General features: G+C 45.9%; 2 protein-coding genes and 1 pseudogene across 18 annotated transcripts; all 3 read right to left on the bottom strand.

Annotated features, from left to right (window-relative positions):
- Positions 1-7,836: 7,836 nt before the first annotated feature.
- On the bottom strand, positions 7,837-15,398 carry LOC120651538 (probable xyloglucan endotransglucosylase/hydrolase protein 27). Of its 5 annotated transcripts, none has more exons than XM_039929053.1 (5): positions 12,568-15,398; positions 12,221-12,472; positions 11,999-12,090; positions 10,461-10,469; positions 7,837-8,784 (listed from the first exon to the last, which is right to left on the bottom strand). In XM_039929053.1, exons 2-5 carry the CDS (start codon positions 12,408-12,410, stop codon positions 8,047-8,049), a joined length of 1,029 nt encoding a protein of 342 aa, XP_039784987.1. In that variant the 5' UTR covers positions 12,411-12,472; positions 12,568-15,398; the 3' UTR covers positions 7,837-8,046. The 5 variants fall into 5 exon arrangements, with proteins under 5 accessions (XP_039784987.1, XP_039784988.1, XP_039784985.1 ...); XM_039929054.1 differs by having other exon boundaries at positions 12,590-15,398; XM_039929051.1 differs by having other exon boundaries at positions 12,221-14,556; positions 14,651-15,398.
- An 865-nt stretch (positions 15,399-16,263) lies between these two features.
- Positions 16,264-27,134, bottom strand: LOC120651536 (probable replication factor A 73 kDa subunit). Of its 13 annotated transcripts, none has more exons than XM_039929036.1 (14): positions 27,047-27,134; positions 25,301-25,351; positions 24,907-24,960; positions 19,976-20,152; positions 19,608-19,881; positions 19,417-19,516; positions 19,108-19,326; positions 18,519-18,639; positions 18,270-18,430; positions 17,794-18,175; positions 17,651-17,715; positions 17,434-17,567; positions 16,820-17,136; positions 16,264-16,521 (listed from the first exon to the last, which is right to left on the bottom strand). In XM_039929036.1, the coding sequence occupies exons 4-12, from the start codon at positions 20,135-20,137 to the stop codon at positions 17,447-17,449; spliced, it is 1,605 nt and encodes a 534-aa protein (XP_039784970.1). In that variant the 5' UTR covers positions 20,138-20,152; positions 24,907-24,960; positions 25,301-25,351; positions 27,047-27,134; the 3' UTR covers positions 16,264-16,521; positions 16,820-17,136; positions 17,434-17,446. The 13 variants fall into 13 exon arrangements, with proteins under 13 accessions (XP_039784970.1, XP_039784980.1, XP_039784973.1 ...); XM_039929046.1 differs by having other exon boundaries at positions 19,417-19,477; XM_039929039.1 differs by having other exon boundaries at positions 24,907-24,957.
- A 1,178-nt stretch (positions 27,135-28,312) lies between these two features.
- Positions 28,313-30,003, bottom strand: LOC120651535 (annotated as a pseudogene).
- Between the last annotated feature and the right edge of the window lie 28,541 nt (positions 30,004-58,544).

The raw sequence follows: 58,544 nt of genomic DNA, 5'->3' as shown, positions 1-58,544 counted from the left end.
GTCTAAGGCGGTGGGCAACGACCTCAAACCATGGACGCGGATCAAGAGTCTGCGGCCGCCCAACTAGTAACCGAAACCACATCCACACCTGAAGAAGAAACACCCCCCAATGGATGGGTTCCGTGAAGTGCGGCGACATGCCTCGCAAAGGTTGCGGTACAAGAAACCCAAGACTGCGGGCCCCCAGTTGTACCCCCCCCCCCCGCAGTGTCCCAGTCCATCAGGCAAGGGAGGAACATCCAAGAAGCGGTGTTACCTGTGCCACAAAAAACACAAATCAATTATTGCAAAAAGAACGACAATATTATCAAATCCAGTTAACGTACGTTTCAGAGGAACACGAGGTCTCACCAGTGCTATTCGGAAAGAGAACAGAGCCAAACAAGTGGAGGATCCAAGCTCTGCAGTAGAAGCTCACAGTCTCGGCGTTAGCATCCTCCGGACATTCGCCAAAGTTCTCATGGAGCCAGGAAAGAGGTACTCCCGAGGTACGGGAATTTGGCGCCGCTGCGGGAAGAGCTCTCCCAAGGAAGGCCTCCACTCGGCCCCTCCAACCCTGAGACACACACGTGTCGGTGACTGCACGCCCTCTAATGCTGAGACCAAGGATCTTCTGAGCGTCCTCAAGTGTCACGGTCATCTCACCACAAGATAGGTGGAAACTATGAGTTTCCGGCCTCCACCTACACAAAGTAGCACATGTTTAGTACAAAGAGTTTATGCTCGATTTTGTAATTCAGAAAACAATGTAGTAGCCGTTTAGTCTTGTACCTATCAACCAAAGCTGTGATCGCCGCGGGGTTGATTTCAGGCAACCCGCGGCGAACCTGGTACGATACAACGTCCAGTCCAGCCCTCTGCAACAGAGGGGTGTACCTATCATCGTACCGCATCTCCAAGAACCTGTCATGGGTTCGAGGACAAAGCAGGGGCAGTACCTGCACAAATGTAAATTGCTCGTTAGTATAGTACAACATAGTTGAAAAAAGAGAGAGACCGGCAAAACCAATTACCTCCCCCGCTGCAATGCGTCGTCCTCGATGGTTCTCCTCGTAGTAGTGCTCCAGCAGGTGGGGTAGTGACATCCTACAAAAAATAATTAACATGTTAGACGCATATTTTTGCAATGAAATTATCATGACAAAGTATAAAAAAAATAAGAATAATATTGAAATTAATGGTAACAACTAGTATAATAACAACTGTAGAACTTTATACAAGATTTATTGGCACCTGACTAAGAGTCCAAAAGCATGTTCGTGAATTGTGCCCTAGCCTGCCGCAGCGGCCGCACTGGTTTTGCTCGGGCTCTTCCACGAAGGGCCTCGCTCTTCCCCTCTTTGTCCTGCCCGAAATCTGGTCCGTAGCCATACCATGTCTAGACCTCTTTCTGCTTCCACGTTTGTCCCAACAGCATGCTCTATCGGCAATGTATATTGGCCCCGTGTACTGTGGCCACTGACTCTCATCGAGGAAAGGCTCGAATCGCGGAGACCAAGTTTGCACAAGTTTGTCTACAGTGAACTCTGGGGGTATGCTCCTCATGTAGGAAAAATTACGATGCCGTGCTGCTGCAATGTAATGAGAGCATGGAAAGTGATACTGCCTCGGTCTCCCACATGTGCATGAAAAATTCGACAGAAGGACAACATATTTTCTTGGAGCCCGCACCTCTCCGTCGGATGTTGTACCTCCCCGTTCCGTGACCTCATATTTACCCATGCTAAGATCGAACAATCTGACCTCATGTGTGTGGGCAAATCCCTTCGCATCATTTAGATGCTCATTGGGTTTTGATGGCAACAAATCACCTTTGTTCTGAAGTTCGACAGCAGCTTCGTGTTTGGTATTGAACATCGCTACCAATTTTGTGAATGTGAACTCTACAATAGCATTTACCGGCATGCCACGTATACCCTTGAACACACTGTTAAAAGACTTAGCCATGTTGCTAGTCTGAAATGAGTACCTCCACCCAGCTTCGTCGTAAGCTCTTGTCCATTTCTCACGGTGCCTCAGCAGTCCTCTTAGCCACTCCTGCCTTGTTCGTTTGTGGCCGTCTTTAATTGCTCAAACTTCTCCTCAAATAATTGCACCTCCAACTGTCGAGCTACTAACTCAAATAGTGCAAAGTCATCCTTGTAACCATCTTTATTAAACAAATTCTTAGCAAGATGACGAGTGCACCAACGGTGGTGCAACGGTGGGTAGCCCGGAATCTGCTCCTCTACAGCACTAAGTATACCCTGGTGCCTATCTGAAATGACACAAACCTCTCTGCTAGGGCCTACAATATGTCTCCGAACAAGCCACAAGAACCATCCCCAACTGTCTTTGTTCTCCCTCTCCACCAAAGCAAATGCCAGAGGAACCAACGTATTGTTAGCGTCACATGCAATGGCTATCAATAGTGTGCCCATATACTTGCCGAGGAGAAATGTACCATCAATGGAAAACACCGGCCGACAATGTCTGAAGGCCTCCACGGACTGCGGAAAACACCAGAAAGCACGGAAGAAAATTTGTCTCCCATTCCTCCATTCATCCGGTTTTGGGATGTACTCATAATGCATGCTTGGATTAGCTGCTTTCATTGCATTAAACAATGCTGGCAACTTCTCATAAGCCTCCTCCCAATCCCCATATATCATCTTCCAGGCCCGTTGCTATGCCCGCCATGCTTTTCCATACTTGATTTTGTAATGGAATAGTTTCTCTGTTAATGCAATAATTGAGTTAACCTTCATATTGGGCTGTTCCTTCAATATGGAGCACAATCTTGCTGCAATTAGGGTAGATGTCAGCTATCGGTGCCTCTGTTCTAGCTCTTCTTCGGCACAAGTATGAGGTCCTACGACCTTTCTGATCTTGAACTTTCCCGTGACTTTCTGTTTCCGAGCACAGACCCGCCAATTGCAATTTGCCTTGTCGCACACAACTGTGTAACATTTCTGCACATAAGAATGCTTCACCCTGAAAGGCCTTTTCCGTTTCACTAAGTACTCCTGCAACCACCTCTGCAGTGTAGGCAGGTCCCTGAAAACAATGCCCTTATTAACTTCTAGTACTTCATCATCACCATGCTCACGACACTCTAAGAGATCAGCTTCTCTTCCTTCTGCATATGCCTTGTCAAGATTCCGGACATCACTGAATTCTGGCACGTCTGGATCAATATCAGGACAAACTTGTCTAATGAGCTCTCTATCTTCTGCGCTCAATGGGGGTATAGGACGGTCATCATCTGAATCGACAGCTCTTTCATTCTCATAAGGCTCCTCTTGATCATGATTTGACCATTCCATATTATTAGAGCCCCGCACTGTATGGACTGGTGCTATCTCTGGAGTAATACCTACATTATTATGGACTGGTGCATTCCGTTCATAAATAGGAAAAAATATGTTGGTACCAACAAATGGAATAAAGGGTCAAATCGAACTGAATGAAAATATTTACCAAAGCGACTTACTTGGATGATTCTGGTTAGTAGGTATCTCCTGAGGAGATATACCAACATCAAGAACAATCCCAGTTTGATTCGGACCGGATTGAACATCAGGGACCCGAACCCCATCATCATCATCGATCTGAATGTTTGGTAAAGACAGATCTGCGGGTGCCGAATTACCCCCTTCGGGCGATAGCACATGAGGCGTTGGCTGATCATTACAAGGTGGACACACTAGTGGGGTGGGATCTTTTGAAACCTTCCGCATAACCAAATCAAGACATTGTATCTCATTCTTCATGACAATATTGACATATCTATCCCATCCAACCTCAGATGCAATTCGGACTTGCCGGCTAAAAACTCGGCCAGATTTACCATAATGCAATACCCCCACAACTGCGATGTCATCATCTGTTGAATTCCAATCTAGCTCCTCACGAGCCCTAGCAATCAGCTCACTAAACAGCGGCCGAGTATCAAACATCAAAGAAGCACTCTCCATTCCAACAAATGTGACATTCGAAAACTGATCTGTCTCCACAATTCCTCCATGATAAACGGTCACTACATTGTCCATCTAGTTGGTGTGCTCGACACGAAACTTGTAATTAGATTGACGCATTTCTTAACTAAACTTGCTCATATCACAATACATAAATTTTCTATCTAAACTTGATAGCTAATTGTATTAATTTCCTAACTAAACTAAATATCATTCTTTTCTACTTTAACATTTCTAAAAATATTAGTGAACTACATAAGTAAATATATCCACTAACCTAATTGTAATCAATAACTATATCAACTAACCTAATTATAGTCAATAACTATAACTACTAAACTAATTATACTAAATAACTATGTGAACTAAACTAATTATAATCGAAAAAGACTTCTAAAGATGAAGTAAATAAATTTTCTATATAACTTGATACCTAACTATAGTAATTTTCTAAGAAAACTAATTATCGTTTATTACTACCTTCATTTTCTAAATAAAATTGATAACTAAACTACATAAATTGATAGCTAAGTATGTCAACTAAATATCGATCAAACTAGTTGTAGTAAACAACTATCTCAAATCAACTAATTACATTAATATTCAGTGTTACTATTTTACAAAAAAAGAAAAACTTATGTACCTTGGAGGGGGGGCTCAACCGCCGGCGGGCCTCGCCTCCCCCACCCCGGCGTCGACTCCGGCCGGGGCACGGCAGCAGGCCGCGGAACGCAGCGGCCGACCGCTGCCCGCCCGCCCTCCGAGCCGGCCGCGGCACCTGGTTTCGGGGGAGGGCCGAGGCAGGGGACGGCAGGCGAGGGCTGAGGTGGGGAGGACGACTGCGGACGACGGCGGCGGCAGTGGCGGGAGTGTGACACCCCGGCCTAGGGCTTAATAGGATTAATAGGATATCTATACCAACAAGTTGCAACTTCTTTTCCGGAAGTCAGTCTCCAAAGAACTCCGAGGTTAAGCGTGCTTGGCCCGGAGAAATTTGGGGATGGGTGACCGACCGGGAAGTTCTTCCCGGGTGCGCACGAGTGAGGACAAAGTGTGCACAAAAGACTGGTGTTGGTCTGCGAGGACAGTCTATGTCCTAGAAAGTAGCCAGATGTAAGCGGGCCCGGCCTCGGGGAGGCGGGACGTTACAGAATGGTATCAGAGCCGACTCTCGCGGTTTCACGGGCATGTACGGGCGTAAGTGCGGAGGCATGAGCACGGGCGCGTGGGGACGCAGATGCCACCGGCATGTGCACGGGCGCGTGGTGGGTCAATGCGCGGGCATCTGGGATGCGCCGTTGGCACTGGACGCACGGACGTGGCACATGGGCTGCTGGCACTGGACGTACGGGACGTGGCCAAGAGAGGACGTTCCTGACTTGGGATTGACCGACGAGGACGTCGGTCTTTTAAGGGGGTGAGTATGTGACACCCCGGCCTAGGGCTTAATAGGATTAATAGGATATCTATACCAACAAGTTGCATCTTCTTTTCCGGAAGCCAGTCTCCAAAGAACTCCGAGGTTAAGCGTGCTTGGCCCGGAGAAATTTGGGGATGGGTGACCGACCGGGAAGTTCTTCCCGGGTGCGCACGAGTGAGGACAAAGTGTGCAGAAAAGACTGGTGTTGGTCTGCGAGGACAGTCTATGTCCTAGAAAGTAGCCAGATGTAAGCGGGCCCGGCCTCGGAGAGGCGGGACGTTACAGGGAGGACGGCGGCGGCGGCGTGTGCGGGGCCGAGGGCGGGGCCGAGGAGAAGGCGCCCCGCCCCGGTGCCTGGTTCCTGGGGAGGGGCGACGTCGACGACGGTGCCCGGCCCCGGCGCCTTGCTTCGGGGACGACGGCGCGCGACCTCGGCGGGGAGGGACGATGGCGGCGGGGGCGAGGGCTGGGGCGGGGTAAACGGCGGGTGGGCGGCGCGGTCAAATGGATTGACTGCCCCCTTTTGCCCGATGGTAAAAAGGGCTCGGCGCCGAGAACGGTGGCACCGATCTCGGCGCCAAGATCCACGGCGCCGAGCTTAGCGCCAAGATCCACGGCGCCGAGCCTAGGGCCACGTCGGATGCCAGGTTGGCCAGGTGATTGTGCGAGCGTGGCACCTCAGCGCCGTGATCTGTGGCGCCGAGACGTGTTAGCTCGGTGCCGCAGTTTACGGCGCCGACCCCCAGGGTCCATTTGTACAAAAAGTTACAAAAAGAGACTATATGTGAAATTCTTTCGCGAAAAGGGCTAAATTGCAAAAATTGTGCGGTTCGTGCAGGGGCATTCTGGTGACGACTAAAGTTGGCAGAGACCGGTCTGATCGGTGTGTTCAAACGGTCTGACCGATCGAGCTTGACCGCGAGCGCTGCTGATATATCAGTTTTACAATCTGCAGACGTTATATACTTTATCCACAAGTTGTGTCTCCAATTTTGCCCGAGCCAGCTATCCTATTATACACTTACGAGGTGAGTGGTAGGAATTCACTACCAAGCATTTCCAAAGACTCCCTAATAAGTCGGTGCATAAATCTTAGGTTATTATGGAGTACGATATCAATATAAGGACGAGTTTGACTCAAAAATAAAAATTAAGGAACTATATTGGCCCATCTGAAAGTTCAAGATGAACTTAACTCTCAGATCAAAGTTGAGGGACCAAAATGACTATTTTGTCATATTCAAATGATCTGCAATTTGAAGATCACGCCCATATTTTCTCCAAGCGCCAAAGGAGTAAAAGATTCTGGTCCTCCCTTAACTTAGAACCAGACCATTTAGCTCAATTAGTCGGCATTGAGGGCCTGTTAGCCAGGGCTCCGACTCCTCCAAAAATAGCTCTGGCTTCGGCTTTTCTGGCGGAGCGGCTTCTTTGATGGAGGTGAAACTGTTTTGAAAAACGTTTGGTAAAACAACTCCTCTAGGTTGTTTAAAATACATATAAAAGGTAAAATATCCTTAATACCGTTCCTTTTCCATTTATTTTTTAATTCTTTTTTCTTTCTTTCGTTCCTTCTCTTTTCTCCTTATTATCGCTTCTCCTTCTCGTCACTTCTCCTCCCCAGCGTCGCCGGCCGCATCCTCCCCAATCCTCTCCACACAGCCGGCTGCCTCTGGCTCGTGCCCTAGCACGCCTTGGCCACCTCCTCCCCGCGGCTCCTGCCCGCAACCACCAGCCGGCCGCCTTTGGCTCTTGCCACTACAACCGCTGCCGGCCGACCACCTCCTCCCCTTAGGCCCCACCCCGGGGCTGGGCTGGCAAAGGTCATGGAGGAGCCGCAGGAGCCAGACGGAGCCATGATTTCCTGGCTCCGCCTCACCTAATCCGCTTCTGTGAGCGCGGTTTCAGAGGCTCCAAGGTGCTTCAAGGTTGGAGCCGTTGCTAAAAACACCGCTTGGGAGGGCTCCAGCAGGAGCCGGAGCTGGAGCGCTCCCAATGAGGGCCTGAAGCATTTTGGGCAGCTAATCCCCTTCTCGAGCAGGATAATCGGGTCAAGAGCACCGTGCTCACCTGCATCTTCTGGAATATTTGGAAATGCAGAAATGTGAGTATTTCGGCATGAAGATGAGTCCAACCTTCAAATCTGTAGGCGTTGTCACGATGACCTCCTCCTGTGGACCAACATATGCAACGGACCAGCTGATAAGGCCAAGATTGTTGAATGGAGTAACTTCTTCCCACTAGGATAGGATAAGTGAAAAGTTTCAAGTCTGTACAAGTTTTAGTTATTTTTCTTCTGTCTCCCTCTTCGACCCTTGAAGAACCTTTTATGGATCTTCTCCTTTGTAACTTCTCACACCAATATAATGTAAATTTGCTGTTTCCTTGGTAATAAAGTTCAGGCAACCCCCGGGCTGCCATAGTTTTCCTAAAAAAAAAACTTATAGAGATACGTTCGACTGAAAAATGAGCACCGTGCATATGGAAATGGAACCATATATATGCTATCTAGTGCAAGACTGCATGACAGTATGTACCGACTGTATGTTTCTGCACCTTGAAAATGCAGAGTAAGAAACACCTGCACACATACAGTGCTATATAACTAATTCATCAGCAATCTCCTAATGGCACGCACCACACACATCGACCGTCACTTAAAATTACTAGCTAGTCTGCACGTAGGGTTCCGATCGTCGGCCACGTGCTGGGCCGGCCGCCGGCGGCGGCCTTGTCCGCGCGCGGCTGCTGCTGCCGCCTGTACCCGCGGCGGCCCGGCGACACGCGCTTGGACTCGCCCCACTTGTGAAAGTCGTCGCGCTCGGCGTCGTCGCACTCGGGGAAGACGGTGCCGTTGTACCGGTACCGGTCGTGGCACACGGTGTAGAGGAGGTGCCGCCGCCGGAACCGGCGCATGGCGGCGCGTTTGGCGGGGGTCATCACCGCGAACTCCGCCGTCATCACCGCCACCGCGCACCTCGCGCCGCCGCCGGCGGGGGGACAGCCGGCGAGGACGAGCCGCGAGAAGTCGGCGGCGAAGGGCGCGTGGGCGTAGTCGACCTTGTAGCGTCCACCCTCGGTGGCCCAGGCGGAGCCGTCCCAGATGGTGGCGTAGACGGACATGGGCTTGGAGGGGAAGTCACCGCCCATGGCCGGCGCGCGGACCACCTCGCGGATGGGCGCCCCGTCGACGTAGAAGACGACGGCGGTGGGGGTCCAGGCGACGGCGTAGGCGTGCGGGCGGAGGGTGGGGTCGAAGGGGAGGAGGTAGCGCTCCTCGCGGCCGCGGGAGGTGCTGCCGTTGCCGTAGACGTTGGTCTGGACGCGCCACTCGTGGCCCCGCCGGTTGCCCAGCAGCTCGAAGTCCACCTCGTCGTGGTTGCGGGGGTACACGTCGGCGTTCGACAGCTGCATATGCAATTTCAGGCACACAAAATTAATTCAAGATTTATTAATTGTATGTGGTGTAACAAATTAAGCACTCAAGCTGCTTAATTGTTTTTTAATATAAATTAAGTTTGACCGCTCGTTTTATTTAAAATATTTGTGCAAACATAGTCAAATTTATATTATTTTTGAAGAATTTATATTGATAAAGCAAACTATAACAAAAGAAGTGATATTTTGTATAATTTTTTGAATAAAATGAGTAATAAAATTTAAAATAAAAAAATCACGACATATAATTTAGAACGAAAGGAGCATGATCAATGAATGAACAGATTGAGAAGTATGTGAACAGCAAGACACTTGCCTTGCGTAGCAGAGTACGTGCATAAGCAGTGACACGACACGTGTTGGGTTGGCCACAGCTTAAAGATACATGCAGTGCGTGTCAAGAAGCTAAAGGCAGAAGGCGACGCGGGGGGGGGGGGGGGGGGGGGGGGGGGGGGGACTTTAGGACGAGGATTTGCTTCTGAATTTTGTAGGCACCGCCGGGAGCCGGCGCCGCCCATGATTCTGAAGCTAACGGTATGTGAGTGCGTACGTGATAGGTACATGTCTCCTAACATCTCCACTAAGTCGATCACTAGCATGGACCTAGGGATGGCCACTGCGTAATGGACATCCCCTTCAATATAATCGAGATGTCTTGGCTTAGAGCAACTACTCTTAACTAACCATCAACCACTCATGTCGACCACTAAGCCAATGATGTCTGCTCCCAAATTGGCCTGGTTTCAAGTCTCTTTCTTGGGCGGGAACTACTTTTCCGGCGACGACGGCGAGCAGAGGCAGACGAACCAGATCCATGTATGTGTACTGACTGCTAAGTTGAAACTAAAGTAGCTTGTGAAACATCTCTGTATCCTAGCCTTGCAGATGTTTCGTGCACAGCTATATTTTTTAGATAAATTTTTTTTGGACCAAAAGTTGAAAACGTTGTCTTGTCCAGCACTTTAGCCGAAAACAAAAAAGTGTACATAGTCCAATACTTGGCCAAAGGAAAAAGAAGAAAGATGTCTGGACCGATACAGTACTACTCCACACGCGCCGCTTTGAATTCAGATCATCCGGACGATGGGTCGACACGTCTAAAGCGAGTACAGCCCATAGGCCCTTTCGGTCGAGCCGTGTTCTTTTCTTGTGCAAGCGTGCACGCCGTAGCTAAGCTACCCGGGTACCTTACTTTCTGGTAACCAACTTTGTGTAGGCACCCAGGTCATGCAACGCCGATTTCCATGGCCGGTGATCAAATCCAGGGAAGACCGAGAGGAAAAGGAACGAGCAAGAAGTGGTGTGTGTGTGCGCGCCCGTGCGTGTGATTGTGTGAAGAGCAAGACTTCGTGTAAAGAAGTACAAGACTTTTTCAGAAACCTCATCTGATACACGCTGACTGGTAGGGCCTCGAATTTTCTTGGTTAATTTTCAGGGAATTAAAAGTTTTGTTGATAGATGGAATAATAATAGATATTGCCCCTCCAAAATTCACTAGACTAGACTAATAAGCATGAAAAATTAAAGAAAATTAGCATAAGTGTGCTGTAGAGATTTTAATGGAACAGGCCGGGGCGTTGGAAGTAGATATTGATCGGCTAGCACGCAAGAAGAGGTTGAGAGAGAGAGATGAGGCAGCGGCTTACGTAGAAGGCTGAAAGTGATCGGGTGCTCTAGCCTAAGAGGGGGAGGGGGTGAATTAGGCACTAATAAAAACTTAGACCTATGGCTCCAACTAGTTTGCACAAAGCTTAAACTAAAACAAGCTATCTAGATGTGCAACTAGGTTGTTCTAGTGTAAAACCCCTATCCCAAAAGAGTTTAGCAACCTATAGCCTTTCCTATCAAGAAACTATTCTATGAAAGTAAAGGCATACAAATTACTAGAAAGAAATGCGGAAGCTTAAAGAGCGGGATAGGAGATAGCAAACTCTTGACGCGGGTGTTTATCCCGTGGTTCGGTTAGCCACAAAGGCACACCTACATCCACGTTGTTGTAGCACTCACTAAGAGTATTGCTACTCGGCCACCAAGTCTCTTCCGTGAACACAATCACGGTCACCTTGGCCCCGGGTTCCACTAAGGAGCTTCTCCACAAAGGATGGGGGTCTCCACGTCCCCCGCACAAAGGTGTCGTCGCCGCTCCACACCAAGTCGGAGGGTCGATGACGTTGCCGGCGAGCTCCACGCTCCAAGGTGCCGGCGCACCAAGCTCTTGTTTTGGTTCACTAATGAACCACAGCACAAAGGCTCTAAGCCTTGCAAACTCACTCACTAAGAGCTAATCCTTTACACAACACTCTCAAAGTGTGCTAAGGGCTAAGGATATGATCTTGATGCTTTTGTATGGCTTGGAGATGTTCTTGGGTGTGTGTAGGATGTCCAGCAACTCCAGCAATCTTCAAATGGCCGGGGTGAGGCGTATATATAGGCCACCAAGTCTTGTAGCCGTTGCTCCAACGGTTAGCTGAAAATCTGTGTACCACCGGAAGAACCGATGCCTCTTGGCAGGGTAGCGTCGGTTCATCCGGTCACTCATAATACGAAGTAGCCGTTGGACTCCTGATGGCTGACGCAGAGACCACCGGTTGAACCGATGCTTTGCACCGATGCCTCACCGGTTCAACCGGTGCTGAAGGAATCTTCTCCTGGACGCTGACGTCATTACACCGGTGGTATGCACCGATGCACCGTCGGTTGAACCGGTGCTGAAGAAACTTCTTCTGGGCACTTGACATCGTCTCTGGTACAAAGGACGGCCATTGCACCGATGCCCTATTTTAGACCGTCGGTTCAACCGGTGCCTATAGGCTGACTTGGCTTCGATTCCCTTCTGCACCAAAGTATCAAGGCGTCGGTTCTTCCGACTACCATCGGATGCTCCGATGCCCTGGCGTCGGTTCTTCCGGTGCTCCTGAATCGAAGAGCTTTCAGGGCGCTGCCCTGAGACCCGCGAGGGGCGGCTCCCCCTCGACCCCCGTCCGCTAACCGGGTAGCGGAACCCCCGTAGGGGCTGCCCTTCGGGCCTTGCTACGCCTATTTTCTCTTTCTCTTTGTCATCACTTGATCCTAAAAGTCTGAGAATGATCATCTTAACAATCATATTAGTCCAAGTGTTGTGTTGTCATTCGATCACCAAAATCACTCGAAATGGCATAAATGGTGCCATGTTCGTTACAAAGGCGACGACGACGCCGGCGGTGTGGTCGTCGGGCAGCTTGATGGAGGCGCTGAAGTATCCATGGTGGTACGCCGACTTGGATACGAACCCGGAGCCTGACGATCATCATCATCGTCGTATCAGACCAGCTAGGATTAAGAAGGAGAGAGGAAAGGAAGAGGGAACAAAAGCTCTAGAGCGCTGCAAGAAGAAGAATAGCATCATCCTGCTTAATTAGCTTATTACCGGTGCGGCGATCGAGTTTCAGGCGGACGGAGCGGCCGCCGGGCGACCGGACAAGGTTGTCGCCGCCGAACAGCGGCATGTACCCGGCTTGGAACGGCACCGGCGACGTGTCCAGCGACGCCGCCGCCGCCGGCCAGCCGACCACCACCATCAGCGCAGCAAGCAGCAGACCCGCAGCACCAGCTTCCATGGCTTCTACCTGCCCCTACCTGCAGTACCTACCGGTGCATGCGTCGCCGTATGCCGAAGCTCCTGACAGGTTTCCATGTATATATGTACTTATATATAATTTAAAAAAAAAGTAGCCAGCAGGGATCGGAAGAAGCCAGAGCGAGGTGCACCGGTACCACCGGCCTGCTGACGCCGTACATCTGTGCCGTCCGCCGCCACGTTTGAGTACGCCCAAGAGAAGGCGAAGCGCGATCGACTTCGTTTTTTCTTATATATACGATGTGTGTACTATATATCTTTGGGATAGGTAGAGTGAAAATGGCTTGTGTGGAGGGGGAAAAGGGCCGGGAATTAGAATAATCGTCATGACGCGGGTTGGAACGCCTCCTCTCCAATCACCTCGGCACACACACAGGGACACAACTCCGGTCGAGAAAAATGGACAGAAATAATTCAGCACCCAATTTGCGCGGCGTCACGATGATATGGACAACGTTGTTACAAATTAACCCGCAGCAAGAAGATTGCTGAACGACTCCGTCGTACGTGTCGTCTGTCACTATGCAAGGGTACACGTACGTACGTAGACAACAACACACACGGCGGTGGAATAGTTCTTCAGACTGGGAGGCATCATCGAACCCCGGCCGCGATAGCATGTATATATTTATTTATATAAGCTCAAATAGGGCGTCGTCCATGGTCAGCATCGTGATCTTTTCTGTTTTCTAACATGTCTATACACAATACAATTAACTTTGCTCGCTCTCTGTACCAACTAATTGCGTCCGCTTCGGGTCAGGGTGTGTGGTGACAGGTAACTTTCTTAACGATCGACCCCGACGTTTCACCCTCCCTGCTAGCTACAGCTACAGGCGTCGAGAACCGTTATCAGCTAGCTTCCAGAAGCCCGGCACGTGAGAACGCACGCACGCACGCGCCGACGATGCGAATCGATCGATCTAGGTGAAGCAACCGGAGTAATTCATTCCCAGGTCACGAAAAAACAACCACCAAGCAACAACAAATTAAAGGGGAATGGATGGCAGGAGGAACTAGCTGATCGCGGTAGTCCACGCACGCATAGCTTCATCTGCCAATTGGTTAGGGCGTGCCGACGATGGTGCCCTCCTCGGCTCCTCCGATGACGACGAGCCAGCTCGCGGCCCCCCAAAATCCAGTTTCAGCGCCGCTATCCAGCACAGGCAGGCAGGCAGAGGGGCTCGGGCGCTCGGCATGCCATGGGCCAATGCCCTTTCAGCCCTTGCCTTGCCTGCCTTTGGTTTTGGAAGCGAGATTTGCAGAACAGAACAGATCAACAGAAGGAACCATGGAGAGAGACTGTTCGTTTATTTTCCACAATCATTAGGCTGGACAACCAACCAAAGCAAAGCAATAAAGGCAATGCTCCGTGCGTGTGTGCATCTGAGCCAACTTGAGCAAGCCACAGGCATCACATGAAACCAGTAATTGTGCTACAAGTTTTGGATAAGACACCGGCCAGCTATAGCCGGAGATAGCTGCAGCTAAGCCGTTTAGCTGATTTTGCAAAAAAGAAAAAATTAGAAGCAGAATTAGAACAAGTTTGCACTACTAAAATACTATCGTCACAATCTTCTGAGTCAAATGATGGAGCTTTAGGCTGCACTGGGCCATATTGCTAGTTGAGGAACACCAGCGCTGATGGACCGTCGGACTCGCACCGCTGCCACCGCCGCCGCCCGCTCAAAGCAGCTGCCGGCGCCGATCACCTCCACGAGCCGCCACCGAAGGGCTCAGTCGCCGCCACGGCCGATTTGCTCGATGCCGTTGCCGCCGCCGGTCGCCTCCACGAGCCACCGCCGAAGGGATCAGCCGCCGGCCATGGTCGATCCGCTCGATGCAGTAGCCGCCACCGCCGCCGGTCGCCTCTCCTCTTCTTGCCAGTTGCAGCTGGGAGCGAAGCGTTTGGAGTGCTTACGAGCTAGGGTTTGCAGCACTTGTCTTTGCTCCAGTTGGGCCGGCTCCTTGTTGGGCTTGGCAGGCCGCGAGTAACGATTTAGCTGCACTAAATGCTGGGCAATTTAGCGGCTATTGCCAGTTAAATAGAGCCATTAGCGGCTAGCTTTTCTTAGCGCAAAAATCTGCATAGCTTAGCTGCTTCCCTCGCCAGCAGCTATCTCCAACTATAACGGCAGCTATAGTCAGAGATTTAAAACTTTGTCTGTACATATGTATGCATTCTACTTTTTGAAAATTATGTATGTATTGTGTGTGTACCTCAGCTAGCTACTGTGCCTAGAGTCATTTTCTTGGTCCATTCCATTTGTTCCTCACGGGTGTGGGTGTGCCTGTCGTGTAGTATAACTGTACAGCACAATAGTACCTTTCTCTTTTTTTTTCTTTTTAGAAAGACAACAGCACATATAACTATCTGTATCTGCATACAGTGGCGTACCATGACGTTGACGGCTGTGGTCACGGCCGGTCCGGATTATAGATGTCCGTTTGGGCCACCCGGCCCGGCCCGAGCCCGGGCCCGCCCTGGTCCGGCATTCACCGTGCCCTGCCGGGTCAGCCCACGGGCTGGATCGACGGCCAAGCACGAGCCCACGGGCCGATTTCGTGCTCGTGCCGTCCGCCGCCCGCCCACTCGATGGAGGTCAAGCCCCCGGCCGCCGTCTGCGCCTGTCGACGCCGCAGCGCGCACCGACCCCGCGCCGGCACCGCAGCTCCCGCCGGCCTCCGCTCGCGTGCCGCCGTCGCCGCGCCCGCTAGCCTCCGCCCGCGCGCCGCCGAAGCCGTGCCCGCGAGCCTCTGCCCGCTCGCCGCCGATGCCGCTTGCCACTTGCCTCGTCGTCGCAAGCCAGCAGTCAGCGCATAGGAGGAGAGCGCGAAGGCAACAGCAGCAGGAAGGGACAAGGCCACGGGGCCACCGGAAAAGAGGGAGGCGGAGGATGAAGCCACGAAGGGAAGCTAGCAGAGAGAGGCAGAGAGAGCTTTCGTATCTGGTGGTTCTGGAGAAATCGATTGGATAAGGTTTGTGGGGAGAAGAAAGCTGAGCAGGCTGTGTCTCGTATATGGGATTATGGGCCAAATGTAGGAGGAGTTGACGGGCCGTTTCGGGCCGACTACTAAAATTCGTGCCGTGCCGGGCCGTGCCGCCCACCGTGCCAATTTGACGGCCCAAGAATGGCCCGGTTGTTCGGGCCGTGCCGGCCCGGACACGATCAACATCGGGTCGTGCCGTGCTTGGGCCGGACTAAAAATTCGTGCCTCATGTTGGACTATCGAGCCTCGGGCTTTTTATACATCTATAGTCCGGACGGGAACGGGATGAGCCCCCCCCGATCCACGGGGAAGGCAAAAAAAAAAAGGTTCATTGGGTGGATGGAAAATGTATGAACTGCGACCCCCTCCTACATGTTGCCTTGTTCGTCTTGTGATGAAATGGCTGCTGGAGCGCAAATTGCTTGCGTGGTGGTACGTTGTGGGCCACGCTAAAGCCCATTTCTACGTCACCACGCATGACGAGAGCCTTTTTAGCCCAAGTGGCCCACCATACGATTCAACCACGCGGCCCAACAGCGGGCGCTGCTGACTTGCTGGGCCACCCACACACCTCCGTGACTCGATCAGACTAGAAAGGACGCGCGGCGTTGCCGCGATGATGGACCATTGCTGGTCCATTTGTTTATAGACGGAGAGCTTGTTTCTGTATTTAGCCTGGGTATTTAGATAATGATTGCAAGAGTGTCCCTATCCTGGGTATTTAGATAATGATTGTAAGAGTGTCCCGTAAGTGGACGAATTGGCCTTGGATGGGATGCATCCAGATATAATGCGCATTATAATTTTGAGGTTGCACTGTCTAAACCGTGCATATATATCCATGACAAGAAAGTAGAACCCAAACTTATATATACCAGTGTTCATAATAGTTCATGGTTTTATATATTACATATAGATATATTTCATAAGAGGTACATTTAGTGTTGCAAGTATCACAGAACCCCACTTTGAAGGGACACTAAGCAGAGTGGCATTATATATACCACAATGAGAGGCACTACAGAATTGACGTGGATATGAGTTGTGTTTGGCTGTCACACCAGAAGCCACAAAAGGCAGCGCTGTCACATAGCGAATATCTGGGGAAAAAAAAAGAGAGAGGAGGCATTGTTAGAACAATATATGTAAAAAATAGACTACAGGATTGTGGCAACTAAATTTAGAAAATCTAAGCTGAAATGTGATATTTTAATGTGGAATGCGGAAAATTCAGCAATTTAATATGGCAGCAAAGTTTTATATGTATTCCTCTTGTATCTTTCAAGTAGCAATAGACAAAAGTAGAAGACCCTGTTTCATATAATATGCTTATCAACTTTTTTCTAGTTATCTAATGTTAAACAGTAGGTATGTATAAAGTATTAATTATTGAAGTACCTGTTGTAACTTGTTACTTGGAAGAGTGGCATTATATACACCAAAATGAGAGCCAGTGCAAAAGTATTGTGGGTATAAGTTTGTTTGGCTGTCACACAGGAAGCCACAAAAGGGTCTGAAGAGAGCACCAAAATAGTTGTCACATGGCCAAAGGCGTTGTTGAAACAAGTTACTTGGAAGAGTGGCATTATTATATCCACCAAAATGAGAGCCACTGCAAAAGTATTGTGGGCATAAGTTTTGTTTGGCTGTCACACAGGAAGCCACAAAAGGCAGCTCTGAAGAAAGCACCAAAATAGTTGTCACACGGCCAATATCTGGAAAAAAAGAGAGAAGGCGCTGTTGAAGCAATAGATGTATTCCTCTTCTATGTAAGCTGAAATGTTATATTTTAATGTGGAAAGAAGATTGAACAATTTAATATAGCAGCAAAGTTTTATATGTATTCCTCTTGTATCTTCCAAGTAGCAAAAGTAAAAGATTCTTGTTTCGAATAATAAGCTTATCGACTTTGTGTTTAGTTCTTTAATATTAATTATCTGTGCAATAATATGCTAGTTCTAATGATTTTATTTAGCTAACAGGAATGTAGAAAGTATTAATTATTGTGTTACCTGTTGTAACTTGTTACTTGGTTGATGACTGCATATGAGATTTCTTGCCTTTCTTAAACACCTGTTTGTTGTCATCATCCTCAATATCATCATAAGGCCTTCTTTTAGCTGCAGATGGTGTATCATCCCAATCTCTGTATTGGAGATGAAAAATATTTAATTAGATTATGCATTATTAAGTAGAGGTATAGATAAGAATATTCAAGTGAATGTTTACCTTGGCGACTTATCAATGTCCATATCATCAAATTCTCCAAAGTATTGAGTTAGCATTGCAAGTTCCTACAGTGTAAATAATATATTAGCAATGTATGAATATGCTATTTGACTATGGTATAATTAGCGCTTGTACAATCTTACCTGATCTGTTGGTGTTTTCGAAGATATAGTCATTAGTTCAGGTAGATCCTTGGTTGGAAGTAAAGCTGATGATGTTCCTGTTTCTTGTGCTGATGATTGAGTGTTTAACAATGGGAGTACTGCTTGCTTTCCATGGCGATCTTTTATCAACAGAACCTCAAATGATGGATGTTCAGTCCTCATACTCTTTTTATATAAAATCCTTACAACAAATGTGAACTTGTGCCCAATCCATTGTGAAATTTCGTTTGGAATTATATCTGGGTCATTGTATTTCCTTAATGTTTCAGCACTTTTACCAATAAGTTCGGTAGCTCTTCTTTCGAACATCATGAACTCAAGAGTATATGTGCCATCTGCAACTATAAATGGTATTTTGTACCTGTACATGAAAGATTGCACATATTTGTATGATTATTTTAATTTAATAGAGTGGCGAAATAAGTGCAGTTTTATGTAGGCTTAGTATTTCTTACTTCCATTCAAATTGTTTTGAAGGGCAGCCTCCATCCTTTGTACACTGGAACCCATCAGGTGCTGATATCATTTTTGATGAGCATACACGACAAGCACGATAGCACCAATGTTGTTTCTCTGGTATTCCTATGATTGTTACAGTGCACTGATATCGTTCATCCTATAAAATAAAGTATTTTAAGATTATAGGCTTGGATATGATATATAAGATGGAAATTGTACATGGCAATGAATTTGTCAATACGTACCTTTTGAGTAAAAGGATCTATGTCGTTCAGTTGTAACAGATTTCTTTCTTCAAAAGCTACATGAGTCTGATCTTCATTTGGTAAATCAATTTTTTCAACAGGTGTTGCGTCTACTGGTAAGCTGGAAAATAAATAAATTAAGTATAAGTATTTAGAAATACCTTGTATAAATAGAGGCGTAAATACAAGTGCTTTTAGTACTTGAAGGGTAAAAGTATTTCTGATTTAAACTGAACACAGGAAAGGCTTAAAAGTATATACAATTTTGGATGTATCACCCTTGAAGTAAGTTATTAGAAAGGAAGTCTTTGTTGTCGACACTTAGACATACATGCGAAATGTCTGTATGCTCAATATGATATACTACTTATGATTGTTTGCTGCAATAGTTTTTATATGAAAGATACATCACATTTTTATTGACCTGAGGTATAATTGAACTTATTGATCTTTTTTTCCATAGAGATTGTACATGGCCTAATAGCAAAGTCAATAGTTTATCTGAATTGTGGTTAGTTTGAAGAAAGTAATTAAATATACGTGCAAAATTCTAGGGATATAAAAAATTAGTTGTAGAGAAAGTGTGTACCTTCTTTGAAATGCTTTTATAGCAGGTATATCATTCTCGTTGATGTACCAGCGACAAGCTGATGTTCCGCTTAGAAATTGTGTTCCATCTTTATACTGTTTCATTAAGGTGCCAACAAAGATAGCAATTATGTGATTCTTTTGTCCAATTTTAAGGACAGCGTCACCATCGAGCTCTAAAGCCCGCATGCCAGATAGAGATAAATCCATTGTATTTCCGCTGCATAAAATTTGTTTGATACTTGTATGAATGATCATACGTGGGATGGAAATATTAGATATCAAATATTGATATAGACTGAAGATATACCTTAGGTTCTGGAGTTTTATTATTCTTCTCATCATGAGGTCCCCTGCAGTGTTGCGCACTACTGCAGGATTTGATACAGCGGTGATTTTTCCAAGCACGTCTGAAATAATATTTGTATGTCAGTGAATTGCAGTTGCATAAATTTACAGAATAATTGTAAAAGGGTTATTGATGGTGAAAAGAGAATATACCTAGGAAACGTTCTTTGTTTTTAACAAATTGTGGCAATATTTCGATTGGAGTTAATGAGAATGTGTACTTTGGAAAATCCAGATCATTAGCATTTGATGTGGCAATAGTAGTCCTTCTGTTAAGCCTCAGCATATATGGGTTGTGAACCACCTTATATCCAGGTTTAGCTTTTTCAACTATAAATTTGCCAACGAATATGATTAGTTTTTCTCTTAGTTGAGGCTTCAAAATTGGTATGACATCTGGTGGTATTTCAGCATAGATTGCATCACCCTGCATGTGCAAATTTTTGTGACATTGATTAGGAATATTGAAATATATACATATTTTGGGTTTCCAATAATAGTTGTATTGATAAAGAAAATACCTTGAGGTCAATGAGAACCAAGTCAAGATGTTTTATATTTCCTTTCTCATTTCCTCCTTCTCTGAATTCCCACATCCTTGAAACTCTTACATGTAAAACAGCATTGGTTGTTGATAGACGCAGATCAGATATTGTAGTTAGCTCTCCCTGTATTGGTATCATTGTCAACGAGCTACTCTGCAAAATAAAGTTAGAGATGAGTATAGATTATGCATGAAAACATTCATGTATTTTTGTTGTAGAAAAGAATTGTTAGACCATTTCTAAAATTTCTCTATATACAATATTTGTTGTTGTGTTTCCACAGGAACCATCACTATTCTCTATTAATATTTTTAGGCCTTTTTTATTGTTTACTCTTGAGATTGCAACATATAGTTGGCCATGTGAGAAAACAGGCCTTTTTAGGTATAGTCCAACATTTGTAAGTGTTTGTCCCTGGCTTTTATTTATAGTCATAGAATAACTTATTTTTATTGGGTATTGACGTCGGCACAATACAAATGGCCAGTGAGAATTTTTTGTAGTAAGATTTATTCTTGGAATATGCACCTTGTCACCTATGTGAGTGCCTGTTATGATTACTGCTTCAATAATATGGTCTGCTAAGTTTGTTACTATAAGTCTAGTTCCATTACATAGTCCTAGGCTTTGATTTAGATTTCGTAGTAGCATTATAGGAACGCCAATTTTAAGTTTTAGTCTATGTGCTGGAAAATTATTAGCATTTAGAGTATTTAGATATTCAGTTGGATAAAGTATTTGAGCATCATTAATAGAATCCAGACACTTAGATATTGAATTTGCGCTAAGATATTCTTTTTCGGAATTCGGTATTAAGTCGACCATGTAATTATTAATGTCTTCTACTATATCATTTGTTGTAGCTAAAATTGCTCTATTTTTTATATATTCTGGGTTGTTGTAGTTACTAAGAAAATCTGGATATGTACATTCGATTAAGGCCTGTATTTTATTTCCGGTTGTAGATAGCAACAAATCTTGAGGTATTTGAACTATATTACTATCATTATCCTCTTTAGTTTCTGGTATCATATTTTTCTTCTCAGATCCATTTCCAATTCGAAGTATCCAATCATTGAATTCACTCAATTCTTTGTATTCTAGACTATTATTTTTAATTTTCTTTAAACGCATATTTTCGTGCAAGATAATCTTTGTAACATACTTCCATAGGTATGATCGAAATATTGATGCATTTATAATTTGTGCTTTTGAAGCATTTTCTATTACCGGTAATATTTGCTTTGGATCTCCTCCTAGAACAACTACTTTTCCTCCAAATGGTATGTTATCTATCTGGTCACCTTTTTCAGATAAGATATCCTTGAATGATCTATCAAGAGCCTCAAAGCATTGTCTATTTGTCATTACAGCTTCATCCCATATAATAAGGTCTGTTGCGATGAAAAGATCAGCTAATTTTGTTCCTCTTTTTACTTCACATATTGATAATTCGTCAATATCGATTGGAATATGAAATCGTGAATGTGCTGTGCGTCCATTTGGAAGTAACAGTGAAGCAACTCCAGATGAGGCTACGGTTAACACTATCTTTTTCCTTGCTCTTAGATAGGACACTATTGCGTTATATAAAAATGTTTTTCCTGTCCCTCCATGTCCTGCTATGAAAAATATTTTTGGTTCATGCCTTAGTACACTGTCAATTACTTTATGAAATGCTTCTTTTTGTTCTGTATTAAGCTGGTTATAAGATATATTGGCCTCATATTCAAGTTTCACTGTGTCATAGTTCAGCTCTTCTTCAATGAAATGGTTACTTGGTATAGTTTTGGGCGATGTTGTTCTCTGTGGTAGGTTATGTTTTGTAATATTTATTCCATTTTTAGCCAGAAGCCGTTCTATTTCTGCTAGAACTGAATCGTAAAGTTCAGATTCTGTAGGATTGTATACGAAAGGATGGTATTGTAGTTTTAGATTATGTTCAATGTCTTCTGACATTTTCCTCCAATTTTTATCAAAAAAATTTTGTTCATCTTGTAGATTGCAATATGTTAAGAGAGTGACAAATAAATTTCGTAATTGTGGAGCAGTGGCCCAATTTATGGCTTCATTAAATGCCGCGTACCATTCATTGTCATCTTGTAGTAAGCCTCGTGCTGCACAAGCTTCTTTGAATGTTCCATATGTTATGCCATTATATGTTTTTAAATCATTATATTCTCTAGCTCCTTTTACTATCATAAGTAGTAGTCTTAGATAAAATCTTTCTCCTTCTATTGGATTTACATAATATAAGCGGCCGATTTTGTAGTTTTGCTTACGTTTTGTCCATTTTCTGTTGTGGTCATCCCATGTCCATTTCTGTGGGAATTCACAATAAGTTAATTCTCTCGCTTCTGGATATTGTTTGTTTGCTTCGAACCATTCAGTTAATTTGGTTTTTTGGAATTTGGGATCTTTTGCTATTATATTTAATTTGGCTTTTTTACATATCTTTACTACATTTTGCAATGGTAAATGAACTGGTAATCTCTCAACAGCTGGCCAATGATGGTGTATATCATAGCCAAGTAATCTCCAAATTGCATCTTGTTCACATATATACCTACATTCCAAATATTCTTTAATTTCATCTATATCTTTAGGTTGCTGGTTTATAGTGTGTTGTTCATTTGTTTCTGTACGCTCAAATAGAACTATTGCTTTATCAGGTCCTTTATGGATATATTTACAAAGATATTTGAGTAGTCCACTTTTATTTACATATTCTACATTTATGTGAGCTTGATATTTTTTAAGTAATTTAATATTATGAGGAACTACCCATCTATTATCTAAATTATGATTATCTCTACATATGTAGACACCAGTGTCTCGACGACGATATTGAGTAAATCCATTTTCAGTAAAATTAGTTTCATTTTGGAATTCCTTTGGATAGTATTTAGAACATTTTCCCTTTCTCATACAAGGGCAGTTTTGATTTTTTTTCTCCACATGGCCCATGCATCATATGCTCTGCTACAAGAACATATCCTAGTGGGTCTTCATGTGGATTAGGTATTTCAGCTGATATCCATAGGTCAATCATGTTTGGGGTTATTTCACTACCTTTTTTATCTATCCATTCTAAGATATGGACATGAGGCAAACCTCTTTTTTGGAACTCTATTGAATATAAAATAGCTATTGCTGGACCAAATATAGAGCCGGACCACAGATCGTTAAGCAATTCTTGAAGTTTTATATGGAATACTCGTACAATCACATCAGGTCGATCATTTGGTTTCTCTCCATGAAGTATATTTGAAGTTATTTCACACCATTTAGGATTGCATGTAAATGTTATGAACAGATCTGGAGGCCCATATACACGGCATATTGCTACACCATCATGGTAATTCTGTATCATATAACGCCTTGAGCCTATATGACTTGATGGTAGTAAAACTTTTTTGCCAATTTGGCTACCATCAGTTATTCCTTTTTCTACAGCATCAAATATACCTTGTAAGTATTCAGCTCTTAGTTTGTCTTGATTTCTTGAAATGTACATTAGTCTATCTTCATCTTCCATTGCTCGTGCATCTACTATAATTTGCTTTGATAATCTACCATAGCACAGGAATGGATTTGGTTGTCCTGGTCTATAGTGCATATGGTATTTGAAAAACTCATGCATAGTGATTGTTTTTCGTTTTGTTTTAGTTTTGCAGTTTTTTCCTTGTTCGTAGTAAGGTATGCCAAGTTGAAATCCTCTTTCTCCGTATGGAAATAATAGAGGATATTGTAATGCCAAGTAAGCAGGATGGAGAATTGATATACGTTGCAATCCTTTTTGTTTTGTGCTTACAATTATATCTCGTTGGCATTTTTCTAAAGTGAAATCTCCAACTATTAGTAAAGCAAGGTCTTCTGTATGTGGCATTTCATATTGTATTGGGTCACCCTTATCAGCTCCTATAATTCGAATGCTAATATCTATATCTTTATATTTTTCTAATATATCACGTGCATGACGAAAGATTTTTACTAGTGGATTATTTTCATCTAGCATCTCTTTTAGTTGTGTTACTATTTCAGGATCTATATCTATTTCAGAAGGTTCTTGTTTGCTTAATGCTTTAATTCTGTTTCTTATTTCATTTTGTGTGTCAAAAATATATAGTTCAGCATATTGTGGTTCATTCTTGTTTGAAGGTATTAATGATCCTATTCGATGGTGTATTTGGCCATTTATCTTGAATACATATGGTCCATCTCCTTTATTTATTTCATTTATAATAGTTGCACCCATGGACGTAAAAGAAAATAAACTATTATATTGTCTGATTTTTTGAAAGAAATGTTTTGATACAGGCTGATCTCTGTTCTGTAAAAGGTTTAGTAGGAATTTAGGGGGATCCCTGTATTTTGGTATTTTGATAGTTCCATTTTTACAGCAGTTTGAGTATATTGGTTCTTTATCTTTATATGTGTCTTTTTTGTTTCTTTCGCTGTACCAAAACATAGCATTACAATGTTTGCATATATATTCTGGTTTTCCTATATATGATCTTTCTTCATATGATTCTTTTAGATATTCAATATATGTAGGGCTAAATGAGACCATGCCTTGTTTATTATATAGGTATGAGTGAGATATATTTGGAAATATGGTGTATATGTTATTTTGTTTTATTCTTTTAGCATTGTCATCCTCGTTGTGTTGTCTTTTTCTTTTTTATCTGCTATTAAATTTGATCTGTTTTGTCTAGCTTGTTTTGTATCGGTGTAAATTCTGCAAATTTCCTTTTAGTGCGTGCCATGCTAACAGTATAATGGTGTGGAGGGAGGAATATTATATTAGTAAATGTTAAAAAAAGGTAACATAATAATACAAAATGCGATGGATACAGGGTGGAAATTAACGAAGACAAAAGCTGTGTAGTAGTGCTGATATTTACCTTGGTCTAGTGTCCCCTTTTTCCGCCTTTTTGTTTTGATGTAAATGTTGTCTGCTACAAGGAAAACAGACAAGTTAAACTGGTTTAGTATGGAAAGTTAGCAGAAGGTGGTGCAAAGGAATTTTGTACAGTATACTTAAATATGTTTATATGAGCACAAATGAGCATAGTAGGTACATATTATTTACACAATTGCTTGGAATTTATCTAACAGTTAGTACTAAGCAAGAATAGCATTCTCATATGGAACTGGTCTGACAGACATTTGGTCGAGCACTTGGTGTGCAGCAGCTGATGCAGGGCGATCAGATTGGAGCGGAGGACAGCACAGGAAGGTTGCCGATACAGGGCGGAAATTAACGAAGACAAGCTGTGTAGTAGTGCTGATATTTACCTTGGTCTAGTGTCCCCTTTTTTCGCCTTTTTTGTTTGATGTAAATGTTGTCTGCTACAAGCAAAACAGACAAGTTAAACTGGTTTAGTATGGAAAGTTAGCAGAAGGTGGTGCAAAGGAATTTTGTACAGTATACTTAAATATGTTTATATGAGCACAAATGAGCATAGTAGGTACATATTATTTACACAATTGCTTGGAATTTATCTAACAGTTAGTACTAAGCAAGAATAGCATTCTCATATGGAACTAATATTTTTGTAATGTGAATTTAATTATTCATATGCATTTTGAGTGCCCAGTTTGGAAGCCCTTTGATTTGTAGAATTGAGATTGGCCAATTACTTAGGCAATGTCTCCCAGAGCAGCATACGATAGTGGTTTTGAACAGGGGCGGAGCCACCACTAGGGCGAGCTACGGCAGCCGCCCTAGGTCCCCTCGGCCGAGCTGCAGAGGATGTCCCCAGTCTGGGACCCCGGCATGGGTGCACGGCAGCGTGGTGGCGCCCGAGGAGCCTGGACGCAAGGACGACGGTGAGATTCAAGAGGGCGAGAGGCAACCATGTTGGGTCGTCTGCGTTTCGTCAGTTCGTGGCCTCATGATCCGTGGGCTGCGGCCTCTTCAAACTTCAGCCCAGCGCGGCCGATAGGGTTGCGCGGGGCCTGTTCATCTGCACGACCGCGCCCCCGTCCGCAGCCCCGCCCCATTCGTCCGCGTCTCCGATTGCAGCCACCCGCCGCCGGCCCCCACCGGCCGCCTTGGCACCTCCCGCCGCGCGCGCCTGCAGCCCGCCTCGACGCCTCCCGCCGGCCGCACGCTCCGCCTGCAGTCCCTCGGCGCCTCCCGCAGGCCACGCGCAACTGCAGGGCACCTCCCGCTGGCCAGGTGGCCATAGAGGATTGGAGATTGGCCCATTGAGGATTTGGTAGACAAAATCTTATAGTATAATTCCGCCCTAGGTGAATTCTTGTGCTGGCTCCGCCACTGGTTTTGAAGAAGAGTGGAAGGAAGCCAGCAGGTCAAGAGGAAGCAAGCAAGCAGATCAACATGCACGATGGGTCTCACAGACATTTGGTCGAGCACTTGGTGTGCGCAGCTGATGCAGGGCGATCAGATTGGAGCGGAGGACAGCACAAGAAGGTTGCCTCCACACGTCTCTCTTGTAGATGTGATCTCCAACCTTTTTCCTACCGGCAATGTGTGAGATGGATCCTGCATTTTCAGCTGTTGGCTGAAGAAGATGGATAAGGAGGACGCTACGGTGCAGCACCTCCCACCGGCCAGGCGCACCGAATTGGCTGCAGCTACAGGTCTGCAAGGAACGCAGGCCGAATGCCCGCATATGGGCGCTCTGCTGCTGGAGTGGCAAGAACGCATCAGCACAGCAGCATCCACCCGATTGGGCGTCAAAAAAAAAAAAACATCCACCCGCTTGGGCCCGCGCGCGTGCGTCCACGCCGGGCAGGCCACGAGCGCGTCGTCTGCCGCGTTTCCCGCTTAATTTGGTCGTCGGCCGCTTCTTGGCCTGGTCCCGCGGCCGCGTCACCTGGGTGTGTGCTAAATCGACACCAAGTAGACAGGAGAGGAGGAGAAGGCCGACGCGGAGTCTGCGAGGGATGAGGGTCATAGCCGGGCTAGCTATTTGATGTGCCGCTGTTGGAGGCTGCCATGTCGACACCGTGATACGGGAGTAGAGATGGTAAAGTACGCCATGATATGCGAGTAGAGAAGATAAGGGACTGTACCTAGCAGATCGTGGAGCACCGGCGTTGGCAGAGAATGGATGAGTTCGTGTTGGTAGTGCGCAAGTGGAAGCAGTGAGGAAGAGGGAGCAGTGAAGAAGAGGAAGGAGTGACAAGGATTTTTATATTTATGGTTCCTTCAATGCGGCTGTTCTCGATGGCTGTGGAAAGGAGGATTCCGGATTTCTCGCGATGGGCGACCGGTTGTTTATTTGCGGCCGCTGAACGGGACGTCCGATGCGCATCCAACGGCAGCTGGAAAATTTGCTGTCGTGGCCCAATCCCAGCCCGGGGAATAACCCAACTTTCGATTGTTGGAGATTCCACTTCATTCCTGCGGTGGCCAAACTCTTCGAACAGCAAGCGCGACGAGGAACGACGCGCCTTGGAGAAGCTCGTCTCTAATATACATACACACTACTCGTCGTCACGTACGTTAACGTTATTAACAACTAATTAACACGTGTCCTACTCCTGATAGTGATAGCCGCCGTAGTAATCTACTGGACCGGCTGTTCAACAGGTAGCAATAGCATTCATTCATTCAACAAAAACCAACCAAATGGAAGCAGATAAAAATATTGTTCAGCAAAAACCAAATGATGACTGCTGTCCGCCTGAATTGTCACAATAAGACGGTGTCCGACACGACGTCATCGTAGGATGCATAGCTGCACTCAAGTGAGATCAACTATAGGCACACCACACCGGACAAGTTCACTAGTAAAAGACTGTCTGCAGACTACAAGTAATAAATTCCAGATTCACATATTTTTCATAATCACCTCAAGAAGCTCAATCGACAATAGCTCATCGTACAGGCCCTGTTCTCATCACCATATTTCATCCAACAGGTTGAGAGGACGCTTATTTGCCCTGAATTCCTGATTACGGAGTAGTTCTTAACATGCACCTCAGATGGTTCACCCTGTTCTTGCTTAGTTGGCTTAATACCATGTCCCATATTCTGCTGCCCTGCAGTTCGTTTAGATGGTTCGACTGTGCCCGCATCAAAGAGAATATCTCAGGTTTTCAGCAGGAAAAAAATCACTAAAGCAAGAACTGTTTTCATGTCCCATGTTAGTCATAACTAGCAAAAAACAAAAAAGGTAGACAAACATAAAAGCAGGAATTAATTATCGAAACCATGTTCATTTTGGTCAAATATATTGCCATTGAGTTAAAAACACAGAGGAACTTAATTTCTGTAATAAAAGCAAATTCAATAACATGTCCCATAAGGTGCTGCTTCTAGGCAGGAACACAGGCTGAACACAATTCCTTGGCTGCATATCCTCTGCCACTAAAATGTTGAGCCAAGCTTACAAACAGAAGACAAATTAAGAAAAACACAAATCACATACTTACTTCAATTGAATAATTGCCAGGAGGATTTGTATAATCAACTGATATACAACGCTGGCAATAATGTACTCATATAAATAATCTTCCAATGTCACCAAGCCCTAGCTCCTGTATTAAGTTGCTAAGCTCTAGACCCTACAGAACAGAAATGTTCCAGCAAAATAATTCCCTAAACCATAAACATCACAAGCACAGTCACAGATAAAACCGCACATAGTGAACCTAACAGCTCAGATACCTGCAGATATCACTGCCGAAGATGTTGTCTGTCAAAATGAAGCTCCTCTGGACATCAAGCTCAGCCAATCCTCGAACCAGTCCCTTGCTCACATCAACAGCAAGAACCACTTCAAACTCGGAAGCACTCCCTTCCCCATGCGACTGTTTGATTGTAGAAAGCAAGTAAACAGTATCATCATCCATGCTTAAGATGGGGTTCAACATTTGTGTGGTCCTGCTGCAGCGTTTTAGCATATCCCACAAGTCCGAAGGACACGCGTTGCTGGCATCCAAGGTGACATCTTTGACACCAATTCCTGAGTGACCGTGCCAGCAGTTGTCCAACGGCTGGGAGTCAAAATCAACCGGTATTGTCATGGTCCATGTTGTTGCCTTCCATCCATCAGGGAAGACCCTGAGTTTCCCTGATTTGCTGCGCACCCACTCCGTGTAAGAAGCGGGTGCCGCATTCAGCTTACTTGGTGACCAGGATTCAGTCTCGATGTACTTGATTGAGCCCCTGTTCCGGCTGATGGTTACATCGCGGAAATTGTAAGGGTCGAGTTCCAGGAGTAGCCGATTCCAGTTGCCCCTCGCCGGCACCGGCAGCGGGACATCCCGGAGCACAGGGCACTCGCTGAGCACGTCGCAGAAGAAGATGCCGCGCCAGAGGTCCACCCAGGCGACTCTGCCACCCTCGCCGCCAATCGCGATGGTCTTATCGGTATCATGGTACATCCGTTCTTGCATTGGGTAGTATGACCTCACGAGATCACTCACAGGCATCACCTTGGAGATCCACCCCTGACCCCTCGGAGGAATTGGAGGACTTGTACAAGTGGAGGTCGAAATCCCACCCAATGAGAACGCGGCGGCCGTTGTACACGGGGTACTTTACACTGAGGGCGGCGACGACATACCAGGCGCCGCCTTCGCGGCTGAGGAGAACGGTTGCGGAGTTGTTGAAGCACTTGGGGTTCGGGTTCGGGACCAGATCTAGCCGACGGGCGCGCAGGCTGTAGACGAAGTAGTCCCAGTCCCGTGCGTAGCCGATGGTGTAGGGGTAGACGGGGACGCCGAGGAGGACGAGATCGGCGTCGGCGGCGATGATCTTGGGAACTGCTTTGGGGAAGTCGAGGCCGGGGCAGTGGACGCAGAATTGGGAGACAGATGGCGGGCGGGCGGGCGGCGCGGAAGGTCACCTGGATGCGCAAGCCGGTGCTCGTTGTACCCTCAGCGGTGGTGGCGTTGACCAAGTTGGCGATGTAGCACCACCTGTCGACGAGGACCAATCCCGAGGCGCCGTCGGACTCCAAGGAAACAGTAGGTGCAGCCATAGCCGAGGAGGAAGGCGGAGGGGATGGGCGCCGGTGGAGGATGGGGTATTCCGGAGATGTGACACGTGTTGTAGTAACAGGCCAATAATAAACACATCCCTCTTGCGTCAGTTTAGATTAGATAGCGCTGGTAAATCACACCTGATCATTTTTACCGCCACGAAACAGCCTTGTTGAAACAGACAATTGTGTGACTGCCAATGGCCCCCATCGATCATAATGGTGGGCGGTTGTGACGGGGCGTCGTGGAGTCGGGCACGGACCTCACCCTAGTGGTTGAGGCGGCGACCTCTGCGGTGGCAGCGGTGCGGGGCGCCATGAGCCTGCGCCCGTGCCGCTGGACCACGGTGCGAGGGGGCGGCTTTTCTGAGCTCGATCGCTCTCCGACGCGTCACCCCGGGTGCGCGCGTGACGTGTCCGGCGCCGGGCCGGTCTACGCGTCCTGGCGGTTGCATGCCTCGAGGGGCCAGCTGGGTATCCCAGTCATGTGGGTGACGTGGTATGACTGCCGCCCTGTAGGTGTGACACCTCAGGTGTCAATATTTTGAAATCCAATCAATACACATTAGGGGAAGTTAAAAGAAAAATTTGGAAAACTAATTCAAAGAGAAAGGACCAAATAAAATACAAATCATACAAAAGAAATTAAAGGAAAAAGAGAAAAGAGTGAAAAACTACTCAAATTTTAATTCAAAAATGTGCACAAAATTTTTGTTGGCTCATGAGAGGTATTTCAATTGACATGTGCTCAATTAAACTTCAGCCAAAATCAAGTCAAAAACTGATTAAAACTAAAGTCTTTTTGTGCAAATATGTAAATGTACCAATAGTTCAAAATGTGAGTTTCAAACGAAAATTTGCATAACACAAAAGTTGTAGATCTTGAAAAGTTATGCAAAAATGGTATTCAACACTTTTCCATTTGAGCCCTACAAGTAGGAGATAATTTTTGTTTACCGAGAGGTCCCTGAAATTTTCAGAAATCGCAAAAGAGCCCCTACCTCCATCTCTCTTTCCCGGCTTGCTTTGTTTCAGCCGCCGCCTGCCGTACGCCGCCGGTGGACTTCGTCCACCGCGCGCCCGCGGCCAAATGGACCCGGGGAAACCTCTCCACGCCACCTGGCCCGCCCCTTGGCACCTCCTCGCGCGCACACGCGTCCCAGGCCGCTCCCGAGCCGCCACGACACCCCGGCCGGCGCAGCGCCGCTGCCTCCTCCGCCCGCTCGCCGTCGAGCCGCCCAGGACCAAATCAACCGCCCCCAGTCACTGCATTCCTCCCCCAGTAGCTCCTTGGCCTATAAAGACCCCCAGAACCCCACAGCCGCGCCCCTTCTTCCCCTTCTTCCTCCTCCCGCCGCTCCGCCATGGCCGCCGAGATCCAGCTCGCGCAGACCGGCTAGCCCAGCCCCACATTGCCCCCTCCGACCACCGCAGCAGCTTCGCCACCTCCCAGTTAAGCTCCACGCGCGCGGAATCGAATCCAAACCCCCTCCCGAAGCCGTTCCCCTTTTGCGCCGCCGCCGGCGAGCTCAGGCTCACCGCGGACCGGCCAGCTCCGGGGAAGACCGAGCCCGACAGCTACCCCAGAAGCATCCACGAGCTCACGCGGTGCTCGTGCGTGCCTTGTTCCCCTACCCCGAGCCCTCCTTCGCCTCCAGCACCGGCGAACCGAACAACCGACCCGCCATCAACGCCGACGAGCTTGAACCTGTGCTCCAAACGCTCGAACGTCGACCAGGGTAGGTGTTCCTCGATCCTTTCTCCCCCACGCGCCTCCCCGTGGCAGCCCCGGTAAGCCCTGCACCGCAGAACACCACCGGCAAGATGCCACGGCGGAGAAGGCCGGCGAAGGACCCGGTTGTAATTTGTTTTTTTCGTCTAAGGGTGTTTCTGCAAGTTTTACAGTGTATACCAGTGAACTTCTAAAATGCGAAACAAATCACAGAAAAATCAGAAAAATGCAAACTCAACTGATCTGGAATCCTTGTAACAAGATCTACAAATTTTGTAACATTCACTTTTGCAGAAACTCAACCAAGTTTAATCTAGGGAAAAGATTAATAAAACCACCTTATGCATGTTCATGAAGTTCTGCTCATCAAGTGACTTTGATTTTTGGATATGTTATCACTAATGGAATTTTAATATCACAGTAAAAAGATGACACCAACCCAAAACAGTTATCATGTTGGAACAATCAAGATTCTCTAATCTGTTGTTAGCTTTCTCGATTTAATTCTGGAAAATATGCACATGAACTTGCCCTGGAATTTTTACTGCGTGCATGTAAAACTAAAACACTGTTAATATCTAAATTTAAGATTTATTAGAGTTCTTTTGCTATATACCATGATTTATGCTTGTTTAATCAACTTAATTCCTTATATATAGTTCTTATGCTCAGAAAAATCCATGTTTATTTCTGGAGTCTCTTTTTAGCTCTGTGTTCCTGTCAAAAAAATTTGAGCTGCATTTACTGGGTTTGGCTTTGTCGAATAATCATGCTTAGCATCTTAGGGCTAGATTTACTATTTTTGTTCTGAGTAATCTACAATGTTTCTGATCATTATTTTTGGGCATGATCTTGTTTAGAGTATGTTCTACCTGTGATAAAAAGTTCAGATGCAATACTGGTCGAATGCATCTTGAGAAATTCATGCAAACTCATGTTAAGTTAACTGAATAACTAATTTATCATAGTGAGTTAAATCTTGAAAAATTTTCTGGAGTATGTTTAACTCAGGACTAGTCTCTGGTAAAAATTTGAGAACCAAATCCTTAGTAAAACTTTCTGTAGAATTAATCTTTGTTAATGGCTTGCTGTTTTTAATCTTTTTATCACCTCTGCTATATAAGTGTATAAAATCTGGAAAAATTTCATTACTGAGTTTATGCATTGAAGTTGCTTGCATAAAATTTGTAGCACCAGAATCCATGTTGAACATTCTGTACAAAAAGATGAAGTAACTAGAGTAATCCATTTGCATGAATAGTTATAGTTCTTGCTCTATGGTAGATGCTGAAATTTATACCCTGAATGTTCAAGTTTGAATCTGAGTTACTTTAGTGTTTCATCACTAGCTTTTTAGTAGTTGTGTTGTTAAGGAATAATGAAAGCATGCTATGTGTTGAAAGTAAAAATGAAAACCCAAAACCCCACTCATTCATGAATGACCGTAGTTATGTTTGCTACTCTATTAACGATTGCCATGCAATGAAATGTGAAATCATCACTAAATTAACTTTCATAGACTACAACTTTATCATGAAGGAAAGAAATTATATCCCTGAATAACTCAAAATCTTGCATTGCATATAGAAACGGTTAACCTCGCGGACGGAGACTACGAACTGGTGCCCGCGGACTCTCGTGCGGAGCAGGAGGTTAATCTGAACTGTACTAACTTGTCCCAAGACCTGGGCCAAGCCCCAGAAGCTTTTCTGCCTGACAGTGCCCAAGAAGGCAAGCCCCGGAGCATAATCCCACTATTTTTCCGAATTATCATTCTGCCATCTATTTATTAATGTATGGTAATAGTTGGTTTTCTGCATTTAAGTTCTCTAGGCATTGATCGAAAACCCTAGATGCATGATCCATAGGAACCTATGTTTGATACCGGATCTTTTTATCGACTAGTTGCCATGCTAAATAGGTACGATAGAAGTCGAGTGGTTTCCTGCCTCTCGCGAGCAAATAGGAATTGTACCGACTTTAATTCCTGTTGAAATGTAAGGACAACGAGCGGGGTTGTGTAGTTGTGATACCCCACTGGTGTAGTCAAAAATGGCTAAGGTCGCGGTGTGTGGCTCATTTCGCTAAGCGTTTGAAAGTACTAGCCACATACCGAGAAATATGGTAATCGGTAAGCTTAAGTACCTGATTGGACCGGCGAGTGGAACGATCTCGCACCCTCCTGGTAGAAGTAGGGTTTATTTTTATGTCGCGACGTACGGGTGCAGAGTGGTCGGACTCTGTAGTTGGGGAGGGTGTTCCGGATCCACGGACTGGAAAGAAAGGGGAAAAGTAGCGTGGGCGGGAGCGAAGTCGATCCCCATGCGTGTGGTCTAGGTTCCCCTGGCCAGGTTGAAATTCGATTCGGAATCGTCCATCTCTCACGGCATGAGATTGCTTAATGATTTCGGTCACATAGAGTAACAAGTGGAATACGATGATGAAAATACTGTTGGTTGATTAAATGGTTGCTCTACCATGTTTGAGTAGAGTCAGTTGCAAATTTAGAATGGTTAATTCTACTAGAATCTGGCTAAGTAAAACCTGAAATTAAGGATCAACACTTAGCGGCATTTTTGGCAAACAAACCCTACCAACCAAAAAGCTTGCATGTCTAGTTATCGGACTATGTTATATCCGGAGACGGGTCAGTCTTGCTGAGTATTAGTATACTCAGCCTTGCTTGTGGCACTGTTTTTCAGGTACTAACTTTGAAGATCTGTTTGCGAGTCTTACTTGGCCTTGTACTCTGCCTCCGGGTTGGTCTGTTGAGTGGGATGGCCCTTCAGCTGGTGCTAATCACCCTCCCGCTGAGTGACGCATTCGTACGGGCTTTACCGATGCGTCACGTTATCTCGCTAGTTATCTTTGCTGCTTCCGTTGAACATGAGACTTAAATAATTGAGTAGTTAGAACTCCGTGGTACTTTGTTACTCTGAACTTGGTTTGTAATAAATTTTCTTTCCGCTGCAATCACTCTGAGATGTATGAAATGGTTTGTGTTGTAATCTCTGGGCTCACCTTCGTGTGAGTGTTGTCTGCTGATCCTGGAATAGCGTGGCTTTTATCGAGGCTTCACTCGAGGAACTACCGGTGAGTGCCACATTGGGTCAGAGTTGCTTAGCATCAAAGATCAGTGCACCCGGGCCCAGTAGTTTTGGGTGGTTCCGCCACAGCTGGTATCAGAGCTCGCAGACAGCCTACCAGGGATGGCAACCTCGGTTTTCACAACAACAACTTAAAACTTGACTTCAAAGCTACTAAAGTTTTGAAAGAGTTTAGGATCTCCAAGGACAAGTCTAGGACGTAAAGCCCTAGGGAATCTTATGGGTATAATCAGGTGGCTTATTTTGTATGGCTAACTTCCAGCACCTTACTTTTCAGTATTTAAATACTGTAAGTTAAATTCTGCAACTACATCATCGCCACGAAGGTATGCTTACTCAGTCAGCTGAGAGAGTCTGACCTTCCCGTCGGTGATGCGAGCCGAACGCTGGAGCTCAAGCAGTGGCCTACTTGAGCTGCTGCCCATATACCAACTTCGGTTGAGTATATGGGGAGTAATGGTTCGAAATTGGAATTCAATTCCCCGTCAAAAACGGTACTCAGTCAATACGTTGTTTCGATAATGTATGCTTAACGTTGTCCATACGGCGGTAATGGTATGGATGCCGATTCTATAGTGATCGGTAATGTATGGGGACGCTTTCGTGAGTGCTGGCACGAAAGGTTCATTTTATATGCTGTCAATCTTCTGCAGGTACGCTAACTCGAAATCGAATTATAGGCTATCTAGCTATATCGAGTAGCTATATAGTGAGAGACGTAATATGTATGCCACCAAAGTCATTGCGTAAGACCAAGGTTACTTGGCAATTTTTTTCCTTGGTGAGGACGTATAGGCTCTGCATTCATTCTCAAAAAGATTAGCAAATAAATCTATGGGGAAATCGCAAGCAAATCCGTTAAAACACTATCCTAGGGAGTATCCAGAAAGTCTGCAACCTGGTTTCCACGAATTTTAACCTTCTGATAAGTTACTTAAATCGACTTGGGGTAGTAATACTAAATTATGTTTCCTAAGTTATCAAGCTGCTGTAAAAATTTGAAAATTTTTGAAGCCTTCTAGCATGGTATTTGTATTTTTGGATCAACCCTGTGTAAAACTGTTAACTCTGAACCGTCTATACAACTGGAATTTTTCGACCTTTATAAGTTGCTCAAACTAAAAATCGTTCAACATGAAAGTTGTATACAACTAAGTGATGAGCTTACCATAAAAATTTGAAGAATTTTTGACGGCTGGGTTGAGAGTTGTAGTCAAAATACACCCTCTCTGGACACTCAGTTTTCCTGGTTGACACCACTCTGAATACCTGAGCATATCACCCCCATGGAATCCGAATTGAGCTTAGTGATGACTAGGTGAATTGTTCCTTAACATCAGAGGGATCTTGTGTAAATTTTTGAGAATTTTTGAAGCAAGTTCTCTACAGTTTTGGCCATTTCTTTCACTGTTCCAGAGTTAGTAGTTCTTGTTACCATCAGCTGATCCATCGGTCTTTTGTTGGGACAGATGGAAGAGCTGCTGGTCGTTGACGCGCAGGGGCACGTGCACTCCGCTTGCCTGCACTGGGACGGGTTTCCCCGCCGTCTTTGGGAGCTTTTGAGTGCAGCCGGTTACCTCCAGCCACCGGTTTACGATGGCCACGAGTTTGTGGAGGACGGAGTTCGTCGCTGCAGTGTGACGATGGTGATCCCGCAGCACCCGCTCAACGGGTGGGAGCCGATCGTGACTCAGATGGTAGGTCACTACCTGCTGGACACCTGGGAGCTTACCGCCATGAGGGCGATGACCACCTTTTGCTCTTTGCGCCCTCTGGAGATGGTTCTGACCGCGTTCGGGTTGTTCCCTACACCTGACCCGGCAGACCCGCTTTGGCTCGACCGGATGGCACACGTGGACGTGGTTGCTACCCTTGACCCGGTCGGGGCACTTCGGACGTCAGCGATGTGCTTGGACGGCCTTTACAGACTTCACACTTACCAGAGTTACGTCGTCGCTCAGTTGGTGGACCACGCTCAGGCCTTGCACCTGGCGGTCCAGCTGAGAGATGGGCAGCTTCAGGAGGCTAGTACCGAGCTCGAGAGCAGGGCTACTCTTATCGCCCAGCTCCACGGCCAGGTTCACGAGCTTCAGGACACTGTGTCGGATCGTGACGCTACGATCAACTTCTTGGAGGACCAGTTTCACGACCTGTAGCTTGAGATGGACGAGGCTCAGGGGCAGCTCCACGCGATACAGCACGCGCAGGATGCCCTTCACGCACCTCCCGACGAGATGCAGGTGGATGAGGAGGACGAGCCCCAGGAGATAGAGGGCGTTTCAGAGATGGACTCCGAGGACCAGGCGCCGCAGCCCGCACCGGTTGAGGTTCACACTTCCGCGGCGAGTGAGGCATCGGTCAACATGTAGACCGAGGCGCTGTTTCTTAGCTTTTGTAGACTCCTCTTAGTGTGGCCTACTTTTGGATCATGGCTACTAGGCTAACTTAGAGTTGAGTAACCCCCTTAGTACTGATGTTAGGAGTGACCAAGTAGAAATGAGAGAACGATGGATGTAATGAACCCCTTATGCTACTAGTGTTAATTATCAGTGATCTGCAAAAAGCTGAAGGCAGCAGTTAGTTCGAATTTTTATCCTCTTTTCCTTTCGGATTTAGCTCCTGAGTTGAATACCAAAGTTGTTCCAAATTTCATCAGGAACCTGCTCGCAAAAATTTCAGCCCAAACGGATTGGTATTGTAGGAGATAATCGCAAATTACAGAAGCTCTGTTTTCTGTGAAGCAGAAAAACCAGAGGAGGAGTAATTGAATTTTTCGACTAACCTACTCTGGAAATCTGACTTTGTGATGACTACCAAAGTTGTAGATCATGAAATTTCCTATCTCTTGTAAAAATGTCAAGTCCATATCATGTACCGAACTCCAGTTATGAGCGTTTTCGTATCGCTGGTCTTGCTGCCCAACCTGATTAAGCAATTTCCAGTATTTCCATGTCATATTGAGTTGTATATTCCATTTGAAATGATGATAATGATGAGCCTAATGCAAAAGTACTCACATTTCAGATGGTTGGATCAACTCGAGGCACCCCTAGTGGTTTTGGAGCCGGAGGGAATGGCGATCCACCTCCACCTCCTCCACCAGTGGGTATTGCTGAGGTTCTTGCTGCCCAGACAGAGATTTTGCGGCAGTTGGTTCAAGCTCAGCAACAACCGCGGGGTGGGCATCATGCTCATCACGCACAAGAAGCGAGCTACCAAGATTTCCTCAGTACTCAGCCTCCGCTGTTCAATAAAGCGGATGAGCCTCTGGACGCTGACGCTTGGATTCGCACGATTGAGTCCAAGTTTTCTCTATTGACTACTCCTTGTTCCGAAGCGAACAAGACTCGCTATGCCGCGCAGCAGCTTCGCGGATCAGCTCGTATGTGGTGGGATCACTACCACGGGATGCTACCGGCTGATCATGTGGTGAACTGGAATGAGTTCAAATTGGCTTTTCGAGATCATCATATTCCAGCTGGACTTCTTGACCGTAAGCTCAACGAGTTCTTGGCCTTAACTCAGGGCACTCGTACTGTGGTGCAATATGCTCAAGTATTCCATCAATTGTGTCAGTATGCTGGACATCATGCCGATACCGACGCTAAGAAGCGTGAGCGCTTCCGTCGAGGCCTTGGTACCAAATTACAAGAGAGGCTAAACCTTGTCCGAGCAGACTCATTCAATGAATTGGTGAATATGGCCATATCTTAGGAGGATCTGATTTCTGCACACCGCGCTGAAAAGAAGCGCAAGGCACCTGCTGGACCCTCGAGTGCCTCTGCACCGAGGTATCGTATTGTGCAAAATAACCCACCCGCATCCTCTCAGAAGGCCCCTCAGCCAGGGCGTTGGATTATTAGGCCTCCTCAACAGCAGCAGCAGACTCGATTCGGGCTTCCCCAGCAAGCTCGATTTGCACCTCAGCAGCAGCAGAACGGCCCTAGGCCGAATGCTCAGCCAGCCGCTCGCCCCGATAATAATAACCGCTGTTTCAGATGCGGGAGTCCGGATCACTTTGCCAAGATGTGCCCCCAGGCGGGACAATCTCAAGGGCAGGCTTCTCGCAGAAATGATCAGCACAAGGGCAAGAGGCAAACCATTCAAGTCAGGCAGGGCCGACTTAACTTCACCAACCTTGCTGACCTCCCTGAGGGAGCACCAATCATGTCGGGTACATTCTCTATAAACCAACACCCCACTGTTATCTTATTCGATTCTGGTGCATCTCATAGCTTCATTAGTTCTAAATTTGGAGCAAGGGTTGGGTTAGATTTCTGTCACACAAAAGGGTCATTCATGATATCTACCCCGGGTGGTAAAGTCGCATCAAACCAAATCGTTCATAATGCGCCACTTAGTTTGGGTAGTAAAACTGTTCCTACCACTTTAATCTTGTTGCCACTAGAAGGTATGGACATTATACTAGGAATGGATTGGATGAAAAGACATGGGGTAATGTTAGATATCTCTTCCCGAGCCGTTGAAATAAATTCTCCAACTCATGGTCATTCGGTTCTATATTTACCACATCCTCAATGTCACAACTCTTGTGCCTATGCCATGAAAGATATTCGTCTCGAAGATATTCCGGTAGTCCGTGAGTATGTAGATGTTTTTCCGGAAGATTTACCTGGTATGCCGCCAGACCGGGATATCGAATTTGTCATTGAACTTCAGCCTGGTACAGCACCTAATTCAAAAAGGCCATATCGAATGCCGCCTAAAGAATTGGCTAAACTAAAAATCCAGCTACAAGAACTGTTGGACAAGGGTTTTATTCGCCCAAGTGCTTCACCTTGGGGCTGTCCAGCATTGTTCGTAAAGAAGAAGGATGATAGTCTGAGGTTGTGTGTTGATTACCGGCCTCTCAATGCGGTGACCATCAAAAATAAATATCCACTTCCCCGCATTGATGTATTGTTTGATCAATTGGCTGGAGCAAAGATTTTCTCCAAGATTGATCTTCGTTCGGGTTATCATCAAATTAAAATCCGGCCTTGCGATATTCCCAAGACCGCCTTCTCAACCCGATATGGTCTCTATGAGTACTTGGTTATGTCTTTCGGTCTCACCAATGCTCCGGCCTATTTCATGTATCTCATGAACTCGGTATTTATGCCGGAACTTGACAAGTTTGTCGTGGTCTTTATTGACGACATTCTGATCTATTCCAAAGATGAGGCAGAACATGAGCAGCATCTGCGCATTGTTCTTCAACGTCTCAGAGATCATAAGCTGTACGCAAAATTCTTCAAGTGTGAATTCTGGCTGGACACAGTCAAATTTCTGGGTCACACTATATCTAGTGAAGGCATTTCAGTTGATCCCAGCAAAGTGCAAGAAGTGATGGACTGGAAACCTCCTACTTCAGTTCATCAGATCCGCAGTTTTCTCGGTTGGCAGGGTATTACCGCAGATTTATTCCGGACTTCTCCAGAATTGCTAAGCCCATGACAGAACTACTAAGGAAAGATGTCAAGTTTAAATGGAACACGAAGTGTGATGAAGCATTCCATACATTGAGAGCACATCTAACCACTGCACCAGTCTTGGCTCAACCTGACAACAACAAACCATACGACGTTTATTGTGATGCTTCAGGCACTGGTCTTGGTTGTGTTCTAATGCAAGACAATCGGGTGATAGCTTATGCTTCCCGAGCTCTTCGGCCACACGAGCTAAATTATCCCACTCATGATCTGGAACTAGCCGCCGTTATTCATGCTCTCAAGCTTTGGAGACATTATCTTATGGGCACTCATTGCAATATCTATACCGACCATAAGAGTCTCAAATACATTTTCACTCAAAGTGAGCTAAATATGAGGCAACGAAGATGGCTGGAATTAATTAAAGATTATGATCTGGAGGTTCATTATCATCCGGGCAAGGCGAATGTTGTAGCCGATGCGCTCAGTCGCAAGGTTCACTGCAATTGCCTATCAATGGAGTCATATAATGACACATTGTGTGCTGAACTGCAAAGGCTGAAATTAGAAATTATTCCTCAGGGCTCTTTGAATCATATTTCGGTGGAACCAACACTCTATGACCAGGTCATCATGGCACAATTACACGACAAAAGTGTTGGTATCATCAAGCAGCAAGTAGTAGAAGGTGAAAATAAATATAAGTGTTTCCGAGTGGACCATAAAGGAATTTTGTGGTTCGAGGATCGCCTAGTCGTTCCCAAGAATCCTGACCTGCGGAAACAAATCCTGGACGAAGCACATCTCTCTAAATTCTCTATTCATCCGGGCAGCACCAAGATGTACCAAGATCTCAGGCAAAATTTTTGGTGGACTCGCATGAAGAGAGAGATTGCCAAATATGTCGCAGAATGTGACACCTGCCAGAGAGTGAAAGCTAGTCACTTGAAAGTTGCTGGAACTCTCCAACCTCTACCGATTCCGTCTTGGAAATGGGAAGATATCAGCATGGATTTCATCGTGGGATTACCAAATACTTCTCAGCACCATGATTCCATTTGGGTCATTGTTGATAGGCTCACAAAGACTGCTCATTTTATTCCAGTGCATACTGAATATCGAGCCAAGAAATATGCTGAGATCTATATTGATCGGATTGTCTGCCTACACGGTATACCAAAAACAATTATATCGGATCGTGGTCCTCAGTTTGTGGCAAGGTTTTGGGAGCAACTTCAAGAGGCTCTCGGAACTAAATTAATTCGAAGCTCAGCTTACCATCCACAGACTGACGGACAGACCGAAAGGGTGAATCAAATTCTTGAGGATATGCTTCGAGCATGTGTCATCCATTATGACAAAAACTGGGACAAATGTTTAACCTTGGCTGAGTTTTCTTATAACAACAGCTATCAGGCCAGTCTGAAGATGGCACCCTTCGAGGCCTTGTATGGTCGACGGTGTCGAACTCCTTTGAGTTGGTCCCAGACTGGAGAACGTCAAATCTTTGGACCTGAATTAGTGGTCGAGGCTGAAGAGAAAGTAAAAATAGTACAAGCAAACCTCCGAGCAGCCCAATCTCGGCAAAAGAGTTATTTCGATAAAAGAAGGGATCCTCGTCTATTTACGAGTGTCCCCAACTCGAGGCGTTCAACATTTCGGAGTTAGGGGTAAGCTCGCACCTCGCTATGTCGGGCCATATGAAATCATTGAAGAATGTGGACCCGTGGCTTATCGTTTGCGACTTCCTTCACGACTTGCCGCCATCCATAATGTTTTCCACATATCCCAACTTAAGAAATGTGTTCGAGTTCCTACGGAAATCATTGATCAGCAGGAAATTTTAGTGGAGCCCGATCTCTCATATACCGAATATCCACTCAAAATTCTGGATCAAAAAGAGAGAGGTACTCGTCGAAAGGTGTTAAAAATGTATAAAATTCAGTGGTCTCATCACACTGAAGAAGAAGCCACTTGGGAGACGGAGGATTATCTTAATCGACACTATCCGGGTTTCCTTAGCTCTACCTCAGGTATATCATTTTCCCCGCCTCAATTCAATCATCCAATCTCGGGACGAGATTCTTTTTAAGGGGGGTAGGTTGTGACACCTCAGGTGTCAATACTTTGAAATCCAATCAATACACATTAGGGAAAGTTAAAAGAAAAATTTGGGAAACTAATTCAAAGAGAAAGGACCAAATAAAATACAAATCATACAAAAGAAATTAAAGGAAAAAGAGAAAGGAGTGAAAAACTACTCAAATTTTAATTCAAAAATGTGCACAAAATTTTTGTTGGCTCATGAGAGGTATTTCAATTGACATGTGCTCAATTGAACTTCAGCCAAAATCAAGTCAAAAACTGATTAAAACTAAAGTCCTTTTGTGCAAATATGTAAATATACCAATAGTTCAAAATGTGAGTTTCAAACGAAAATTTGCATAACACAAAAGTTGTAGATCTTGAAAAGTTATGCAAAAATGGTATTCAACACTTTTCCATTTGAGCCCTCCAAGTAGGAGATAATTTTTGTTTACCGAGAGGTCCCTGAAATTTTCAGAAATCGCAAAAGAGCCCCTACCTCCATCTCTCTTTCCCGGCTTGCTCTGTTTCAGCCGCCGCCTGCCGTACGCCGCCGGTGGACTTCGTCCACCGCGCGCCCGTGGCCAAATGGACCCGGGGAAACCTCTCCACGCCACCTGGCCCGCCCCTTGGCACCTCCTCGCGCGCACACGCGTCCCAGGCCGCTCCCGAGCCGCCACGACACCCCGGCCGGCGCAGCGCCGCTGCCTCCTCCGCCCGCTCGCCGTCGAGCCGCCCAGGACCAAATCAACCGCCCCCAGTCACTGCATTCCTCCCCCAGTAGCTCCTTGGCCTATAAAGACCCCCAGAACCCCACAGCCGCGCCCCTTCTTCCCCTTCTTCCTCCTCCCGCCGCTCCGCCATGGCCGCCGAGATCCAGCTCGCGCGGACCGGCTAGCCCAGCCCCACATTGCCCCCTCCGACCACCGCAGCAGCTTCGCCACCTCCCAGTTAAGCTCCACGCGCGCGGAATCAAATCCAAACCCCCTCCCGAAGCCGTTCCCCTTTTGCGCCGCCGCCGGCGAGCTCAGGCTCACCGCGGACCGGCCAGCTCCGGGGAAGACCGAGCCCGACAGCTACCCCAGAAGCATCCACGAGCTCACGCGGTGCTCGTGCGCGCCTTGTTCCCCTACCCCGAGCCCTCCTTCGCCTCCAGCACCGGCGAACCGAACAACCGACCCGCCATCAACGCCGACGAGCTTGAACCTGTGCTCCAAACGCTCGAACGTCGACCAGGGTAGGTGTTCCTCGATCCTTTCTCCCCCACGCGCCTCCCCGTGGCAGCCCCGGTAAGCCCTGCACCGCAGAACACCACCGGCAAGATGCCACGGCGGAGAAGGCCGGCGAAGGACCCGGTTGTAATTTGTTTTTTTCGTCTAAGGGTGTTTCTGCAAGTTTTACAGTGTATACCAGTGAACTTCTAAAATGCGAAACAAATCACAGAAAAATCAGAAAAATGCAAACTCAACTGATCTGGAATCCTTGTAACAAGATCTACAAATTTTGTAACATTCACTTTTGCAGAAACTCAACCAAGTTTAATCTAGGGAAAAGATTAATAAAACCACCTTATGCATGTTCATGAAGTTCTGCTCATCAAGTGACTTTGATTTTTGGATATGTTATCACTAATGGAATTTTAATATCACAGTAAAAAAGATGACACCAACCCAAAACAGTTATCATGTTGGAACAATCAAGATTCTCTAATCTGTTGTTAGCTTTCTCGATTTAATTCTGGAAAATATGCACATGAACTTGCCCTGGAATTTTTACTGCGTGCATGTAAAACTAAAACACTGTTAATATCTAAATTTAAGATTTATTAGAGTTCTTTTGCTATATACCATGATTTATGCTTGTTTAATCAACTTAATTCCTTATATATAGTTCTTATGCTCAGAAAAATCCATGTTTATTTCTGGAGTCTCTTTTTAGCTCTGTGTTCCTGTCAAAAAAATTTGAGCTGCAGTTACTGGGTTTGGCTTTGTCGAATAATCATGCTTAGCATCTTAGGGCTAGATTTACTATTTTTGTTCTGAGTAATCTACAATGTTTCTGATCATTATTTTTGGGCATGATCTTGTTTAGAGTATGTTCTACCTGTGATAAAAAGTTCAGATGCAATACTGGTCGAATGCATCTTGAGAAATTCATGCAAACTCATGTTAAGTTAACTGAATAACTAATTTATCATAGTGAGTTAAATCTTGAAAAATTTTCTGGAGTATGTTTAACTCAGGACTAGTCTCTGGTAAAAATTTGAGAACCAAATCCTTAGTAAAACTTTCTGTAGAATTAATCTTTGTTAATGGCTTGCTGTTTTTAATCTTTTTATCACCTCTGCTATATAAGTGTATAAAATCTGGAAAAATTTCATTACTGAGTTTATGCTTTGAAGTTGCTTGCATAAAATTTGTAGCACCAGAATCCATGTTGAACATTCTGTACAAAAAGATGAAGTAACTAGAGTAATCCATTTGCATGAATAGTTATAGTTCTTGCTCTATGGTAGATGCTGAAATTTATACCCTGAATGTTCAAGTTTGAATCTGAGTTACTTTAGTGTTTCATCACTAGCTTTTTAGTAGTTGTGTTGTTAAGGAATAATGAAAGCATGCTATGTGTTGAAAGTAAAAATGAAAACCCAAAACCCCACTCATTCATGAATGACCGTAGTTATGTTTGCTACTCTATTAATGATTGCCCATGCAATGAAATGTGAAATCATCACTAAATTAACTTTCATGGACTACAACTTTATCATGAAGGAAAGAAATTATATCCCTGAATAACTCAAAATCTTGCATTGCATATAGAAACGGTTAACCTCGCGGACGGAGACTACGAACTGGTGCCCGCGGACTCTCGTGCGGAGCAGGAGGTTAATCTGAACTGTACTAACTTGTCCCAAGACCTGGGCCAAGCCCCAGAAGCTTTTCTGCCTGACAGTGCCCAAGAAGGCAAGCCCCGGAGCATAATCCCACTATTTTTCCGAATTATCATTCTGCCATCTATTTATTAATGTATGGTAATAGTTGGTTTTCTGCATTTAAGTTCTCTAGGCGTTGATCGAAAACCCTAGATGCATGATCCATAGGAACCTATGTTTGATACCGGATCTTTTTATCGACTAGTTGCCATGCTAAATAGGTACGATAGAAGTCGAGTGGTTTCCTGCCTCTCGCGAGCAAATAGGAATTGTACCGACTTTAATTCCTGTTGAAATGTAAGGACAACGAGCGGGGTTGTGTAGTTGTGATACCCCGCTGGTGTAGTCAAAAATGGCTAAGGTCGCGGTGTGTGGCTCATTTCGCTAAGCGTTTAAAAGTACTAGCCACATACCGAGAAATATGGTAATCGGTAAGCTTAAGTACCTGATTGGACCGGCGAGTGGAACGATCTCGCACCCTCCTGGTAGAAGTAGGGTTTATTTTTATGTCGCGACGTACGGGTGCAGAGTGGTCGGACTCTGTAGTCGGGGAGGGTGTTCCGGATCCACGGACTGGAAAGAAAGGGGAAAAGTAGCGTGGGCGGGAGCGAAGTCGATCCCCATGCGTGTGGTCTAGGTTCCCCTGGCCAGGTTGAAATTCGATTCGGAATCGTCCGTCTCTCACGGCATGAGATTGCTTAATGATTTCGGTCACATAGAGTAACAAGTGGAATACGATGATGAAAATACTGTTGGTTGATTAAATGGTTGCTCTACCATGTTTGAGTAGAGTCAGTTGCAAATTTAGAATGGTTAATTCTACTAGAATCTGGCTAAGTAAAACCTGAAATTAAGGATCAACACTTAGCGGCATTTTTGGCAAACAAACCCTACCAACCAAAAAGCTTGCATGTCTAGTTATCGGACTATGTTATATCCGGAGACGGGTCAGTCTTGCTGAGTATTAGTATACTCAGCCTTGCTTGTGGCACTGTTTTTCAGGTACTAACTTTGAAGATCTGTTTGCGAGTCTTACTTGGCCTTGTACTCTGCCTCCGGGTTGGTCTGTTGAGTGGGATGGCCCTTCAGCTGGTGCTAATCACCCTCCCGCTGAGTGACGCATTCGTACGGGCTTTACCGATGCGTCACGTTATCTCGCTAGTTATCTTTGCTGCTTCCGTTGAACATGAGACTTAAATAATTGAGTAGTTAGAACTCCGTGGTACTTTGTTACTCTGAACTTGGTTTGTAATAAATTTTCTTTCCGCTGCAATCACTCTGAGATGTATGAAATGGTTTGTGTTGTAATCTCTGGGCTCACCTTCGTGTGAGTGTTGTCTGCTGATCCTGGAATAGCGTGGCTTTTATCGAGGCTTCACTCGAGGAACTACCGGTGAGTGCCACATTGGGTCAGAGATGCTTAGCAACAAAGATCAGTGCACCCGGGCCCAGTAGTTTTGGGTGGTTCCGCCACAGTAGGGATGGCAATGAGACCCGTGGGTGTGGGCACCCGCGGGTTTCAGACCCGACGGGTGCGGGTGTGGGTTCTAAATTGAACTCACGGGTGCACCCGCAATCTATGGGTGTGGGTGCGAGTCTAGAATTTCACTCACGAATAAACCCGCACCCACCCGAAAGTTGAGAAAGAGCTTAATTCAAGAGTCTAAAACCTAACTCAAATACAACCATCGGTATATAATTTGCAAACCCAAGTGCCAAGCGCACCCTCTATCCCCCCTCCCCCATCCTATCTCCCATCGGAGGTTGCCCTTGTGCTCTTAACCTATGCAGTACCTAAAGGTCGAGCCTAAAATAAGCATGAAAAGGAATCCCGAACTCAATTCATACTCCACTCTATTTTTTTTTAAAAAAATACATATTTGTGAACTTATATGTTAATGTGATTACATGTGATTTTTTAGCTAAAAATGAGTTATATTATATTTGTGATAGTGCTATATTGTTTTAAAAGTCTCAGACCCGCGGGCACCCTAAACCCACCCGAAACCCAGCGGGTGCGGGTGCGGGTGCGAAATTCCACCCGTGGGTGTGCTACGGGCAGGGTTTCAGAAACCGTCCGGGAACCGCCGATTTCCGGGATTTTTTCCCGTTTCCGGTCCGGTCCGAGACAGTAAACCGGGTCCGGTTTTTTATATTTTAGGCTTCTAAATCCAAAAATACAAAAGTAAATTTTTTGTGCTACTGTTCCGGTTCTGAACAGTACCACCGGTTTTTTAAACCCTGGCTACGGGTGGGTGTGGTCAGCTGTGACGGATGCGGGTACGGGTGCATTTTTGTTACACCCGACCCACCCACCCATTGCCATCCCTACCGCCCTCCCGGCTCGGATGACGGGAGAGGATAAGGCAGGCCAGGCGCGGGCCCTTCGTCAATCAAACAAGAGCATAATTGCTATTTCCCCTAAGAATCAGGGCTCTGACACCTGGTTTCCATCAAAACTACCGGATGGCTAACAGAACTGACACGGAAGAAAAATTTAAAATTTTTGATGGCACTCAGGGAAAATTGAAAATTTTTGTGGCACCGAGGGAAAACCAGCAGCAGCAGAGGTTAGAGACTTAGAGGTAAACTAGGTGATTCCCCGCACGTTGCTGCAGGATTTGAGAGAGCTTTTCGATAAACTATGATAAAAAATGCAATAGTTTTGTTTACATGACACCAATACGTTATCTGCCTCAAGAAGATTGTTCTCATATTTATTTATTGGTATATAGATAATGGATTGCATGACATGTTAATGTGGACAACAAAATGCTAGTGTAGTGAGTTCTCATATTTATTTATTGGTGTAGATAATGGATTGCATGACATATTAATATAGGCAACAAAATACTAGTGTAGTGAGTTTTAATTGCATGTGATAGTGCATTATTGAGGTGGACAGCTTGCATGTCGAGAGAAATAGTTGGTGGGGATCAACTATATAGGTTTTATAGTTTTAATTGCATGTGATAGTGCATTGTTGAGGTTGACAGCTTGCATGTTGAGAGAAATAGTTAGTGGGGGATTTGATGGCACTCAGGGAAGATTGGAAATTTTTGTGGCACCGAGGGAAAACCAGCAGCATCAGAGGTTATAGACTTAGAGGTAAACTAGGTGATTCCCCGCGCGTTGTTGCAGGATTTGAGGGAGCTTTTCGATAAACTATGATAAAAAAATGCAATAGTTCTATTTACATGACAACGTTATCTGCCTCAAGAAGATTGTTCTCATATTTATTTATTGGTATATAGATAATGGATTGCATAACATGTTGATATAGACAACAAATGCTAGTTTAGTGAGTTCTCATATTTATTTATTGGTATAGATAATGAATTGCATGACATGTTGATATAAGCAACAAAATGCTAGTGTAGTGAGTTTTAATTGCATGTGATAGTGCATTGTTGAGGTAGACAACTTGCATATTGAGAGAAATTGTTGGTGGGGATCAACTATATCTATGATTTGACATAAACCCATTAATGCATTCCGTGTTCACTAAATTGATTTGCCCTACTAATTGGTTTTTCTTTTTATTTTCAGTACAACACAGTTATGACATCTAGAAAGTATGCATTTGGTAGTCAGAAACGGATATCACAGAGAGGGTATATTCACAATTTTTTTAAAGAGTAATACAAGGACCTCAAGAAATCCAGAAAAATTAAAGATAATATTTATAGTGGTTGATATGAATATTACTTTTAAATAGTTAGAAACTATTAATAATGTTTGATATTTCATACTTACATGTTTATATATGGACCGGTAGCAAGTTAGATTGTTTATACTATGAGGGCTCCCATTACTAATCTCGCCTCGGGACCACAAAATCTCAGAACCGACCCTCACGTTTAGTCCCTGAATTCCGAAACCAGATACCGACAATCCTTCAACTATCAAAACCACTCACATTTGACCTTTGGGGTTGTTTTCACGGTGGTTTCAGCTGATGTGGCAATGGGACCCACATGTCATTTCATTGTTAGCCCCTCAACTATCACAACAAGTCCACGTTTACCCCCCCCCCCCCCCCCCCACCCAAACTAAAAAACTAGACACCAGTGATCCTCCAACTATATCAAAACCATTCACATTTGGCCCTCCACATGATTTTGACGGTGATTTCAACTGACATGGTAGTGGGGCCCATAAGCCAGCTTCTTGTCCCTCCCTACTCTCTCCCCTTTCTCTCCTTGACATGTGGGCCTGGGACTCCTCGTTCAGTGGCCTTTTTTCTTTCTCTAGTTTTGTTCTACTTCAGGGTCCTGAGTGCATGAAGATAGAGGGTGGCGGCTGTACCTGTTGGCCGGCGGCAGTGATTGGCAGACTGACAAAGAGGTCGCATGCGTGCGTGTGATGACCATGCCCTAATTTAAATGAGCTCAAGTGCCTCAAACCTCCTTATGGGCTAAATAGGCTTGAATCCATTAAAGTTGCCCTAATTTAAATGAGCTCAAGTGCCTCAAACCTCCTTCTGGGCTAAATAGGCTTGAATCCATTAAAGTTTGGTAGTCGTCGGGCACCAAAAGGTACCTCTACCAGGATCAATATACACCCGACTCGCAAAATCGAGTACAAGGACAGGATACAACATCTCATACATCAGAGTACAAGTATACCACAACGGAAACATATATACAGCCGAAAAGTACAAGGGTGATAAAATAGATAACAACGGAAGATAGAGTAAAATAGCAGCTATTATAAGAGAAACTACGACCAAATCACTGAGAGTCATCCACCTAACCCAGGGTGAACTTCTTTCCACAGCAACAGCTGATCAGTGGCTTTGGCGAACCTTGCAGACTCAACCACGTGTAATAGGGTCAAACCACCGACCCTCGTACAACAAATACTGGCAAGACTTACCCCATAGTGGCCTAGTGACCGACACCAAGGATACGTGCAAGGCTTTTTAGCTCTGGCTGAATATTTGCAGGTGGGACCTATTTGAAGTTTTAGCAGCAAAATTAGTAATTATCTGACTCTTGGTTTGCACTAACTCTAGAGCAATCACAAGCTGAGCACACAAAGTTTATCAATCTAGCAACTTTTGTCATCAGGTAGAGCCAATCCAACTCTACTGAAATCATTAACCATATGATCCACCCGATCAGCCTATGATGCAGGTAACAAGTAGCTCTATAACCGAAGAACCACACGGCGGTCCGGATCGAATATCACCATGCATGGGTAAAAACCTGATCACCAGCTACATACGCGATCACCTAAGCCGTACACCCGTCGAAGCGAGGTATTCCTAGGACTGACGACGTTGCACGCACTTAGTATCCGTATGTAACAACCTTTCACATCGATACTTCTCTGCGTGAACCGCGCTTCTCCCCCCGAGAGGATCCTAGCCTTCGCCCAAGCGCGATTTGGGTATAGCTGCCCCTCTCGCCACTACTCCACATGCTTGTAGGAGAGAGCAAAGCGTTTCAAACAGAGCGATCTCAGCTACATCGGCTTACAGTGCCCACAAGTGATCAGTACACATCTCGAACTTATTACTTTCAGTGCTATTCCACTGACCCTTCAGCCAAGGCAGGTCTACCACAGCTGGGACCGTGAAGCCCCGCCCAGACCGGAATGATGCTACACATCATCACCACCAGCATTATTCAGGAATACTACATTCCCATCATTATCATGGGAAATGATTTAGAGAACCAACATCTCATGAGCGATGGCGATGTTTCATCACTCGTCTTCTACCGTAACATGTAGATAATAAGTCTTGTCTGGATTCTGATGATGAGTCCTTGAAAATGTGGATGAGATATGTTCCAGGAGAAAGGATTATTCCTTCCATGTCTGATGTATGTCCAATGTTTTACCAATCAATCTTAATTAATTTTCAATTTTTGTGGATATTGAACTACCTTTGTTCTATTTTCCGTTCTGGAACAGGATGATTTTTGGATGGCTGGTGAAACTGGTCCATGTGGTCCAACTGTTCGAATCCTTTTTGATCTTTCTGACGGCGAAACAACTCCTACTTCTGTTTCTAATTTAAATGATGATAGATTTGCTGAGATTTGGCATCTTGTATTTGTGCAGGTTATCCTCTTGTTCTTTTGTTATGGTTATGATCGTTTGCTAATGTGTCTTGGTATCCTGACACATGTTTTTTTTTCAATTTTTAGTTCAATAGAGAGGATGATGGGGGTTTTAAGACCTTTGCTTGTGAGGCATGTTATAACTGGGATGAATATTGAAAGTTTAGCTTCTATCCTTCAGAATAAGATAAGCCATTATGATTCAGATGTCTTAACTCACATACTCAAGGCCATTCAATTTGTATGTTTACCATATCTATACTTTTTTCTTGTTGTTTCTCAAGGTACTACATACTCTATTCAATAACATGTTAATATGTTATAATGACTTGATATTCATATGTAAATGCAGGGCGCAGGTGATGGAACTTCTAAATACTCTGGCAAAGTTGGTACTGATGATAGCGGCCGAGTTGATGCGGCATATCGCGTGCTAGCGGATCACTTGAGAATTATTTCTGCTGCTGCTGCTTCTTATTGTGCTAAACATTTTAAGCATATACTTGAGAATGACTTTTTTTATTTATTTTTGGTCATGAACACATGAAAATATAATTATTACACATTTTCGAGGAATATAATCAGTTTTTTCGGTCGCATCATGATTGATGAATAACCTATCACGTCTATATATGAGCAATGTTTTTTTTTGGCAATCATTCTTCTCTATCTCTATAATGAAACACTACTTTATTCATACCAGGATTACAAACTGAACACCGAGAGGAACTTCTGAAGCACGCTGATAGATGTGCTGTGGTATTTGGCCACGAAGTACTGGATACACAAGTGTAACATCCTGATTTTCACTACTAGTTAAAAAAAATAATACAAATAATTAGAGCCAGTGATACTATTTTATGTGGATGGTATTACATACTAGATAATTAATAGTCAAGCTAGTTCCTTCTCTCAAGTTAACTTTCCTGCTCACTCTCGTAATCACGCACACCAAAATTTGTTCACAAAAGACTACGAAAATCATTGTGCTACTCCAACTTTGAACAACAGCCCATTCATTTCCATTGACCAGCCACGTGCTCCTGCCCTCTTCCTTCCCTGTCCACGCAAAAGCAAATACCTTCTCCTTCCTCTCTCTCTCTCCAAGAGCACGCACACAGCAGCTAGCACATGCCATAGCCATTCTAGAAACTGGTTCGCCATGTCTCTCCCATCGGAAGCCTCTCGAGCTCGTCGTACCGTGCCATAACTCATCGTCAACTAGTGGCAGCACCTACCCGCAGTTACTTGCAAACCGACGAAGAGAAGCAACGTGAAGAAGCTGCACCGCCTCAGTGCACCGTCGAGCCTTTGCCATCTGGTTATATCACCTTGCCCAAAGGAGAACGCCACGCTGCCGGACTCCGACACGTCGCTGCCAACCGTGGGAAGACCCGTCGTGCAGAGAGCACGCCGGACTTGAGAAGACTCGAAGTGACTCCACCAGCAGAGAGATAGCAAGCAGCTCGACGACGCCCTCAGCCGGCCACCCTCCGCGATCCACGCCTGAGCCGTGCCCCCACCGCAGGCCGCATCATCCTGCTCGCCTCGGAACTCTGCGACATTGCTATGCCAACGTCGCCGCGCACAGTCGCCGGCCTTTACCCGGCCTCGTCGCCAGCGCCGTCAAGCACAGCGCCACGCTCGGCCGCACTTGCCGACCGCATTCCCATCCCTGGCCTATAAAAGGCGACGCCGAGTTCCCTTCCCCGCCGCGCCATCCAGTGCTTGCTAAGCTTTCCCGCTCCACTAGCTAATCCACCGCTCACAAGAACCGAGAGTCGTCCCCACGCTCGAGCTGTTCCCAGTGAAGGTGAGACCCATGGCAGCTTCTCTCATCAACTCACCACATCCCCATCGTAGCCTCCTCTCCTGAGCCGAGCTCGACGAGCTCAGACGCTACGGCCATGATTGCCATGCGGCCGGAGCCGACCTGCGCCTCACATGCTCGAAGTCACCAAAATGGAACGCCCTCGCCCTCCTCTCTCTCCCCGTATACTCAGTTTCCCGTATGATAGCCTGAGCTGCCGTGCGGCAAGCTCCAGAGAGCACGGCATGTCCATGCATGGTGACCGGAGCTGGGGAGCACGAAGACCCTGTGTGTAGTGCTAGTGCCCCTCCTGTTTTCTTCATCCAGGCCCAAAACACTTCCAGTTTAAAAGCCCAAGTACAGACCACACAAGCCTAGCTCACCTAAAAGAAAAAAAAAGAGAGAAACCCAGCCCATCACGTGCAAGCAAGAGCCATGCCTTAAACCCCTTCATTTTATTTTAGATTTAATCACCAGCCTATACTACACGCCTCATATTTCACTCATCTAAGCTCCCATTGAGTTGATTCTTTTTCCTAAATTCATCTAAAATCAACTCTACCAAAACAACTTATTTGTATAATGTATTGATGTATGTGCTCTGTTGTTTGCGTACGATGAAGTAGAACCGGTTCCAGAGGAGAACCCGGAGGAACCAGGAGACCAGGAAGCCGCCGCCACCGACGCATACGAAAGCGAAGGCAAGTCTCATCGATCCTTTACGTTGACCATGATTGATCCTAAGTGAGGTTAAATAAAACTCGATAGACATAGGGATGACATGAGATGAAACACTGAGAGAATGAGAGAAACCACTGGATGAAGCCATGTTGCATGCTGATCAGATCTTGTTAAATGATGAAATTGTGTTGGTAATGAGATCAGGGCAGTGTGGGATGTGTTGGTGCATGCGCTACCGTGGTGGTAGACATGCGACCGAGCTCTGTCGTGGTGACATCTCGGGTTTGGTTGGTTATGGTTGTGGCTGCCCTGATGAACCTTAAGGACCGTGTGTTGTGGTGCCATCTCACCGAACCTACTTTCAGTACGACCACATGAGCTTGTATGGGCAAGCCTTAGCCTAATCCCACTGGCTAACCTGGTAGTCGTCCGAGGTGGTTATGTTTGGGGTGAGACCTGGATTGGTCAAGACCCGGGGATTTGTGGGCGACTAGTCGGGGTTGAGCCACGGCTCGGTGTCGGCTATGACGAAGCCGTCTCTGGACGGTGAAGTGCGTGTGGGTAAAGCGTACAACCTCTGCAGAGTGTACAATCCATTCGAATGGTCCGTGTCCTCGGTTTGGACAGGTTACGGTGTGGACATCTCAACTAGATGAGCTACCTAGCATATGAGATGGATGACTGGTTGGGTTACCTTTAATACTATATTTGTTATTTATTCTAGTTGGTTAATGGACCTTCGCATATTAATCTGTAACTCCCTCCCCGTAAGGGTGAGGTGGGACTTGCTGAGTACTTTCGTACTCAACCCTTGTTGATCATTTTTTTTCAGAGGATCCTGACTTTGTGCCTGAAGATTACGAGTAGATCGCGTCCGCACCCAAGGTGATCGAGTGGAGCCGGGATGGACGAAGAGCTAGTCTTGCATGTCGTTATGCTAGTTGTGATCCTGTGGTTATTCTGTGTAGCGTTGTGTTGTCACTTTACTCCTCATGTACGTGTTAAATAAAGTTCTGTATGACTCTGGACTCCACTTGATGTAACATGTATTATGCCGGAGACCTTATTCGGTAATTAATACATGGTTTAGCCTTGATCTTCGGGTCGAGGCGCTTCAGGTGGTATCAGAGCCATGCTTGGCTGTAGGACGCGAACCGGTAGTAAACGATGACCGTAGGAACCCTAGGATGGTCAATCCTCGAAAATATATTACTCCTTAAACTTTATCCTTGTTATGCTAACCCTACCTTTGAAAATCAGATGGCGGATGACTGGACCACCACCTACTGCATCAACGAAGATGGATTCCCCAGGGTGTTTTATGCTGCCACAGTGCGACTTGGTATTCCGGAACGACCGGAGTACGTGGGTCGCGAGTTCGTGGAGCATGGCACCGAAAGTTGTGAGGTCACTATCTATATTGGTGCCAGTGATAAGTACTTGGAGATGCAACCCTGGAGCGTCACCGCCACTGGAGCCCGTATGCCTGACACCATCCAACTTGCAGCTCGCAAGGCGCTGCGGTACCTGTGCCAGATGTTTGAATGGCACTTGGGTTCCACTCCCATGAAGTACTTTCCACCGCTGGACCGTAGCCATCCTGCTTGGGCGGCGAGGATCCGCAACCTGGAGAGCCCCGCAGGGACAGAGAAGAACCCCACAGTTGTCGCTATGTCTGGCTATTTGCTTAGCCTCGATGATTTGTGCGACCAACTGCATCAGCGTGTGAGAGATTTAATCCAGCGTGCTGAGGAAGCGGAGTCCCGTTGGCGTAGGACTAAACTGGCTGTAGCCCAGGCAGAAGCCCGAGCAGCCGAAGCTGAAAGCCGCCTTGCCATGGCCGAAGAGAACCTTAGGGAGCAGGCAGATCGCCACAGTCAGCTCCTTAGGGGTGTCTACCTAGTGGACCGTGCCAAGCGCAAGGAACGCAATCCCAGGACTGCCGCGGAGCTGCCAATCCTAGAGGGCATTCTGTTATGTTCCTCGTCCCAACCACGCAGGAGGATTTGTGAATCAGTGCCGCCCACGCCTCCCGCATCTCCCCGAGATCCCGAAAACAGTGACCCCGAAGACCGTGTTGTAGGGTTCAGTAGTCGAGTCGTCCTGGCCGACCCTTAAAAGTCGAGCCGCGTTATTGTAATCCGTCGTGTCTTGTATCTCTGCTTGTTTGAATGAATGCTTGTGTGGTGCTTGAGTGATTTGTTTGTGTGCATTGCGCGGTACAAAATATTTTATATATACAAATATACCCCAGCATTATACTAGGGGAGTCACCTAATCTTGCCCTCCTTGACCGTAGATGTCTCGCCGTTCGAGCCGAGTCCAGGGACTCCATGCTCAGGAAGACGGTGACGAGATCAACCCGAGAAACCAAACCCCTCTTAATGTAGCCCCAGAAGCGCCAGAAAATGGACACATACCACCGCTACCTCCTCGTGCCCCAGCACCCATTGATCTGGCAGCCATACTGCAGCAGCAGAACCAACTCCTTCAAGTTCTTGTGACCACTCTCACAGCTCAAGCTCAAGGCAATCTTGGCAACAATAGACCTGCAATGCATCCTAATGGCAATGGCAGCAGAATTGCAGATTTCAACTGCTTGCAGCCACCTAAGTTTGGAGGATCTGATAACCCCATTGAGGCAGATGATTGGCTGCGAGAGATTGAAATGAAGCTCGAAGTGGTCCATGCAGATGACAGAGACAAGGTTTTGCTCGCAGTACAGCAATTAAAGGGACCAGCCCTTGCTTGGTGGCAAAGTTACCGGGAAATAAATGAAAATGCCAACGAGATGGTATGGGCTGACTTTGTCAAGATCTTCAGAGAACATCACATTCCCAGCAGTGTTATGAAGCTCAAGAGGGATGAGTTCAGAAAGCTTCATCAAGGTGGTATGACTGTGACAGAGTATCTTCATAAGTTCACAGAGCTGCCCCGTTATGCACCAAAAGATATCAATGATGACGAGAAGAAGCAAGAAGCTTTTCTTGGTGGGCTTAACCCTGAAATCAGGACCTTGGTTGAAGTCACCACCCATAGTGATTTTAATGCTATGGTCAATAAGGCTATCACCACTGAGAGAAACAGGAAGGCGGAACTCAGTGAGCGCAAACGTCGGTTTGAAAGCAAGAAACCCCAGCAGTTGGAGAAGTTTCAGAGGACTCAGTATCCGGCTCACTCAGGGCCGAGAAGCCAGGGTGCCTTTTCATTCAAAGCGCACCCCGGTTCTTTCCAGAAGCCAGCCCAATCAGCTCCTGTTATGAAGACCCAGAGTACCTTCCGCACCCAACCGTCTGGTGGAAGTCAAGTGACCAATGTGAAGACCTGTTTCCACTGCCGCGAAGCCGGACACTACAAGGCCAACTGTCCGTATCTTAATCGGCCCGCCCCTTCTATTTTCTCCAACTCTGTTCAAGGACCAAAGCAGCCGACTGGAGCCAACCATGCAACACCAGCTAAGAGCCAGCAACAGTCCTTCGGCAAGGCAAAAGTGAATCATGTGAATGCTGAAGAAGCAGAGGATGCACCAGGAGTGATTCTCGGTGAGTTTCTGGTCCAATCAGCTCTAGCCTCAGTGCTTTTTGATTCTGGAGCATTGCATTCCTTAATCTCCTCTCACTTTGTGGAAAAGCATGATATACCTACTATAGCCCTTAAGAGGCCACTAATAACCCGTTCCCCTGGAGGTCATATACCTTGCCACTTAGGTGTTTTAGATATCCCTATAAACCTAAGTGGGGTAGTATTCCTTACCGACCTAGTAGTCCTTACTTCCAAAGGGATAGATGTCATACTCGGTATGGACTGGCTCACCAAGCACCGCGGAAACATAGCCTGTGCTAAGAGAGCAGTGACAGTCACCAACCGCCAAGGGTTAACAGTCACATGCCAAATCCAGCCTAGCCTGTCAGACTCCATGGTGAACCACATCCAAGCAGAATCCCCAGAAGAGGTGCCAGTAGATCGGGAGTTCGCAGATGTGTTCCCAGATGAATTACCCGGTATGCCTCCAGAAAGAGATGTAGAGTTCACTATTGACTTAGTCCCTGGAACCAAGCCTATAGCAAAGAATGCTTATCGGTTAGCAGCCCCAGAGCTTGCCGAGCTGAAGAAGCAGCTTGAAGAGCTTCAACAAAAGGGATTTATTAGACCCGCTGCTTCTCCGTGGGGAGCCCCAGTGCTCTTTGTGAAGAAGAAAGATGGAAGCATGAGACTTTGTGTGGACTACCGTGACCTGAATGCAGTCACCATCAAAAACAAGTACCCTCTGCCTCGGATTGATGACCTGTTTGATCAGCTGAAGGGAGCTAAGTTCTTCTCCAAGATAGATCTAAGGTCAGGTTATCATCAGCTCAGAGTGCGACAAGAGGACATCTCCAAGACAGCCTTCAGGACCCGTTATGGCCAGTATGAGTTCACAGTGATGCCTTTTGGTCTAACTAATGCCCCTGCCTTTTTCATGACCCTCATGAATAAGGTGTTTATGGAAGAGTTAGATCGGTTTGTTGTGGTATTCATAGATGACATACTGGTCTACTCTAAGAGTGCTGAGGAGCATGGACAACATCTCAGAGTTGTGCTGGGAAAGCTCAGAAAACATCAGTTGTATGCCAAGTTTAGCAAGTGTGAATTCTGGTTGCAGAGAGTCAGTTTTCTGGGTCATGTCTTAACAGCTGAAGGAGTTGAAGTGGACCCAGAAAAGGTCAAGGCAGTATCAGAATGGAAGCAAC

Source organism: Panicum virgatum, chromosome 9K, assembly GCF_016808335.1.
Source record: "Panicum virgatum strain AP13 chromosome 9K, P.virgatum_v5, whole genome shotgun sequence".
Lineage (NCBI taxonomy): Eukaryota > Viridiplantae > Streptophyta > Magnoliopsida > Poales > Poaceae > Panicum > Panicum virgatum.
This window is presented reverse-complemented; position numbering and strand designations above follow the sequence as displayed.

Coding starts and splice junctions, on each gene's coding strand:
- LOC120651538 (XM_039929053.1), bottom strand. CDS start 12,410: ATGGAAGCTGGTGCTGCGGGTCTGCTGCTTGCTGCGCTGATGGTGGTG. Junction 12,091..12,220: donor GAAACTCGATCGCCGCACCG/GTAATAAGCTAA, acceptor GATGATCGTCAG/GCTCCGGGTTCGTATCCAAG.
- LOC120651536 (XM_039929036.1), bottom strand. CDS start 20,137: ATGATACCAATACAGGGAGAGCTAACTACAATATCTGATCTGCGTCTA. Junction 18,640..19,107: donor ATAAAAGCATTTCAAAGAAG/GTACACACTTTC, acceptor TTTATTTTCCAG/CTTACCAGTAGACGCAACAC. Junction 17,716..17,793: donor CGAAAACACCAACAGATCAG/GTAAGATTGTAC, acceptor TTTACACTGTAG/GAACTTGCAATGCTAACTCA.